The following is a 72,089-nucleotide window of genomic DNA, read 5'->3' as shown; positions in this document are numbered from 1 at the left end:
GAACCATCTCAATAGTAAAAGCTAGTCCCCAAAACTAGGAAAATATATACAGGACTGGTTATTATTACAAACATACCGTCTACAGCGTGTCCATTGAAGTACTGGTAGTCATCGTCATGGAGGGACATCACGAATTTCCGGGCTGAAGCGGTCACTCAATCTTTTGTGTTAAATTTGGCTTGAGGCCTGATGATGAGGTATGATTGAATTATTCGTTTTTCAAAACTTACTATAAAGTTTATACGTTTGTTAATAGGAGATGCTTTCATTACAAACTGAAAAATCTAAAAGTCGCTTATATAACCAATCAATACTGCCATAGAGCTACACGTACCTTTTAATTTTTATTTTATCCAAGTAAAACCTCCCGCTGAACCAACGACCTACACCAGTTTTTATACTAGCTCGATAAATAATTGTAACTATGCTATTAATACATTACGTTATTAATAATTTCAGTAAAAATACTTTAAAAATATTGCATAGAAAACATTAGAGGTTTTAACTTACTAGTCTTCGCTGTGTTCCCATTCCACTAAGTGCGACAACAAAGCTGTTTCTGTTGAAACTGGATATTCTATCTTAGGATATAAAATATCCACTTTTGGATTGAATCCTGCTTGGTACAGTCTGAAAGTAATTGTGTTTTAATTTAGAGACTCTTTTACACCAAATTTATAAAGAATTTACTTCTTGATTGTTATTATGTAACTGATTTTATGTTCTAGAAAACTTTGTTACTACTACACGCTAATTGTCAAGGCTCTGAGCTAATATTATTAAAATACTACGGTCGACTCTGATCGTCAAATTTTGTAGAAACAGATGTTTTAGCGGGATTGACTATAAATCCTTTCAAAATGTTCAAATTCCTACATACAAATATACTTACTTTTACACAGAAAGTTATGAATTTAGATTTTAATAATAATATGATTGTAAAATATTATGATATTATAATTTGAAAATGAATCCAATTTAGTTTCCAAAAGCTTCTAAAAGGTACTTCACTAGATCAGCGTGTCCTCATCTAGTCCATGGTACCTATATGAACGCATTCGCTCAAGGATCTCTTTAAGATAGCTTGCAGAAGACCGGGAGGTGCTGCCTCAGTAACCCACGCATTAGTATGTGTTTTGATGTTTCTTCAAATATAACGGAGTACTGCAAAGAATGTTATTCTAAGGTTTGTAGTCATATTTAGTTTTACAAATGGTTAATTTAGTTTTACAATGATTCAAAATATTAACCAAAACAAAGATAAATATCTATACATATTGTGAAAGATGCACGAAACCGTCAACTAATTTTCTACTTCAATATATTGATGTTATGTCATATTATTTTTATTTAATAGAATAATTACAAGTAAGTTGTTAATGTGGTATTCAGCAGATGTATATTAGCCACAGCTTCTTTTAACTTCACTGTATTAAGATGGTATTTATTTATGTAAATAAAACACTAGCTTTTGCTCACGGCTTCGCTCGCGATAATGAGTTTTCCGGAATAAAAATCTAGCTTTATATTTTCCCGAGATAGAAAGTAGGCTATAACCTTCCCAGGGCCTTTAACTATATCCATACCAAATTTCATAAAAATCCCTTCAGTAGATTAATTCCATTCAGAGAATCGATAACACACAGACAGACAGAAAAGGAAAGTTTGTTTTATAATATTATGTATAGATAGAAAAATGTTTAATAAAGTAATGAAGTAATTACCAACGTGATCGTTATATTTGGACTTATACGCAATGTTGGAACAAGGCATTTCCTTAGCGAAGATGCCGTGGCCGGTCAGTTCCGCCACAAACTGTTTCATAATATCAGCCGGCTCAGAGATGGTGGACGATTCAGAGCTGTTATGGCACGCCATTTCAATCTCCGGTGAACATAGAGTCTGTAGAACATATGAGTTAAATAAGTCTATTTTATGTTTTTCATTCAAATGTCAGCGAAATGGGAGGGTACACAATTTTGTAGCTTATTAAGTTTTTAAAGACGTTTTAATTCGCACAATAATATTATAGTTAGACTCCAGATAAACACTTATATTAAAGTTAACTATCATATTCATACATAAGTTGAACTCTGGAGCCTTTAAGAGTAGAGTGAACAGGTTTCTTTTGGATGGGCGTGTACCACCTTCGTCTTCATCTACAGTTTCCATCAGATGAGATGGAAGACAAACGCCTATTCCATTGCAACTATAAAAAAAAAAAAAAAAAAAAAAATTGTATCCAAGACCCTCAGCCGCCATGGAACCTTTGATGAAGGCAGTCTGCACGGAAACCAGACCCCGGTTTGCTGCTAATATCATCTCTTCAGCAGTAAAACATCCATCAGCGTAGGCACATCCAAGTTCTACACACTTTTTCTCACTAGGACACAGGTCCTAAAACGTTTTAACAGTTATAATCTATAATATCTAAATACTTATTATACGGACAAGCCACATTTAAGTAGGTCATTATGGCCACTGCGTGAGTTTCATCATGTTTTAGCTTCCCATATCTGTAACTACATAAAATCATGGCGAAAAAAATAACTGTGTTTTTAAGAATATTGTTCACATGATACTCAGTACTGATTTAAAACTAATTAATATTGAATTATTATGATATATAATAATACGCTATTTAAATTCAAAAGTACATAGGGTATCTAGATCTAGTTAAAGGAATAATATACGTTTCTGGTTCATGTTCAGCTTCTTATCAATACGGGTGACGTGATAAAAGTCTAAAACAGTTCTTATAATTCCAGATTTCAAAGTAAAGGATGGCAATTGATATCTATAGGAGAAATAGTTTTCATTTACATTTTAATTGAATTTATCGAAAATAATTGAAATGAAATATAGGTAGTATAAAATATAATTTTTCAACAATTTACTTTTCGATAGCTGCAGCGAAGATAAGTATACGCATCAGTTCAGCACCCATTTCAATCCCATACCACTGTAGATGAACGATATTGGACGAGCCAAGTCTGGGCAATACTCCACACTCTGAGAAAAGCACACTGGTTCTTCTCGTTCGATTCTGTAGAACACAAATTAATGAATATAATTACTGATTAGTTAACTACTGAGAGGCCGGAGATCAAGTTTTAACTTCTTTGTTGAAATATGAAATAACGATCATTTTAAATAACGATTATTGCCACTAGTGTAAATCTACAACTTTCTACACCGTAAATTTATTAGATGATGAGATAAGGGATTTAATATACTCTAAGGGATTAACATTTCAAAACCCTTTTTAGTGATCATCCATGTTATGTAAAAAAACTCAGAGCAAAATTCCTTATACCGTGTTGTCATGCCAACTAATATTATGAATGATATAACATAGTATATAGTAGTTCAAGGGCAAATCGAGTTAGCAGAAGTTTTAACGCTTACTAATGCCTAGTACTCATTTGTTTTGCCTAATTCAATTTATATTGAAACTAATCTATGCAAGATAAATTAATATGCCGCTCGCCATTCTCAAATTGAATTTGGTCGAAATATAATTAGATCCAAAAATGATTTAAATTTATTTAACTATGGTACATTTTAAACAGAATTATGATTGATGTTTGTGTCTAATGCGAAATAAATTTAGAATATGATCCAACTTTAAAACAATGTTTAACAATGTTAAGCAATTTTTAAATAAATTCATAACAGGGCTCTCGTAAATGTTATTTGAGGCTTTTGGGAATTTATGGCTTTATATTTATCGCTGGTACAGTAAATGAATAAATTAGGCTTTGTTTATTGTCTGAGATAGGGTAAAATATTTTTCGGGTATCGAGAGACGACATAGGATCATTATCCTATGATTTTCAAAGGTCATTTACCTTTGAGAAGGACAAACTATAGATTACTTACAAGTAGAGGTCGGTAGTGAATAATAGGTATAAAAATATTATCAATTAGTTATATTGGCAACGAACAATAAACAAATCTAATAAGTGATGGACCTATCAGTGTTTATTCAGTAAAATGTTATATTTTGTTCAACTTTTTTCAAATATTATCTTTATCAATGACGTGGTAAATTAAACAAAAATTCAGTGTTACATACCAAGGATAATGTAATCTCTACACTTGTGTCCAGGAATCTCATACTGATGAAGTAGCATTTGAAAACAAATAAAGTACAAACTCAGTCTATTAATCTTATGGGATATGTCATAGATATCAAACAAAACATAGAAATCTTTCCGATACTTCACAGTCTAAACATTTTTCGGATAATATAACAGTAAAGACTTTTATTTATTTTAGTGAAATAGATTTTAGGGCCCAGAATTTTTTAAATAGCCGAAGGTTAAACAAACGTTCATTAATTATAATAAATTATCTGATATAGCCATCTTACCTATTAGCATCCTTAGACTTCTGCAGACTGTAGCCGTCAGCGTTCATGTCAAAACATTTCGTTTTTCCATCCAAGCACAAGAATCCAGTACTGTTGATTTGCATGTCAATATTAATAATACATAATAGAATTCTATTCTTTACGAATTTAGTTAGACACTGGTTGTTTACTAGAAAATGAAGAAAGCCAAGTCAAGGGAAAAATCTACTGTTCATATAAATACTCGTTATAAAATGTTCCAATACTTTGAAGTTTGAACTGTTGCAGCACCGATTTGAAAATGCTTTTATTAGTTTTGGTTACAATAATATAACCAGTAAATTCAATACTCAACGGGCTTCTGATTTCCTAAAAATGGTTGACATAATATTGACGGTGTCCAAATTAATATTGTACTGAGAATATAAAACCAAGAGACTTAATATTAAACATTATTTGATTTCCAGCAAATTGGATTACTCCAAATAACTGGAAATCGAATTCGAATAATACTAACAGTGTCCAAAAGTAGTTCAAATCGAACATTCCGAAAATGTTGGTGGCGACCCGGAAATCCGCAATATCCCATAATTACTAAACTGATGAACAATTTGTGTATTTCTGACCTGATGCAGTTAAGCAGAATTTTAGGGTGATGCATAAGTTACAGCCTCCAACTATAGCAGCTTCACACTGGCCTGAAGATAGGTTTTGCACGCATGCTCAAGGCAGGCGGTGGAACTAGCGCAAGCCAAGTCCACGGTATAGGAAGGACCTTTCCCATCGATTCAGTAGGATATGCAACTGCATACAATGCAACTGCAATTGTTATAGGAATTTCGAATGTGTGTGCAGTCAACCAATCTGCACTAGGCCAGCGTGGTGGACTAAGGCCTAATCCCTCTCATTAGTAGAGGAGGCCCATGCTCAGCAGTGGGCAAGTATATAATACAGGGCTGATATTATTATTATTATTATGACAACTTGAGTCCAGAAATACAATACTGTCAAGCTATTACTTGATTAAACTCAAACGAAATTGGACACCGGACTAGTGATCGCCCGCGGGTTTATCTGGATATCGGATGCATCGCCACTACATCGCCCCAGGCTGAAAATTACTACGCCAATGAGATTGAACGCTGCGTTATTTGATATCGGATACACGAATTGGAAACAACTAGATTTGAATAAACGTTTATAGAAGCGGCTAGCCTAGTTGAGTGTGGAACGGACTGAGACGAATGTTAGCAAGTTCAAACCCCAAGAGCACCACCTCTGACTTTTCTATTAATTATGTGTATTCTTTATGAATTATTGATATTTTTTAACAGTAAATGAAAATATTGTGAGGAAACTGCATACCTGAGAGGTTTCTTATGGGAATTTTGAGAGTGGGTAAAATCTACCAATACGCCCAAGGCCAGTGTGATGGACTAAGGTCTAATCCCTCTTAGTAGTATAGAAAGCTCAAGGTCAGTAGCGGGACAGTTTATAATACAGGGCTGATATCATAATTATATTATTAAACGTTTATATAAATTTACATATCCTGTTCGTTTGCATAATGTGCAGGGTTGCTTAGATAACATAACGTAAGACGAACTAAAAGTAAATAAGAGTTATAATTGCTAGATAGCAACATAATATTATTAATGTTGGCTTAAATTAAGTTTTCTTTATAAATCTGAGTAATAGGACTCCTGTTTTGTTGTACAAAGATTGTTATTGCAAATAACTATATTTAATGGAAATTCGTCCTTATTAAACACAAGGTCCATAAATTTATAATGTTATTTGCGTAACAAAATAATGAAAATGCACCTTTGTTCGATTATTGACAGTAAATTACAAACAACTAACAGTTCCGCATATGTAAATATTAAACGTTTTATGTTCGTATTATTTCCAATACCTATTTCTGTCGCCAAACAGCTTACTGCGAGCATTGTTATGTTCTGTTCAGAGAATATTGCAGCTAGCGTAATTTAACTGAGCATTACGAGACTTATAATCCACACTGATGCCTTCACTATCCCTTCGGGAGGCACTACTGTTGCAAACAATTTGCGTCGTGCGTAGTCCGTCCCATGATGTGATAGGGAGCGAACTTATCGCCATATTGGGCACAAATTCCAATCTTCGGGATGATACTGAGTGACCAAAATCATTGCAAGATGCGGCGATCGAATCCGAGACCTCAGTACTGCAGTTATAAAGTAATACAACTACGCCATCAAGGCAGTAGTTTCATAACTAGTAAAATGCCATACAATGCTATTATTTTATTTATTCCTGTCCATGGATACCACTTCTTCAGACGCATACATAAATTCATAAATTACAATGCTAATTAGAAGGTGGTGTTTCTGTCATTTAATAACAAGCGAGACCCTTGTTCGTTTGAACATTTCAATTGTTTATAAAATTAGTCTACCCCGAGACCATGAAGGCTAAAAGTCTTTAAACTTTTAAAAGAAAAATTAATTATAAAAACTGGTAAACAATCTATTAAATAGTTATTTTAATGTATATGTATATAGTGTTAAGATCGAATATCCATAGTGACAAGTATGTAGCAATATAGTTTATAGTCGTAATTATTTTATTTTATTTATTTATTCATACATACAACAATTTAATTATTACATCTGTTTACGGCGTCCGAGACTCCAGGCCCGTATCGCAGTAGACCAAATAAGAATTGACATAACATACATTTTCATTAGGCGACCAAATCAATTCGAAGGAATAAGTACAGAACATATTAAATTTACTAAAACAATACTCCGTTTCCTTTACGTTTTCAAAATTAAAAAACCATAACCCAAACTAATTATCATATCCAACCTTTTTATTCCGCATTTGCATTATAAATATTCATCTGTAACATAATGAATATTGACGATGTTGTCAAGCACTGGTAATACATTTTGATATAAATATTTTAAACTCTCTCATTCAACCAGCACCATTGTGAATATACACGAGTAAAAGGAATTTTGGTCGAATGAAAGCTGATTGGATCGTATTACATTTTCGATGCAACAATGAAATATTAAACAGTGTGCCGGGTATTTATTGAGTCGATGGGAATGTCTGGTTTTAAAATATCACATTCAAAATCTGTTTACGTCGGAGTGGCTGTCTGTTAATGCTTTTGTTTATATCCGATTGCGTCTATCGAGAGTGCATGTAAAAGATTATTAAAAATAGCGAAATTAGTTCTGCATTATGATTTCAATGCTGGTTCCTTACATAAATCTTTAGCATAATGATTTCTTATGTTTACGCGAATGTTAGATATTGAAATCAAACTATATTACGGATTTTTTGTCCCGACGTTTCGAAGATTGCAGCCTTCGTGGTCACGGGGCGGACTGAGGTGTTGTTCATCCGCAAAGCCAAAGTTACAATATCTACCTACATTTTACAATTATATATATTTTATATTTTTAGCTAATAACGAAGGCCACGATTGCTGAAAATCTTGGAAATGTCGGGAGAAAATTATAATATAAAAACCGCAATAAAATCCGTACAATAGTTTATTTCAAGAAATCTTTAGGTTTCGCCCATTGTCCTTCCGTAAAGCCATTTAATCTCGACAAGTAAATACATGAGTTACTCAGAGAATTCTTCTTGATCCTGGCAAGCGATGATGAGGCATGAACAAACAATGTGTTCACAAATAGAGGTTATGCTAGGATGCCTTAATAATGAATGACCTATACTCGGTTTTACACGTCCATCATCATTATTGTTTACTAAGTTAGGTGACATAACTTCAGAAAAAGCCAGAGAAACTAAAACAAATATATAATGATCAATACCCTAGTATCACAATCTATAACTCTAAATTACGTATAGAAGGAACACAGATATTTTCCCAAGTTCATTACAGCAGACGTATAAATATATTCTTAACTTCTAAGGGGTCGTCGTTACATAATGTCATGCTATTTGTCCAAAGCCATCTTAAGACTTTGCGGAACTTTATATCTGATGTGAAATAATAAATCTTTGATATTAGAACTGATTGCGTCTATCAATTTGCGACCGTTTCGTTTTACGATACTGGTCCCTTTTTATTTATCGAGATACGTTTTGTTTGTATTGTTTTTCCTTTTTTCAGAATGGCCGATGTTGTACATGTTGTTATCCTTATAGTGTTTTGTAAGAAGTTTGTTGACTCAAATACATTTTATAGGGTCTAATAAATTATGATGTAAAACAAAAATAAGCCTCCATATACCAAACTAGTTTCAAACCTATATCTGAGCACACATGATTGAGAATACTCGTTATTACAGGCAAAGTCATAAAAGAAATTACGTAGTCAAAATCACTTTTAATTCCGTTGTCTCCTCCTACCCTATTGGGATAAAGATGTGAGATTAAATGTTTGAAAAATTCAGTCTAGATTGCTTAAGAATTTAGTTGATACGCAAATCATAAACGTTTGTTTACCGCCCACCTCCTTTTGATAAATGTTTCTTTAACTACAAATCTTTACAACAGCAGTAGAATAACGAGAAAATTACGAAAATTCATTTTGTAAAGGTTTTGATAAGCTTTTCTGAAAACTATTCAACTATTTGGAACATCTTTAACATGGGGATATAGCTCAGTGGCAGAGCAATCGACTGCAGATCGATAGGCCCCCGGTTCAAATCCGGGTGTCCCCTTCAAGTCTTTTTGTGGATGTACAAAAAAGGTATTTATCGAAATCACATTATGATATATTTTTCACCGTTTAGAACAAGACGTGGATTATTTTTTTTTTTTAATTTTGAATCATTTTATGTCGACCATAGATATTTGAAAATATAACTAATTTTAAATGATTTCAAATCCTCTAGTAATTGAAAGAAAGGAAAAATATTAATTTGAACACAGATTGTCCCAGGACCGGCAATCACGTCAATCGTCACGTCAATTTCTACGTCCAAACACAACTTTTAAAATTTCATCAAATTATTTCATACCTAAATTTCCTTTTCTTTTATATATTTTAATACCTAAATAAAATTTTGATTATTATATTATTTGGTTCAATGAGACATTTTCATAATATCAGATAAAGTCATTTTCCAAATAAAACAAGAAACGCCAATCAATATTTCGTTTTTCGAATAATTTAGAAAATTCCCGCTGTTTTCCTTTACAAAGCCAATACGTAATCTGGTAGGCGAATGAGCAATTCAACGAACTTTGTGTATTTCCGAGCGCGAAGCTTTTTCATAATTATTTTGTTATTAGCGGAAAATTATGCTAGCAACACATGGGCTTCACAATTTGCTGTTTTTTTACAAACCGACGAAATTGTATTACGCTGTGTGTATTCCTTGTTGGGTTCTGTGATTTGAACTAAACACACTATTCAAATAATTTAAATAAAATTAAATCTTTGAAGTTGTAGAATTGTATGAGCAGGCTCGACCTTGATGGTACCCCTATTACCCTAAAAGCCGACATATAAATGTAGGCTTCTTATTGCGTCTGGCAAGTCTGTGTATTCCTTGTTAGGTTTGTGATTTGAGCTAAACATACTACGCAAATAATTTAAATAAAATTAAATCTTTGAAGTTGTAGGATTGTATGAGTAGGCTTGGCCTTAATGGTACCTCTATCATACTAGAAGCCGACATTAGATGGCGGCTCCCTGTTGCTTCTGGCACTTGTCTATGTCACCTCTCTCACGTTCAGACCACTTACCATCAGGTGGTCAGTTAGTTCGTCTACCTTTGGAGGTAATACAAAAATAAATTACTCCCCATTATTCTCTAATCTGAATGTAAAGCGGCGATAGCCTAGTTGGTCGTGGAACGGACTGCCGAGACGAATGTCCGCAGGTTCAAATCCCAAGGGTACACAGGTGAAGGAAAACATCGTGATGAAACCTGCATGCCTGAGGACTTCTCTTTAGGAATTTCGAGGTTGTGTGAAGTCTACCAATCCGCACTAGGCCAGCGTGGTGGACTATAATGCCTAATCACTCTCAGTAGTAAAGGAAGCCCGTGCCCAATAGTGGGACAGTATATAATACAGGGCTGATATTATTTATTATATTCTCTAATCTTAATTTTTATTGTAAAGCCAGAAAACAAGTTTAATTATTATTTCGGGTTTGTAGATGTTTTTCACATTTAACACAGGGTGATCCAGTCGATCGATGCCGGCTTAAGTTAAAAAAAACTGGCCACTAACATAAAATATTTTTTTGTACACAAATGTAAAATATCCATACTACTAGTGTGAAACGTGTTCCATTGTAGTTTTTAACACCAGCATACATTTTCCGCCGGATGTCGTGTCTAGCAACTATTTTCACTAAGGAAATATATATCGCCAAGTAGGTCGTTCCAAAGATAAAGCCTTCAGGTACGTAAGCGAAATTAAAGATTTTCTTCTACGTTGGTATTAAAATAGTACTATCTTGGTTTAGTACGTGGTAGGTGTTGTATGCAAGAATTTGTCTATTATCATTTTGTCTGTTGCTGTCGCATTGCCGTGTTAGGCGTTATTACTCTGTTAACTTGTTATTTGTTAATCAAAGTTCTTTGATGTGTTTCTTAGTATCTGTAGCGCTTACAATCAAGCGAGCTACTTGCTCGTTTTATCATTCAATTAGATTGAAATGTAAGAAATCATTTAATTCACACATACACATAAACATGCGTGCGCATACGCACGTATTATATAATAAACTATTACATGTCAACAACCTAGAAAATATGTATAACGCTAAACTTATAAAAAATTTAAGTCTTGAGATGCAAACCAAGCTTAGGTCAAAACTCGCAGATTTCTAATGTCAATATATATATTTTTTTATTATAAACGTTTTGATTTTGACCTTTTGATAATAAACGTTTAGTATTATTATAACATTTTATAAAAATCGAGCTGGCAATTAAGCCGTTTATTAGTTCTCGAGTGTTGGTATTAATAGAAATCATTGTTAATTGACAAGCATATATTTAGAGGACGGTTAATTGTTTAATATTTGTTCACGCACATGCCACGAAACTACTAAACCAATTATGAAGGAATTTCCGTAATTTAAACCATAAATTAAATTAGATACTGCAATATGTCTGATTAAAATCAATTAATAGTGAAAACTTAACTTAAACTCTCTAGAACTTACATCGTCTTATAGCCGAGAGATCAAATTAAAACGGTCGAATTTTAGAAAACCACCCACACGGGTGGAGCCGCGAGCAAAACTTAGTAATAAATAATTACGGATCCCTTACCATAAGTGATATTACATGGCCGTAAACGAATTTAGTTAAAGCAAATATAATTTGAGTGCCATCATAACACGCTTGGGGCTAGGTGGACCCTCTTCCATGCGTTTCATGGTATATACTCTTGTTTATACGTGAAGCGAAGTCGGCATTAAAAGATTTGATGTGTAAAAGGATTTTTGAAACGGAATTTTGAATTTAATTTTTGTATGAAAGTTTACAAAAGTTAATTTTCATATCAGTTAACGAGGGCGAAATCAGGTAGGTATTAAATTTTTCAACAGACTTCAAAAAAAGGAGAAGGTTTTGTTCAAAACTATGACGCTTTAATTTTCACTTCATGCATCATAGGGAGTCTTTTAGAAAAGTTACTAAACCACAATAAAATAATATCCTTTGTTATCCAAAAACAGTGTGTTTAATAATTTTCAAAACCGAGTAATATATTCAATGTATGAATGTTTTATTTTTGATTGCTTTGAATGACGAGACGAGCTTGCCGTTCGCCTGATGATAAGAGACATCAGGTGTAAAGTATTATTATGTCCAGTAGTTACACTGGTTACAATGTCCTTCAAACCAGAACACAACAGTGACTACACAGTGCTACTTGACGGCAGAAATAGACATTGTTGTGGTGCCTCCCCAAGCGGACTCTCACACATGAGATACCACCAGTGCTAATGAATGTAAATTTACATTCAATTACTTTAACCAGTAACAAAAAAACACCCTAATTGAATACGTAATTAATCAGACACATTAAAAAAACAATATATTCTATGCAGCGCCGTAAATTCACCCACGTCAAGTATAAATTATAAGGGCCTAAGCAACCTTTGGCTTGTTTCTCTGTCGCCATTCCTTATCTAGCTGACAACTATCTTAATTATCTCCTCGACTCCATTAAGGGATATGCCTTTATCACTTGCGGCGCGAGGGTTTTGGATGTACAGTTTTATCTCCAGTCCATGGAATTAAGTTAACGATTCTTTGTATTAAACTTATGTAATCTTTAAACAATTGAATGAAGACTCCATGGAATCACCTTTTTTACGAGTACGACAAAGTGACCCCACTGCACCTGATGGTAAGTGGAGGGGGATGCAAAAGAATGTCGACTGACGAGAGATGATTACCCCTCGGCAGTCGACATAATTATGCCGGCCTGTTGGAACTGGATATATACAGGCTGATCGCGGAACGTGACACACTTACGTGGGCCACTATGGCGGGTTTTAACATCTTGTGTACGGTGGTCACTATCCAGGCGGATATAAAATATGTCCTACCACCAGCAAACCTACGTTAAGGATGCTTCCAGTATCAAAGATTTGGTAGCGTTTTTGGTTTTTAATTCTTTCTTATACAATTTAGTAACTGTATGTATCGACTACCTGAAGGTAACATAAAAATTGCCCATAGAAATTAGTCACTCCACAAATTAAATAATCACATCATTAGCATTAAATGTAACACTGCCTACCTCTTCGCTAATAGCGAATGTATTATAGTTTACATATTGTTGAAGTATGTGACTATCAGCAAATTGTATTCACGTAAGCGAATTAGAAGTCACTATTCTGACGATGCGATATCTACGCTACATTAATACGGTCTAATGGGGCATGAATCATAAAAGGCATTAAGAGTAATTGTGCCGAAAATTGATATCGCGTCACGAGACTCTCGATGGCTGTGTTTATTATTTTTATCGTGTAACTTTTCTGCATTATCGGCTTTGAAGTCCCGATTCTATTAGATAATGTGAAGCCACGCGTACAAGGATGACCTCATCCACATAATACTTTCAGAAAGTCCAGTTATTTCTATCAGAAAATGTTATAGCTGTAAAATGCGATGGCAATTCAGAAGAAATATAAAAAAGAAATAAATATATATTTGTAAAAAGGAATTATGATGGTATATTTGAACTTTTTATTATGTGAATCAGTTTTGTATAAAATTTCAAAATGGCTGCTAATGCTGTAATTAATTTTATTCCTTCCTGGTTCTTAATCATAGAAGTCAGCAATGGCATAACAATAATTTGTTTAACAAGAAAAAGTAACTGCTCTTTTTTTATTATAGAAATAGGCTGGTACTGAATTATAGCCTCATTAAAGCTCTCGTATTAAGAGATTTTTATATAATAGATAGTCCTTTGTTATTTCATCTGTAACATGCATAGTATCTTCATTACTCCCTGACACCCTTCTTTTCACAGGGAAATCTATTTAAAAATCTCTCCGAGCACTAATGACAGCTTGGCGTCCCTTACGCCAGAGGGCTTACGGGAGTGCAGCCGTAGTCCCCTCACGTGGTGACCTCTAAGCTGTCCCTCCGCGGTCCGACATTGGCTATCTCTCACGAACCGTAAACGAGGCGTGGAGTAATACCTCTAAATATATTATACTTTATACTCAAAATGCCTATTATTAATTTGTGGCAGAGACAATTTTTTTACGAAATCCGTAAGGCCGTGAAATGAGTTTGAACATTCCGGATGCGAAAGATATCTGGATTAATTAGACGATTATTTCCTTTAATGGGGAATTAGATATATGACAATAATCAGAGCGGTTAGGTTAATTCGACTCATCATCATCATCAGCCCGTTGCTGTCCACTGCTGGACTTAGGCTTCTCCCAAGGTGCGCCACAGAGACCGGTCTGCTGCTTTAATGCGACTAATCTAGGTAGATGTTTAAATTTCATTGCTTTCAATAGATCTCAAATTTAATCGTATACTATAACAATTATAAATTAATATACAAGCAAAAAGTTATTAAACGAACATACAAACGGATAAAGCCAAAATACAGATTTGTCCAAACTCGACGACAAAATACAAAATGACCGCAGTAATAATGGACATAAACTTTTCGAATGGTCCCCTGTTATGGAGTGTTAAATGCGTTTAAATTTAGTTTAGAAAATAATTTAGTTGAAATTCAATTACGGCGCGCAGCATCGAATTATGACCACAGCCGGCTTCCATTTCGGTAAGCGCTGATATTGTCATAGGAAACTTGTGTGCATCCAAATTAACATTTTTATTACGTAATCGTGTATACATAATTCAATTTACCGCTCATTGAATATTAGTTGAAGTAGAATTAAAATGATCATTATTTTGTTTTGATATTTGAAACAATGTTTTACTAAATATTTTGTAGTTGGTAAATTATTCGTGTGGGCATTGGGTATTACATCAGATTGTTTCCAATTGTTCAGTTATGAGATTTTATTTATTTTATATTATTTTATTTTATTAGGACATCCAGTGGTAATTACAATAAAACTTATAACTAAGTAAATCATTTAAGAAAAACACGTGTTAAAGGCATTACCTTCAGGCGTCACAGCATGCACCGAATGGAACTACTTATTAAGTTATTTAATAATAATATAGTTAACAAATCAGAAAAACATCAAAGTATGTAACAATAACAAATGTGAGAGGGATCAATGATTGTTATCATCATTTATAACTTTTAAAACCTGAGTTCAAAAAGCTGCCAATGAGTCGCTAAATACATCTATAGACTGGCCGAGAGAATTGTAAGTTCGAGACAATCTGGGTACTGCCGAATTATATTTGAGATTAGTTCTAGTTAGTGGTGGACACAAGAGACAAACAGGCTGCCTCGGCATGCGGCTGGGTGTACGCGTATTTTTATGGCTCCTAATAACGGTGGGCAATCAATATAATTCCGTAAAATTTTGTACAAAAATGACATATCTATAAGTTTCCTTCGATCATTCAAACTAATCATTTTGAAATATTTTAATCGGTCAGCATAGGAATTAAGTTCTGTGTGTGACTTATTAGGATAATATGCGAGATGTCTTGTAAACCTTTTTTGTATGCGTTCAATGCGAAGTTTGTGGACTGAGTAATACGGACTCCGGACGGTACTAATATAATATAGAGATTGATTAGGTAATCATGTTAAGTAAGATCAGAGGGCCTTATTCCGTCTACCGGGGCAAATCCGTCTTTTTGCAATTACGGGCGTTCTAATCGAAAAACAGCTTCGATAGGCATATAGATAAAAGCGCCGAAAAATCCCCTATTTACTATATGTCTATGAAAACTATCCTTCGTATAGAACGCTCGTGATTGCAAAAAGACGGATTTACCCTTTTAGACGGAATATGGCCTCCTGATCATAAGTAATTTTATACTATAGACATAAGAATAATAATTCTATATCATATGAGAAATCCTAGGTGCTTAAGATTTGATTTGTAGAAATTTCAATAATTTTGATAATGAACGCATACTAATTTCACACCCAATACACTAGAAAGAGTTAAAATACTGATATTTAAAATTAGAATTAGACCTAGATGCAAAACAACTCTTACACAGCAAAGAAAATACAAACATACGACCAGATTCAATAACGATTCTTAACGCCACACACGACGGAGCTCCCCAAAATTGGTATAGAAAAACAAGCGCCGGGAAAGCCTTGTCGCCAAATGGCGTCAATAAATTGAATTGTATCATCTCACCCGGTAATGCCGAAGCCGTTACGTTGGATGTTCTCGTAAATGACGATCTTCTCAGACTCGGAGAAGTTTGAGCCAACGAACACACCCACTTTTTTCTCTTTCAGCTGTATTGGGTTTATGCCTGTGGAGGTATGATATAGGCAACTAGTTTTAGCTCGCGGCTCCGCCCACGTAAAGTAGTTTTCCAGGATTTTTTTTCCGACTTACTTGACGAAATGACCAAATTACACAAAATCATTATAAATTGTACCCTATGTGTTATTCTGATGTATAACCATCAATATTACTGTAAAGTTTCATCCAAATCCGTTCAGTAGTTTTTTCGTGAAAGAGGAACAAACATACATCCATACATCCATCCTCACAAACTTTCGCATTTATAATGTTAGTAGTAGGCAATTATACAAAAAACTTATATTTTAGGATCAGTCATTTGCCAGTATACAAATTTAATCTGCACTGGGTTTATCATTAAACTTCACCTCGATATAGGTTTTTATTATTCATTATTCACTTTCTATACAGAGAAATATATATGTGGACTTAATGCCAGAAGAAATTTTTGCCAGTCGATTTTAGGATAAACAAGGTAGATGCATCTACCAATAGTGAGATAATTTTTTGTATCCATTTAATAACGCAATTTCAAAATTAACCTTTATATCTAAATTTTAGCACATCGCGATTAGTCATGACTTAATAACACAATTATATTACAACCTAACTCAGTACCTACTTAGTAGTTAGCATAAGGGCATATAGCATAAGTCACATTCATTTGTTCTTCTCATTGCTACTACCTTAGGACCGGAGTCCCATGGAATGGCATTTTATACAAGGCAATTTTACGGCAGTTGCTAAAGATGTTTTAAATTAAAATCCCTGGTGAATAGCTATTAATCTTTTCTTTTATTATTCAAGACGCCCATTAGAAAAAGGCGCATACATTATATAAAAACAGGGTACATTTCTAAAAATATTTATTTTATTCTTTCAGAATAAGAGCAATCACAAAGTGTATAAGAACAATTTAGTATGTTTGAAAAAATTAACGTAGCACTTAAGTAACTCCAATATGATTAGATTAAATTTGTTCCTGAAATTTGAATTGCATAATTAATATAAACAGCTATTTAAAATAATATACCACGATGACTATTTTGAATAACTTCTACAAGAATAACAATGGCGATAATATCAAAGTATAAGACAGCAACAAATGCATAAAAACCAAAATAGAGCTACTCCGCGTGTTTAATTAACATCTTAATCAGTTCACTTTCATAGTCGGCAACAATCTTGAACAATTTTTGGAGGCAAATGAACTTGGAGGATACTCTCTTTATTTGGATTTTAAATGAAAATCTATTGTATACGGTAGTGTTTACTTTTTTGTAGCCCCAGTGATTTTTTTTTTGGGGTATCTAACCCTGCATTCAACACCAGAGGTAACCTGCGAATGGGATTCTGGAATCCCTCGGCTTAGCGACTGCAGGGCCTTGGAGGAAAGTTGGAGGGGATAACTGGGAAGTAAGTGTCGGGAAATAAGAAGGAAATTTTTTAGGATGAGTGGAGGGGAGAAAACCAACAAAAGATCCCAAGCCCTTATAGGCCTCAATTCGAATTGAAAATCATAAGGTATACACACTTAACTGTGTACTTAGGGCCGCGAAAAATATCCCTCCGTGAATAGGTGGACATTCGGTGTGGAGACCAAGCGCACATGAATTACCTCGGGAGGGCACTCCAGTGATTGACTTGTTCATGAAATTGACGAAAGTGGATCTAATCTGTGATCCAACTTGCTGATGATGATTGGACACAGCTATCCAAGTCAAATATCCAATGAACTCAATATAGCGACAAATAGGTCCTATACTTAAATAGCTGTAAGCGCCTACTCAAGAGGCATTTATGGTAAAGTTCAGCATAAAAACCAAATAGGTGTATACCAAAATGAACCACTGTACCATTCGAATTCGAAGTATTGTAAGTATTGTATTCTGTGTGAAGTACACAGAATACAATACTTACAATACTTCGAATCATAAGACATTAGAAGACTAAGAGCCTATTACTCAAATTTCAAGTCAATTTTATTTGACAGTAATTATCGTCTAAAACAACTAACGTAGATAGTACTCACTTATTTAGTAGCATAGATTTGAGTCAGATTTTTGCATTTAGTCCCCGTATATATTTATGTGACATAAGCATATACTCCAAAGTTGTAAACACGCTCATAGAATAATTTCGAAAATAAGCAATTATGCAGTTCAATGTTTTGAAGTTCTTAGTAATCTTGATATCTTTTGATCAGGTCCATCGTTTCATTATTTAGTTCCAAAATACTTTCTGTTTCGATTACCATAAAATCCCAGCGTACATAAAAATCATATTTCAAATGATGTTTCTGTAAGATTTACTACATCAGTCATTTCATGTACCAATAAAATAAGGAAGTAATCAGAAAATATGGCTATAATAGGCAGGAGTTTGAAGAAATTGCTTTGAGTTTTGGAGTGGTCGTTACTGGTGCGGCGGCGGAGTGCCGTTTTACTGTAGTTTTATGGGAATGCGTACACGTGACTGGATGATGTGAATTTAATTCTAGCGATAAACAGATATTTTTGTCTTCGCATTTACCTTTCAGATCTTAATAAGTGAGGTTTTTAGATGATCGAAAAACATCGTCCTTTCTTTCATCATTTCTTTTAAAACTGGAAATATATTCATAATTAATTCTATATCGTGGGTACCTTTAAGTGTAATTCTGGGAAATATTACTTCACATTGAGTGATTTAATAGTTCCTTTGTTAGTTTATGCTAGAAACTGCATTTTTTTTTAGTTTTGCTCTATTTTTGGTCTTCTAATGGCAATGTCTAGTCCCAAAACATGCTATCCAGAACTCGATTCCGTAATCCAGAACTCGATTCCGTAATCCAGAACTCGATTCGTAACATCCAAGAATACTACTATAACAACCATCATTTAACTAAATACTGTATACTAACACGAGTTTAACTTTATACGAAGTCTCAACTAATCTGTAGTTCAAACTACTGTAGTTAAATAATTGCTACTGATCAGGAAACAATCGAGTCAGGTGAGATTAAACTATAATAGAGATTAAACTTTTATAGGTCAAGCGCCACAACTTGGGCTAACAAGTCTCGTATGCTAGAGCCCTAGATACCAACGGTTTTTTATATCTCGCGCCCACAATGTGTTGGAAGCCTTAAAGAAGACATAATTTTATAAAGGCGTGCATTTATACCAAATTGTGAGGAGTAATCATCTCTCGTCAGTCGACATTAGACTCTTAATTTAATGTCTTTGCTCGAAACTATTCCGTTCTCCAGCTCCCCACTACCACTCCTTTAAATCTGATATTGAGTATTTTTAGGAAATGAACTCGGGAGCTCTCTTTTCTTTCAGAATATTACGTCTTCTACGCCACGGAGTTGGCCAATATATCATGGAAGTATATATAAAACATACATATAGAAAACGACTTGGTTATTTCATAAAATCCATTTTTATATCAATCCGAAGTGTTAAATTTTATGACATTAAATCTTCAAATTTAAAACGACTTCATTTGTGCGCACTGATATTGAATTCTAATATCGTATGATAATCAATAAAACTTCTCAGCTTGACGTTTTTATAGGTGCATATAAAACGAAATGAATAATAATTTACGTGATTTTCTCCTTTCCTTTTATTATATAATTCCTGTGAATCTTACCATCAGAAACTATAACTGACTTTAGTAACGTATCGGGATTGACGAATCGCATTACTGCATTATTGGCTTCGTGACAGAAAATTTCTGCAGTTCTTACTTCAAAGCCATAGATCTGCAACTACCAATTGGACATTCCGATTTGAAAATTGTACATAAGGACAACCCTATGTATGGAATAACCCAGGATTAGAATCTTGACTTAAAAATGGCGATCTTCTCGCCTTCAAGCAGATCACTGGGTAACAGCCAAGTGTAGACGCGTCAATAATTCTCAATAAAATTTCATACGAGGAGGAAGACGCCTTAATATTTCTTCTATTAAGGCGATACCTCAAGGTCCATTTTCATACATTTTGTTTCACCTTTAATCTGGGTAACTAAACAAGTATTGGCAAGTAAAGAATTTAAATTCACGTCTAGTTAGTGATTAGTTCTCGCAGTTGAAAGAAAAACGTAAAAATAATTAATAATCATGGATATTTCGGCCTTTAAAATTTCGTCATATTAAATTTTAAAGGCCGAAATATCTATGATTATATTCGATTATATTCGACAATTAGCGTTTACTATTACGTCAAGACATAGGTCCTTACAGTGGTAGGTGTGATAACTCTAAATAAAAATAATATCTATTTAAGTAATTGTACCCATCTGATTGAAACTTCGATATTTTTTCTATACCTTCATATGTGCTCATAGAAAATGTTGGAGATTGTAACCTTCGTCGTGACTTATTATTTTTTATATGTTCTATTTTTAGAACTAATTGTATTTTGTTTGCCATAGTTACTTCCCTTTTAGTCCGAAATAAACACTCATGTCAATAACATCTTTTTACTAACTTTATTTAATTACTAAGAACATATACCATATTCACAACAGAAAAAATTAAATATTATATATAATTAATCCTATTGCACCAGCCATTTATATCATAGTGCTAAGTAATCATCGTCTAATCACACCCCACAAAGCTAGTAGACACAAACTGCAGGCAGTTAATTAGTTAGATCCGGACGCTGCAAGTGGGGACATAATATTTGTCATAGACTAAACAGTGTCACCGTGAGTAAGACATATGTATGCTCATAATATAAGCATTAATGATGGCTGCGGAAGTTATATACTATATTAAAAGTACTTATGGTAATACAAAGCTATCTATGTGGGGAAGGATATATAAGTCGATTCCTGCCGGTTTTCCTTTCGTAACGTCTGTAAAATTTAATTATTAAAACTATTTGCACACCGCATGTGTGCATATATATATTTTGGTTATCGGACTCCGAAATCAACACTAAGGGAAACCCGCGAATGGGATACTGGAATCCCCCGGCTTAGCAACTGCAGGGTCCTGAAGGAAAGTTGTAAGGGGACAGCTGGGAAGGAAATGTAGGGGAAGGACAAGGAAACCTCTCAGGATGGGAGGATGGGAGAAGGCTTGGAACTGTTCGCGTGCCCTTATAGGCGTGAATTAGCAAGCATGGACATACACAATTAACTGCATGCGCGTTACGACACCGCTCTGAGGTCGTGGGTTCGAATCCCGGGTCGAGCAAAGTGATATTTGGGTTTTTCTGCTCAGTATCAGCTCGGAGTCTGGAATTTGTGCCCGATGTGGCGATAGGCTCGCCCCCATCACATCAGTGGACGGAACACACTTGGCGAAAAGTGGGTGCCTTGGTTGCACGTCTGCAAACTCCTTCGGGGATAAATTCGGGATGTTGTGTGTGTGTGTGTGTGTGTAACCTAATAGGTAATACATAACCTTAGGAAATCATGAGTTCGTTTCTCAAGTTAAGCAATGCTTATTTAACACGCCTTAAACATAAAACCAAAATATTACTCTCTCAAAGAAGCTTAGTACGGTTAGGCACAAAATACATTTTATTCTACGAGGCACTCGCAAATCCCCGGAAACGGCTGCAGCAGTAATTTTGAGGTAAGTAGGTGTCTACAGTCTGAGATTAGGTACCGTTATTGTTATGCTAATTTGTTATTTATTGCCTTGGACAAAGGGTGCATTAGATTTATTTGAGTGCAATTAATTTGGGATATTGTTCTTTCAAGTATGGCGAAGTTTACCACTGATCATGAAAAATTCGAAACAAGGAGATTTTTTATCATTTTAAATCTGCGATATTAGAAATCATGTGTCAGTAAAAAAACTTTAGTTGCCAGTAATTTTGCTGGTGGTAGGATATATTTTTATACGTCCTGATAACGACCACTGTATAGAGGTGTTAAAAATCGCCATAGTAAGCCCACGCAAATGAGTCGCGTTCCGGGATCAGCCTGTATTTCGACCTTCGGAAAAAGCCCCGTGGACGGCCGAAGACTAAGAAGGATAATGAGGAATTAAAGTCTATTGAGGAATCGGATCCATTACAAACCACATCAGAGTTAACTGCAGGTTTCAGCGTGAGTAATGAAACTGTTTTCGTTCATTTGAAACAAATTGGAAAAGTATAAAAGCTTGACCGGTACCTTATGAATAGACTGAATGAAATATATGTAAATAAATAGTACTTATGAATCAAACCATCAAACACGCATCGAATGCTACGTTACATTGTTGTGCTTAAAGGACACAATAATGAAGGAATTTTAAATTGAATCATTATCTGTGATGAAAAGTGGATCCTGTACGATAATCGAAAGCGTCCGTCGCAATGGTTGAATTCTAGAGAACCAGCCAAATTCTGCCCAAGCGAAAATTAACTAAAAAAATCACTTGTAAGTGTTTCGTCAATACAACTTCCTAAATCCGGCCAAACGATTACGGCAAATATCTATTGTCAGCAACTGCAGACCATGATGGATGAACTAGCCGCTAAACAACTGAGGCTGGTCAATTGCTCTAGGTCACTGCTGTTTTAAAGCAACACTAGACTACATACTGCACAACAGATGGCTGCTAAACTAGAGGAGCTACTCTTGGAATGATTGCGAGATCCAAAACTCCTCGGACCTTGCTCCAACAGATGACCACTGTTTCCGTAATTTTGATAACTTTTCACAATGAAAAAATTTAACTCGGATGTGGCCGTCTAAACCGTCTTCAGACAGTTTATTGATTCTCACCCCCATGTTTTTTTTTTAGTAAATGGATTAATGAACTCCCTGTGAGGTGTCAAAAGTGCATAAATAATAATGGTGCATACTTTGATTAAATAATTATAAGTTTAATTAGCATAGGGGAGAGCGGGGCTGAAAGTGCCGATTTTGACAAATCCTTACACCAACCGGATAAAATAAGTACTATGTCTGGAAGTTGTGGTTCATTATAAGTAAAATTTTGTGTGCTATATGAATTTGCAAACGAATTTTGTATATCTTTAATAGTTTTTAAAAAGAAGCTTTTTTTTTAAACAGCGGCGGAAAGGCACTACCATCCCCACTCCGGGGCGAGTTGTGCCGCAGCTGAGGTCGGTTGTGCCGCTAGTAAATAAAGGGTTTAACATAAATTAAAATGAATTAATAATTTAAAAGAAAATAATTTTATGATATATTTCTTCGTTATACTTTTTTGTACAAATTATTCAGGACTAGTCTTAGTGTACTTTATAAAAAGATCTATAAACACTAATAATTCTGTGCTTGTCATCCATCCGGAGCGGTTACCAGCCGCAATACACTCAAGAGGACCGTCACTGATAAACAATTCTTTATATTTTGAACGTGAATATACAAACATTGAGGAAATTGTGTTTTCTAAGGCACTAACCGCGACCTCAACAGTGACTAAAGTTCCACGCTCTGCGCCTTTTTCAGCCAAAATTTCCTTCGGTTTCAGCACAATTTGGACACCAGTCTCATCCAAATTCCAGATGCGTGAAGGAGTATGATTATGTTTTGTAATCAAGTCGCCAAGTTTCTCGAAGAATTGATTTACGTTATTTCGGTTGAATGAAGACGCACGTCCTGCACTTGTAGCTTCAGGTGTTCTTATAGAAAGTGTAGTTTCTCTTCAAAAAGTTTGTCAACCAATCCTTGCCAGCCTCCCCATTTTTATGCCAAGATCGTGGGATGTTTTGGACATTAAATTTTACGGCACACCGGTTTGCAAGTTGTCATACTTCTTCCGGTAGAAAATCGAAGTAAATAGGAGCGCCTTTTAAAATATACGACGACAGCAGTCCTTCATGTTCTTCATTAAACACTAGTCTTGGTTTCTATCCAACCGCAGGAGTGAGTCCACTTTTTATTTTTTCACTTTTTAACATAGCGTAGTAGCGTTGTGTGGCAAATTTGTAATTCACGGGAAACAGTTTTTTGTTTACGTCCATCTTTGATAACCGCATCAGCAGCCCTTTGCAAAAGATCCCGAGATGTAGTTCCCCTTTAAGTTTTCCGCTTGTATTTGCTCATTCTGTCAATGATAATAAAAACATTGAAAATAGCAAGTCAAAAATTATTTTATTTCGTTTATAAGTGCTGATAAAGGTTGGTTGTGCCGCGGCACAAGCAGCCCCACATGAAAGGCACAATTTACCCCGTTTATAAGACTACGATATTTTGTCTTACATTTAAAAATCATTCGGCGCAAAGCATTAAAATTGCACTGCTTAACAAACTAAGATAAAGAACAAACATTTTGCAAGAACTCCCAAATTAATAGCACGAAACATGCTAGCGTGGGACCAAAAAGTATGAACATAAAAATATTTACTTCCGTGGCACTGGAGGACCCCTACGTAGGTACACTGCTACTCGGTCCGTGCTGCTGGCGCAATTAAGATGCCTGCCGCATGAGCTAAACTCTTAAAGAATACGCGACGCAATATGATCATATATCTATCTCTTTACGTTTTCTATATATTTGCGTCGGCACAACTTACCCGCGGCACTTTCAGCTCCGCTCTCCCCTATTATTTTAATCTTCGTCATTTCTTTGTTGATAAATTCTTAATTACCATATATTCAATAGAATAATAAACAGGATCTTGTATAAAACATAAGGCTTTGAATATTTTACTCATGATTCACAAGATATGACTACTAGCGCCATCTATGACGCGTCGGGAAAATTACAACAATATAGTACCTTTCGTAATACTCAGTTTTAAGTTCAGCAAACTACGTACTTCAACCATAAAATAATACTACTTTAGTTCATAATAATTAATCTTAAAATTAGTGCTGGTTGTGTGGAAGAGATCGCATTAATGATAGCCACACATTGTCACACATATTTTAAAACATAATTGTTTTATCGTATGTTGTGTACGTTGAAGTGTTAAGTATTTATGTGAGTTTCTAATGAATTATTAACTTGAACAATAGTTTTTTGTCGCCTTGGCTATTGAATTGCTAGGGGATTGCTTTAAAAGCAAGACTCATAATGTATATTTCATATCGGAATAATCTCTTTTCTTAATTTAAATCTAGAATACTCATTACGCATGCCAATAAAGATATTACTTTAAGCAATTTAATTTAATAACGCTGACGAACTGATGTCCAAATATCATTTAATTGATTCTAGTTAATTGGTATTGCGCCTTATAGCTTTATTAGTAAGACTAGAAATCGATTAAAAAAAGTAGAATAATGTAGCTCTTACTATATTGGGATGCTTACCACTTATCAAAGTTATAGTTATTCTGTGAGTATTTAAATTATAAACAATTATAATATAAGCACCTATAATCTCTAAACTTCGACATAAATGACCTCATCATCAAATATTTCGTATTGTTTTAAATATTTTATTTTATTTATTAAGGATTAGCAATGTTACATACAAATAACTAAAAAAAAAACATTTGGACTAATTGCAATTCTAATAACAGGCAACCATAACATGCTCTAGTAAGAAAAAAATAATTTAACATATAAAAATAAAAAAAATATATAATAATGATGAAATATAAAATAAATAAATAATATTTATAGAGCTAAGTCCGACTAGTAGTAGGATCTTTGCTTGTTCCAGGAGAGCGACCACCGTAGACAAAGTATACACACTATTGGGGCCCACGTAAGTGTGTCACGTTCCGGCCTCAGCCTATGTATATTGTATAATAGCCAGTTTTAAACAGGCCGGCATAATTGTGTCGACTGGTGAGGGTTAAATATCTCTCGTAAGTCGACATTCTATTTGAACCCCACTACTTTCCATTAGTGTAGTTGGATCATTTATTGTACCCGTATAAAAAAAGTCTAATACATAACAATATACTTATATATTGTGTTTCAACTCAACATTAGCGTTTAAAACAATAATATACAGTGAAAACCGGTTAAAGCGACATTGAACGAACCTCTGAATCTGGGCGCTATATCTAATAGTCATTATAAACGATACTCTTTATATATGCGTTTATTTAAAGGGACCTTACTATGTAGTCGTTATAAACAATACGTCGCCATAACCGTAGTCATTGTAACTGGTTTCTACTGTATACATCAAATTAATTTACAGCTATATTCATTAAACAACAATTGTACTTTAATCACATTGTCCAATAAGTACCAAAAAAATCAAGAGCTGTATAATAGGAATTTATAGTCTAACTTCTTTTATTGTCATTACGCCAACGTGCAAATTAAAAGTTCACTCACACGCGTTTCTATAGAGCGCGTTAAGGCTTGGTCAGACGGGACGTGGTTTAACGCGCGTATAGCGCTTTGATCTAACAGCACCCTATATGAGCTGTGGAACTGAGGTCCTGAATTCAATTCCTCAATCAGACAATAGTTTTTGAGATTTTCTTATGCGTTTTACCGCGGACTATATACTTAGAACTTGATGTTAAGTAGGCTAGTCGTAAAAGTATATCAAATTGTTACCGAAATGCTTGAAAAATGTGAATCCATGTTCCGTTGAAGTGGAATATATCACAAGTGATAGAAGAATAATGTATGCTCTCTATTTACTGTAATGTAATCTCTTGCAATTTGTAACTACCATTGACGTATATTCTATAGACACGAACGTCCATATAAACTACTTGTTCAACATATGAACTAATATGACAACCAAAACGTCATTGTTATAACTTATTTATTCACTTGAACAACAAAAATTTTACTTATTAGACTAACATTTTTTATTCACATCCAGGTTTGCACTTAGACTCGCGTTTTTATGTTATCAGCGCTACTCCGTACACGACCACAAGCATCGATACTGACATACTAAAATCAGTTTGAATGGATGACAGTTCAATTCAGTTGAACACAGTGTATGTTCGAAACGCTAAATCTAGTATGTAGTACATATATATCGATGATAACTACATAGAAATATTGTCACTTAACGCGCGATAACGCGCTTTGTTTAACCATGCCTTAACGATCCGACAGCAATAATTATTCACGTCATTATCTCGAAGGACTGTTTAATTTTAGCCGCAGAGAATGGTAGGACTTTTCCAAGTGTATTTTCAATTAATATTCAAGTATTGTTCACTGATACGCAATACAGTTTAACGATGGAATGGATGTTTTATGTAAAACAAGCATTGTTTGTGCAACTAATAAGATTTAATATCTATAATGATTTTTTATGTTTACGCAAATGTTAGACATTAATTTTAATCTATTTTTCGGATTTTATCGCGATTTTTAAATTTTAATTTTCTCCCGACGTTTCAAGACTTTGCAGCTTTCATGATTACGGGGGGAACTGAGGAACTGAACTGAGATATTTTCTCTAAACCTATTGGTTTGGAGAAAATTAGAATATAAAAACTCCGATAAAATCCGAGAAATAATTTAATTTGAATATTGAAGATGTAATAAACCTGCTAATATTATATGTGAATGATTGTGAAGATACAAGTTCGAATGATTTGTATCACATCACACACAGCTGAACGGATTTGGATAAAATTCTTCTTACAAATAGACCAAGATTTTTGTGCAAGGTGCTCGCGATTTCGTACTCAAAAACATAAATAGCTAAAAATAGTATTATAAAATAAGGCAATAGACTATATGACTACATCTCTGAGCCCTGGTAACAATAAGTAAATACTAAAATAAAAGTAAAGAAACTCTTTGGTTAAGGAGATATTTGCTAGCGGATATTTGAGTTTAATTCACGAGTTTCGGATACGAGGAACAAATAAAATATTTGTTTTAAAAATTGTCTTAATGTCTACAAATTAAGATTTTGAGTACTTACACACAAAGATTTTCATCAACCATCCGCACAATAGTTTTACTACTCCGAAACGGTCCGAAATATCCTCACTTACAACACACGCCATTAGCAAATGAAATCCTGTACTCGAAAACCATGCTTCTTCACTTCGAATGTCAGTCCGCTAAATCCTTGTTTGAACTAAGCTCCAGGTCGGGTCTAGTAAACTAATTAATTCCTTGGTAAGTGGTTCGTTTCGGCGTTTCCTATCTGGCGCTCTGTTTGCAGCACATCAGATACAACTAATTAATTCTATTGTTATACTTACATCGCCTTGCTGGTAGCGTAATTGAGCAGAATATTACGATAGCCTAGGTGTGGAACGGACTGCCGAGACGAATATCCACAGGTTTTAATACAGGTTTAAATCTGACTTTTCTAAAATTATGTGTGTATTCTTTGTGAATTATAGCTTGCTTTAACGGTGAAGAAAAACATCGTGAGGAAACCTGCATACCTGAGTAATTATCTATTAGAATTTTGAGGGTGTGTGAAGTCTACCAATTCGCAATAGGCCAGCGTGGTGGACTAAGGCCTAATCCCTCTCAGTAGTAGAGGAGGCCCGTGCCCAGCAGTGAGACAGTACAGGGCTGATAATATATATTGTGTTCCTGTGTTTTGATGTTTTTAGATTGTGGTGAGAGGCCTTTCCCCTAGCGCTTCACGGAACGGAAATAAACTTAACGAATAGCAGTGAAATAGTTGTATCTCTGCTTATCCCTTCAGAGATGCCTCCTTATAGTATTAATGAGTCTCTTTCCAACCCGTAACAAAAATCACAATGATTTTTTTATTGTCACTAATTTTCAAAAGTCGCCTACAAAGGATCTTTAAATACTTAACAACCACGAACGAATAGACAGTAATAAGACGGAAAAAAAGTTGAATTCCCATTTCAAAAGCCAAAATTTCATTGTCCAAACCGCAAAGTTATTACAAGACAGGGGCCATTTTTTTGATTGACGTTTATTAATTTTCATAATTTCCCCAGTTCACCTCGCTGTTAGGAATGTTTTAATTTCACCAGAACATTTCGGGACTGCCAAATTTTTTTCAAAGCAGACTACCGATTTTGATACGATAATAACCGACTTTATCGGTAACTTTTTTATTAAGATAGACAATTAGACAAATAGGTCACGAATGGTGGTAAGAGATTCAGTATTTAGTATTCAGAAACTAAGTAATTGTAAGAACTTTGCCGGCCCTTGACGAAGAAAAATACCCGTGACGAACATCTAGGTAATTTACTGGACTTTCTAGAATGATAATATCATTATGATTATTATAGATTTTGATTGCCTCTGTAAGTCTATCGGGCTGAGGTCCTGGGTTCGAATTTCGGGTCAGGCCAAATAATTGTAACTGGATTTTTCATCTAAATTTTTACCCAGTCGCTGCTCGGAGTCAGGAAGTTGGCGATGTAATACCTTCGTGCATCGGGAAACATGTGAATCCATTGGTCCTGCGCCTAATCTCTCTCCGGTCATATCGAATCGCCAGCTCACCGTACTATGTGAGTAAAAGAACAGACAGTGCACCTGTATATTGCGCACTTACTTAGGTACTATAATATCTACTGCGTACTTGGCTGATCTCCGTTGAGATTGGCCGCTGTGGTCGAAATTCGATTAGGAAGGAATCAATTAATCATGATTATTGAAGGTACAGCAGGATCAGTTCTGCAAAACACAACAGCAATAATGGCACTGCAAGCTGATGTTCTATGACTGATCCCGCCCTTTCTGATTCATTAAAATTGCAACGAAAATTGTCTACAGTTTAGCTTCATTCGTCTGCGTTCACCGTTAAAGGCAATTTGGTTTCGAGGTTTGCTTCCAGTAAAATTTTAATGGCTGTCGATATGTATATTCAACTGAAATAGATATGAATATTTTAATGCTAGGTGTATACTATATCTATCCTAATATATATTGTGATACTTTCTTTTTGCGGTATTAAACATTATATTTTTTGTAACCATAGAAAATAATAGGCTAGTCGCGGCGCGGCATAGCTTTTCTTCTGCTAGGCAGCCTGCGCAGCCGAATATTTCCGGAAACGCCCGATGTTATTGGGTAAGATTGCGGCGCGTAACAATATGTTACTATAAGAGTCCATGCCTCGGTAAATCTTAGATTTAACTAGCACAACTCAAAAATTAACAACCTGTATTGAAAAATCTAAGGATTTTGTAAAGAAAAGTTTGTACTTCTTTCTGACTTTTACCAATAGTTTTGTTTGCTAAAATATATCTATATTTAGGAAAAGAATAATTGATGACCTTTCCACAGTCTCAAACTATATTCATACCAAATTTCACCGAAATCAGTTAATAGTTTTTGAGTTTATTGCATTGAAACAGACTCGGCCATGGCCCTATTTTATACATTTTTATGATTTTTATTAATATTTACAATTAGCCTTGACTGCTTTGGTGGCGTAGTACTTTGGTACGCGGTCCGACTATTACTGAGATCTTGGGCTGATATCCGTATCGGGCACAGTGATATTGGGTTTTTCTGGTCAGTACTTATTAAGCCTATCCGACTGTCTACGTAGAATCTTGGATTACTTCGGTCACATTGAAAAAGACGGTGAAATCCTCGTGAATCTCATCATGACCGGCAAAGTAGATGGGAGAAGGCCTTATCGCCGCAGGTCAACGCATTGGTCTGACCAGATCCGCACCGCTCTTGACTGTACAGTTTACAGTGACCTCCACACGGCCGGACACAGATACAGATGGAGAAAGCTCGTTCATGAAAAAATGATACAGAAGGGAGGTCACCCTTGGCATTGAGAAACACGACGCAAAGGGACTTAAGCTCGGAGTCTAGAATTTGTACTCGATATAATGATCGAAATTTGTAATCTATATCGACTCCATACTAAAATGCCATTAGGGAAGGTAGAAGAAGGGAATTGGTAGATTTCTAATTAATTGTGTTGTGTGAATGTACAACGACTCGTCTGCACTCGGCTTTTAATATCGTCAGATAAATTAATATAAGTACTAAATACTCATAATATATTAATATTATTTTTTATTGCAAACTTCATAAAATATTTTATTGTCTCAGTTTCGAAATAGTAGACTTTAAATAGTGGCCTTAAATATAATTTAAATTATGATGTGTGACATTAACGGTCAAAAATTATAACTATTTCTCTGACTCTTCCAAGATATGTGATTCCAGCATTTTGTTGATGATGCTAGCTACCTTGTAGTCATGTGGAATGGACACGATATCTTTCTCTATGTTAAACACTCGCACCGGCTGCACGCTGTACTTGCTTAAGCCGTAGTCTTCTGCAAGCGCTGTTCTATTGATCAGCGACCCTTTCAGAAGCACTAACTGTGATTGTAGTTTGTAGTTAGGCTTGTATTCTCGGCCGGCTATTATTTTGTTGTAAAAGCATTGTATTATACATTTCATGTACTCATGTGAATGGTTGACAAAACATTTAAGTTTTTTAATACAAAATGCTATTTTTGCGGTCCAGTCGTCTATGTTCGATATTTCTGTGCTGATATCGTCTTTATTTCTCCCACTAAAGACACAATACATATGTTCTATGATTACATTTTGCAGATCTTCTTCGTTAATCTCGCCTATATATTCATCCATTTGTACCTTCAATGCATCTGGACTGCTGTCTAAACAGAAAACGACTCCCGTATGACCTGAAACAAAAAAAGGTAGATTTTATTTCTAATTCTTTTACTAATTATAAGTAGAATTTTTAATTCCTGTTACTCATTAAATATTTCCAGTATTAAAGCTATTTTACATGACCTTGAAATTATAATGCCATACCTTCTTTTTCTATTAATGATGCCAATTCTAAAGCTAAGTTGACACCAAAAGAGTAACCCAATAAATAGAACTTGGTTTTGAGATTGAACGTTTGCTTGAGATTCTGAAAAAAATATATACAATATATAAATAAACTTGCTGAGGTTAGAGGTTAAGGTCTAATAATATCTTTATTTCCTTGTTATAAACGGCTCCTTCTAATAATATTTAATTATAATAATAATAACAGCCCAGATGTACTAGTTGAAATACATCAGAAAATTCAAGAAAACGTAATAATTCACATAGTTTTTGTTAAATTTTCTTCCGATATTTTGTAAAGGTTTTGAAATCCCATTATGTCCGCTATTGATTTTAATACGTAGCAGCGTCGTCGCTTAATATTACTGATAATAATTATTATAAATTTAAGTATTATTCACAACGAAATTTTGTGAATTAGAATAACAAAATATAAACTGCCTTCAAAAACCGCTAAAAACCAAATAGTAATTTAATATTCTTATATTAAATTATTTGTACTGGTTACCAATTTTGGAGTCTGGTTAATAATATTCTATTATGTCCCATCTGTTTTTATACCTCCTGTTGCCTGATTTTTATTTAATATTAATTGTTAACTAATCACGCATGAACAGTAGGAGTTGATTGAAATTAAACAGAGAAAAATATGGACAATAATATAAAGCTGATACAATATGTACGTTATGTACTCTTGTTTTAAGTTCATTTTGAAAAGATTTTAATTGTTCGGACAAGAATTTAATAACCTGGAAGTTTTGGTTTCACAATATTGACTTATCTGTATAGAATCTTACTTTCATAATGCGAGCCGCCATTTGAGGTATACAGTCTTCCTGGATTTCTAATCCTATCTGCAACGTCACGGTCTGGATATTAACTGCACTGCACAACGATGTGAACACCTCATGGTGCCCTTCCAAACCTGGCACCATCCAAAGATAAGTGCGTGTAGAATCGATTTCTATTTTCTGTAATCACAATAAAACCTTTAAAACCTCATTCTACTGCAAAGCCAATTTTTAATTTAATATAATACATACATACATACATAACATCACGCATTTATCCCCGAAGGGGTATGCAGAGGCGCAACTAGGGCACCCACTTTTCGCCAAGTATGTTCCGTCCCATGATGTGATAGGGGGAGAGCCTATCGCCATATCGGGCACAAATTCCAGACTCCGGGCTGATACTGAGCAGAAAAACCCAAACATCACTTTGCCCGACCCGGGATTCGAACCCAGGACCTCAGAGCGCTATTGTACCGGACATGCAATACAACTACGCCACCGAGGCAGACGGTGATTTAATATAATATTTGTTTATATTAGAAATATAATAATAATATCAGCCCTGTATAATATATACTGTCCCATCGTTGGGCACGGGCCTCCTCTACTACTCAGAGGAATTAGGCCTTAGTCCACCACACTGGCCCAGTGCGGATTGGTTCATTGACTTCGCACATCCTCGAAAGTTCCTATAGAGAATTTCTCAGATATGCAGGTTTCATCACGCTGTTTCCCTTCACTGTTAAAGCAAGCGATAATTCATAAAGAATACACAAATATTTTTTTAGAAAAGTCAGAGGTGGGTGCCCTTCGGATTTAAACCTGCGGACATTCGTCCCGGTACTCCGTTTCATAACCAACTAGGCTATCGCCGCTATAAATTACAAATGGATTGTAATTCACCTCTTTGAATGTCATTTGATCTGTAGGCATGACCACAATAGCATCACTCGCTCTGTACTCATCATCGTCTATATACGAGAATAGTGCATTCAGACCAGTTTTCACTTCTGTCTCATATCCATCATCTATCTTTAATAAACTGAAACCAGGTATTTATTTGATTTAATAATGTATGATTTTGTTTATCACGTTAAATAATTTCTCGCCTTTTTGAGGTTTTTACTTCATAATACTTTTGTTATTTAGATAATTCAAACTTTATTGTTAACGTCGAGTCATTCAGTCCATATTAATTTTATTCTGACGTAGTAAAGATTTCTGTCTAATTCAGCAATAATAGTATAAATTACAAACAACGCTGAGTTTAAAGTGAAATAGAAATAGACAAATGTATCAACTAACTTGATGATTATTTAAATTTCGTACAATATCAATGATTTAATTTAAATGTGCTTTGACGTCTATTCAAAATTATCTTCTTCGTTAGGTAGGTAGGTGAGTCATTAGGTTCCTGGACATTCCCCTATTGGTAAATTCTATAAACAATTAGACATTGCATTGAAAACGTAACCCAAGGATTTGAATTCAAGTCCCATAGTACCCAGGATGTATTACTATGGAGATCATTCGAGACGTCTTAACGGCTACTTAATAATTAAGAATTAATTAATGGGTTATTTTTGACGGTATTTTTTATTTACCTCTGAACTGTTTTATTTTGTAATTGTTCGGGAGCGTAGTTAAATCCGTATACGGTGTTTATAAGAATGTTTATTTCTTTGAGTAGTAAGGTTGTTATACCCAAGTCTTTCAAAGTCTTGTTACTAACATATTCATCATCATTTTTTATTCCTGGAAAATAAGGTTATTTACACTTATTGTGGAGGTCATCTGATGTTATATGTTTCATACAGCCTGTTAACACAATAATTCTAGTGAGAATATGCATCTTCTGGCCATCTTCATGGAACAGACTATGTGCTAAGCCACGATGTCGCAGCCCGAACGGCACCGCCAGAGGTTTTGTGTCAGCAGCGACGTTGGAGCGAGACAAATAGGTAAGGGAATAGGTAGAATATCTGACACAGAGCAAAGCGGACAGCGCCAGCGTACCGTCATTCGCTTAACTCGTTTCAATGGCTTGGCCCAAAGGTTAGTAAAGTAAGGAAGGGAGTTATTTAGGTTTGTGCCAATCATTATCCATTCAAACTTAAAATCAGACATGTGCTAGGTACTATTCAATTACCCAATACATAAGCTAAAAAGACTAATGTAATTAACATTTTTATTTGTCGTCTGTTATTTTATTGTAGTGTGATCTTTCCTAAGCCTGGCAACAAATTAAAATAAATTATTTATCAATAATTTTATTAATCGCTAAAGAAACAGAAGGTGAAAAGAAACGGATCCCAAATGGTTGCAAATAGCAAGGGGCAGAAAGAGACCGAAATCGAAGGTTGTTGTTTATTGAAATACACTTATCTTCTATAATAAACGATAAAACTATTTAATTTTCATTTATTTTATAAGTATATTAATTATAATCAATCATTTTGCTCACCTAAAATTTTCGTTAATTTTTTCTTGAAATTTACGAATGGCTGCTCGTTATTAGTTTTAAATATATCATCTCTTCCGTATTCCATTGCCAATTCTAAAGACTTGACCATCGATGATAGTTGTTGAGCACTTGTATTTATTAACAATTTTTCAATATTGTCTGTTTGCTGAAATGAAATTGAAACCCGAATATGCAGTTGTGTATCAGTAACTGAATTAACTATGTTATTTAAAGCACAATTCCACTCACTAAGGCAGCCGGAAAGTGTGATAATACTGTGTGTTAGATTAGTTAGTAATCTTCAGCTGTAGTTACGTTCGAAATTATACTTTTGTTTAAAAAAAAATACCTGATTGGAAAGTTCAATTTGGAAGACGATTGATGGCAGGCCCCTTTGTCTTCGAAGTTGACAAGTTTTTTGACGTTCGAATAAAATACGATCATTCTTGTCAACTGGTGTTAGAGCAATGACCACAAACGACCTAAAAGTTCAACGCTACAATTTGCATGTGTCCCTTAAGATCATATTTAATAAAATAAACTAATCTTACGAAATAAACTAACCTTAGTCCAGGACATAATTCACTTGATACTTCATCGAGGTTATCAACAATAGATGCTTGTAATATGTCAGATTCCCTTAATATCTTTTTGTCTATTTTATAAAACTCTGTATAGTTTGGTTTCATAGTTTCTACTACAAATATACTGTGAACTGGCCCTTTGGTTTTTGATTTTTCAATAAACGTGATACAAGAATTCTTATCCAGAAGTTCGTCTGAACATAGTGTTACAAATACGCCAGAGTTTTCCCATGAACTAAAAATATTAAATAAAGTTTTTTACTCTTACTTTGTTTACCAATATTTTTACCTTCCCAATTTTTAAAAGTATCCACTAGAACAGAAATATTTATCAAAAAAATATTAACTTTATAAAAATATAATAAACGTTGATAACAGTATTTTGTGTAAATGATGTATTCACATCGAGCTACTTTGTGAAGAGCGACTTTTCCTAACGTATTATTTTTTCTTTGTTACAAAATTAAAATTTATATTTAGTGAATGATATTGGAGGAATGAAATTATAGTTACGTAAAGCAACTTTCAAGTGGCGACAAATTTCGAAAAAGTTTCTAAACAATTACTTTATAATATCGTGTTGGAAAAATATTGCCTCACAAAGATAGTAGCTGTGAATGATAAGATAAAAGAAATAATATCTTACTCCAATTTATACTGTAAATATCCAGACTGTGTCGTGCAATGCAGAACTAAATTTCTTGCTCCTCGATTAACAAGTTTGTCAACAATAAGTAATCCTAAATCACTTGCATCATTGATTATTATGTGTATCTCTTTTGGATGTGCAGTTATTCTGGAAGCCAAGAGTATTATAATAATATTTGTTATATTAATATCGTAAATATTATTTATTATGTTCAAAACAGCTATATTAAACTAGCGCCCTCTGGACTATACCGTAAATTTTTAGGCGCTATTTTATGTGATATGTTATGGCGTCCCTTTATATGCTATTAATATCACGCTGCAACGAATTGCCCATATGTTTGGGCTCGAAGCTTGCTAATATTATGTTATACATCCCGCACCAGGAAGCGGTGAATAACTATCGAGCTCACATATAGCCCTAGCCTACCGAGTATCAATTGCAGACAAAATTTTACTTCGTTATGGAATTTATATAATGATGATGATTATGATGATGATGATGATGAATCATAAGGACTAAGTGCTAGTCAGATAAAAATACTTATTAGGTTGGTAAAATTATTTAATAGAAGTTTATTGAAAAGCTAGACTGATTTTTTTCAATTGGGTGGGTTAAAGTATCTGTCGTCGGACAAACATGTTTCAACGCAAAAATATTAAAATCACAAGACGATGTAAAAAATATGAGGAACAGATAATAATAGATCAATAAACCTTTCGGTATCCTAATAACAATTTTCGTAGTTTTTTGGAAACTGGCTTCGAAATCTAATTATAATGATTGTTTTTCGGTGTATTCAAAAGTGTATTTCTTGTGATACTCATGAAAATGTGTTGTATATTAGCACATTGCAAACATTTAATTTTTTTTTTTATATAAATACCTTGGCAAAGCACAGAGATGGTGTTTTTGTATTGTTTTCATATCAACCAGTACTTGGCCGATAAACTTATCTGAGGAGAATAGCTGAAACGCTTTGCTGACATCTGGAGGGCGAAAGACCACATGTTGCAATGGTCTCACCACGCCTCTAGCAATGCCTTCGCCGATTACGCGCTGTAGAAGCTGAAAAAATGTACCCTTTAAGAAGGATGCTTCTATATTAAAATGTTGATTAATTTAGTAAAAACACTTACTTTCCTCTCGTGCAAATGATCAGGTTTAAATACATTAGGTAGATGGACTAAACACAGACTTCTGCTAAGATTTAAGACATCCATTCCAAATTCTATACTTTTCGGATCTTCAATGAAATGTAATAAAATACCGCATTCATCTATGCACCGAATCTCGGTCTGAAAAGTTTTGTTTATTTATATTTACGTTTAATATTCATGGTTTCAAATTTATTCAGATATATTTTTAATCAGTTATACCTCCAACGGCACACCATAACCACATTTAGCTAGAATATTACATGATGATTTCGTATTATTGGCTGATATTACTGGTTTGATCTCTGTTGTACTGTAGTCAATTGTATTGTTTTCTGAAAAAATCAAGTTAATGCTACTTAATATACTAATCATAACGTGCGCGATATATGTGTAATATTATAATTGTAATAATTTGAGTAAAGATAATGGTATTATGTATATATATGATTGCTCAAATTGGTAAATTCTGATGCCAACTATCACTTTACTCATTTACATGTAACCTAACTATATCCTTATATGAATTACTTTGATTCTGACGGTACCAAAGGCGATGATTTTTTTATGATTGTCGTCTTTTACAACTTTAAATTCTTCTTATTTATAACTTTTCCATAACAGGTATTGCAGTTATGTGTCCAACTATTCTTGAATAATGTCCTTCATATAAAACTAAACTGATTCAAAACTCAAATTAAAATATTTTAATAACATACCTTTCAAATTTGGAAAAATTTCTAGCAAGAGTTTTTTCTTTTCAAAATTGGAAACGGCTGTGAATACATTGCAACCTAAATCAAGACATATAGATATGAATGCTTGACCAATGGGCGTGGCACCATCCATTATCAAAATACTGTGGTGTTTCTGGATCTTGATTCTTATAGTCTGAAACACAATTCACACGTCAGATGTAGATAACAGTTCCATGCCCCATTAAGTTCTACTCACTCGCAATATAAACGTAACTGCAATAAAATTTATAATGATACTAGCTTTTATCATTATTATTTTCCCGAGATAGTAGCCTACAAACTTCGCAGGATCCTAAACTATATCCATACCAAATTTCCCTTTGTTATACCACATTTTATGTCACGTCCCCTTCCCATGGGAACTGGATAAAAAGTATCCTATGTCCGTCTCCTGGTTCTAAGCTACCTCTTCACCAATTTTCAGCAATATCAATTCAACCATTCTTGAATTATAAATAGTGTCACTACCACAACTTTCTTTTTTATATACTCGTATATAGATTTTCTGTACATCAATAATAATATAAGTCACAAACACACAAATATACCAAAACATAGTAGGCTAAAAGATACGGCATCGGAACTGTAGCGGCATCTTCCAAGCTCCAGTCTTCAGGCACCGGCCACAACAAGTCCGAGTCGGGTTCCACTGAAGTCGCCATGGCACCACTACTAACAACACCCATCACTCTTTCATTCCTGATGAACATTGTGAATGAGTTTTTAGCATTATTTACTTCAAATAAAAACGGAAATCCTGCGATTAATTTGCATGCGACGGAGTCTGTCGAAGCTTATTTTCTTCGAGTTTATAAAATGAACAATTTAAATGTGAATTTGATGACCCAAGCATAAAATACGGCGTATATAATCTAATTTCCATTGAAGGGCACAAGTTTGAGGCGGAAAATAGATGAACAACGTTTAAAAAAATACAAATATTAATACGGGCATTTAGATTAATAATGTAGTTGATTAGGTACGTGGTAAAAAAGAAAATTATAGTACTTATCCCAAAACGTGCCTTTTATTGATACCGCTGTAATACATTCCAAACGAGTCGCATTCAGGTTTACTTCCCATTATCTTGTACCAGTCTCTTATCGATATTCCAGCGTAGAAAACCTAAAAAAAGCACGGTAAATTTCGAAAACGTTGAATAATAGATATTAAATCTACCTATTTACCAAATTCCATCCAAATCCTATCAGTTGTTTACATCTAACAAACATACAAATATGTAAGCATTTTCACAAAAAAATCACATTTTTAATAATATTAAAAATGTGATTTTTTATTATTATTATTAGTATATAATAATAATTAATTATTAATATTATTATTATTAGTATATATAAGTAAATAAAAAATGTGATGAGTAATTTGTACAATAATTTAAAATCTGCACTTGCAATGGCACTCTCACTTATATGGCCGAAAACCAATGGAATGATCTTATGTATATTAATAATGTGTAATATAAATATCTTATGTATATTAGTAATTAATTTATCTAATATTACCTCCAATGATGTATCACTCTTCGTGTCTTTAAATGTCGTCCAATATAATTTATCAAAATCTCCATATCCCATACTTGTTAATTTCATTTCTTCAGCATAATCATTTTCTTGATTTGAGTATATGGGATCATTCGTTTTCTGTAGACAATTTACAAGCATGTATGGTACTCAAAACTTATCACTCTGGTCAAATGATTAGGACCTAAACGTCAAGTTCGATGAACTGGTACAAGGTATTACATGTGTTCTCTATCATATATTATAATATGATAATTTCGAGGACGAACCAAAAGTTCAAAACCTCATTTAGATCTAAATAATGGGAAATGATACTTACAATGACCTAATGATACAACTTACTTTTATTACCAAATTTTGTGGCACTATATCGTCGCCTTTCATCATAGGTTTTCGTTGAAATACGATATTATGTATTTCGATGTTGTCGCTTCTAAAAATGAAAGAAATGGCATATAAATTTATAATCCAAATACCTAAAAGCAACGAAGGTAATTGATTTTTATCATCGTTCATATTATTCTCTATATATATAGTTACGTACCGGATTATTTTTTCATCATTTCCCATAACTGCTACATTATATTTTCCATCATCAGATTCTTTATGTTTAGCTGTATCTATAAACAATTTGTTTATATATACAGGTATTGCAACATCGGTATAATCAGTCGATAATGCACCCAATTGCAAAAGCGCGTCAAGAAATACAATCCATTCACCATTCCATTTTACTTGGGCTTTATTACGCTTTAAATTACACCAATCTATAGTTTGCATTTTCAACCTGTAATCATATTAATTGAATTAAATTGGATACTTGAGACTTCGAACTAGAGTCTGACAAATTTAAGTACTGTAACAGGTTTGCAAAGGATACGATACAAGTTCTAAACTCAGTGCGCATCCTAACTCAGTTATAATAAGCCATATTATGTAGTGTTATGATTTGTAAATAAATAAAAAGAGGTAAAAAGAGTTAATACCAATAAATAGGTAAGTATTGTGTATCCTCGCGTTTTTTTTACTTCTTCCTTTAAAGCCGTTAGATGAAGTTATTAATAATAATTAACGTACCCGTAAGAATGTCCTCTTAAATTCATTATTGTATACACATCGTTAGAGTTTAGTTTCTTATCGCATTCTTCCGTTTCTAATATATTTACGTAATCATGCAACAACTCTACTTTAGAGGCATGTATGTAACCAGTAGAAATTATCACATCTTTCCATGTAACCTTGAATTGTAAACAAATATATTGATTTAAAAACCCATAATATAGTAATAAAATGCCTGTTCAAGATTTAGTAGTTTGTGATGATAGGACAGGCGCCGCAATAAAAATATTCTTCTATTCAAACATTACGTATTCCTTCGTACTTGTTGAGTATAATTGTAACCTCTTAACCAACATTACAAACTCAAGCAAGATGCATCAAGTATGCAAAAAAAACGAATGTTGCAGCTACTTATAAAATGCAGATGCAAAGTATGAAATCGACTAATTCACAATCTTCAAAGATAAGACATATTTAAGAGCGTTACTGTTTTCCAATGCTGGATAGTTTGTCAAATTCATGAATTCTTAATAAATAGTAGTTCGCTTTTTCGGGGATGAATTTAGAAATCATGTAAATAGAAAGTACGTTATCTAAGGAAATCGATCCCTATTAACACTCATAAGGTTAGTAGAACCGTGACTGAAACTCGAAGAAATGAATTATGATGGCGTCTTTAGGAATCTTCAAGATATCGAACTAGTGAATGTACCTTGTAACGACGAGTCCCTAATAGTTATTAGATGAATGATGACTTCATAGGTATCTATGAAGTCAGCGTTGATGCCATTTTACATCTATTCACTTTAGAATAAAAAAAAATTGCGTGCGATATAACGATTTTCATTCCAGCAGTACTTATGTGCAGTAATGTTACTTCTTATATTGTACTAATAATTTGCAGTAGTTTAAGTATAACTAAGGCCTCCTTGATACCAACTCTCCTTGGAAGAGATAATCAAGAACAAATGTTCTTGATAATCCTATACAAAATGTTGCGTGATTTGAAGAACTTTCCCAGGTCCTTCTACATATTCGCTGTCACTATAATAATAATAATAATATCAGCCCTGTATATACTGTCCCACTGCTGAGCACGGGCTTCCTCTACTACTCAAAGGGATTAGGCCTTAGTCGCCCACGCTGGCCTAGTGCGGATTGGTAGACTTTATACACCCTCAAATTTTCTATAGAAAATTTTTCAGGTATGCAGGTTTCCTCACAATGTTTTCCTTCACCGTTAAAGCAGGCGATAATTTACAAAGAATACACTCATAATTTTAGAAAAATCAGAGGTGTGTGCCCTTGGTATTTTAACCTGCGGACATTCGTCTCGGTAATCTATTCCATAGCCAACTAGACTACCGCCGCTTATATGTATAGTTTATGGTAATTATTCGTATCGTGGTTCATATTTTCACAGGCCACTAACCTCAAATTTGCCAGATCCTTTCAATATGTTGATGTTTATTCTTAAAGCATCTTCCATTACTGCGTTTATTGCACTTTTGAACTTAACGTTAGTGAAGCACACAGAAAGGTTTTTGTAATTGATGCCTTGGGATAATCCTAATGATTCCCATACCAGAAACAAGATCGCAGCTTCGGGCACCGCTGCGATACCTTTGGCAAATTAAGTGTTATATATATTATTTTCCAGTAAAAACTATTTTAACTGAAAAATAAAACAGGGAAACGTAATTTTGGCTGAAAAGATTGGTCAAAAGCAGTTTTTGAGACATTATCGGTTAATAGTGTTTTTGATGGTAAATTTGCATTTAATAGTTGTTTTAACTAAGTCAGAATTAGTTTAAACGTCTAGAGCATCAGCTAAAATAATTTTTAATTAGTTAGAATATAAATAAAAAATTAAGCTTTATTTATAATATAAATTTACCACTTTCATATTTTATCATAAAAATACTTTTTTTTATTTATTTGAATGACGAGACAAGCTTGCCGTTAGCCTGATGATAAGCAATATGACTGCCCATAAACAGTAAACGTCATAGACAAGTGAAGTCAAGTCATAAATAGTAGAAACACCATCCGACACCTTGAATTATAAAATATTGTGTGGTATCCCTCTGCGCTCGCTATCCTGAGGCATGAGATGTTAAGTCTCGTTATGTCCGGTGGTTAGTTATTTTTTGTAAAAATAAACCATAAAATCTTAAGCTCAAAATTTACGAAAATTAGCTTGAAGCTCTTCAAACATTTCTTCATGGCGCTCGCCGACCATTGCCGGAACACACTCGCTTCTTTTGCTCAGTTAGTGCATAGTAAACGCAGTTCCAACTTAACCTAACCGACTTAAGAATTTATATTTACAATATCGAACATTAGGTGATAGATGACATTAGATGATCCGGTAATTTTGCGTGACATTTGGTGACAGGGATTCAAACTAGCTCCATACCAAATTTTATCAAAATCCGTTGTGTAGTTTTTGAGTTTATCATTTTCAGACTGACTGTCAAACAGGAATTGGCTGCAAACGGTTCGTGCAAATATATACATGGCTACTGCTTCACCAGTTTCTTTTTCTCGATTTGACTTTCCATGCTGCAAGGTGTCTAGATTTTGTAGTAAAAAAAAATGATGTACCTATAACACCATCACCCATTCTTTTTATCTAATCAAAAATTATCGATTGGTTACCGTCTCTGACATGTTCCTTTATAAAACTCCATTTATCTTCATGGACGGACAAGAAGATCTCGCGTGATGACGTTGGTTTTAGATCTTCACTCATTCTCTCTCTTAGTAACCTAAAAAAAACGTCACTAAGCAAATATCAGTGCTCACAAAGTAAGGTAAAGTAGACCCATACATACCAGTTTTCCTGATGTTCCCATTCTACGAGATGAGACAGTATGGGCGTTTCAGTTGACACGGGGAACGTAACCTTGGGGTACAGTGCTTCTATTTTCGGATTTAAACCAGATTGATATAATCTAAAAAAAAGAGTAATAATCGCTTCATAATACTATTAATTTTGAGAGTAAGGAAATTATATGTATGTTCGAAGTGAGATGATACGAAGGATTCATTTACACTAATTATTTAACCATGTTTCAAATATTGCGGAATATTCAATAAGGCATAGGATCCAACGAGTCTTTAGGACTTCAGTTATCCAGACTTGCATGTCACACAAAGACATCCTGCTTGCTACAGCACACGAGGTTCCGGCGACACTTTGGTTTAGCGTAGCAGATCAACGGCCACTAATAATTTTGCTTTATGCCGTGGCTGGGCTATGGCGTATTAATAAACCATTGTATTTATGAAAGATGTCGAGACTTACTTACTTGCCAATAGCATTTAAAAGGAAATCAGGGATATCATCGTGGTTTCGTCTAGTTAATGGCACATGTATGCAATACTCGTGCGAACGTCTTAAAATAGCTTGCATTAAACCATGCGGAGCAATTTCAATAACTATTGCCTCAAGTGGTATCCTTGTGGCCACTTCTTCAAAGTAGACAAAACTCTAAAATATTAATAAGTTATTATATTAGTATATAAGGTATGATGAAACACTTTTTCTCGTTCTAGAACTATTTTTGCTTACCAATAAGTTATTTGTAAAATATTCTGCTGAACAATATTGTGTTTCGGGCTTGTGCCAATTTTCTGGTGGCACGGATGTGGCTAGCCACTTTTTGCTCCTTAATTTAGGAGTTGTAAGGATTTCCTTCATTTTTACAAGAAGCTTGTCACCTGTAAAAAAACACCGATGGCACCACATGATACTAATAAGTAATATGTAACTATACCCTAGTAACATTAATTCTATGATGTATCGCGTCTTTATCGTTTTTAGTAGGAAGAAGTATGCCATATCAGTAGAGCCTATTCTAGATACCAGGTTGATACTGAGATAAATCTCTTATCTCCTTACTCGACACGGGGATCGCACCCAACATCTCTGTGCTACAATCGTGCCACGCATGATGCTTTATATTATGAGGTTTAAATGGTTAACTGTGATTATAATTATTCTAAACAAACTTTTGATATATTACCTAATTGCGCAATGTATCTTGAGTGGTAGGCGATGTTCCAAGTGTACACTTCTTTAGCAAAAATACCGCGACTATTCAACTGAGCAATAAATTTTTTAACGTCTTCATAAGGGCCTGATATCGTGCATGATTCTGAACTGTTGTGACACGCAACGTCTATTTCTGGCGGACATATGTGGCAGACCTGTACAATGTTAAAATATATATTTTACTTTGCCGATTTATCCGCTGCAACACGGAGGCTTTTTAGCTCCCAAAGTCGACAGGTGGACAATCGTAGCGCGCCAATTCAAATCGCATTTATTTTGTGTAAGCGGTGATTTGGGTTTTTAATAGTCATATTCAAACATATGGAGAATTGTAAAATATTTCGGCGAAGTTTCAAAACAGCGTGCGTAAATGACTGTCCAGTGTTTGCTACATTGCTGCCACAATTGGTCAGAACAGTTTTTATAGGCAACTCAACGTGTTTTGTAATTTTGTAGATTTTAAATCTCACATTTTTATATCCAAGTCCAACAGCTGCCATGGCTCCTTTAGGTAATTCTGCTTCAATGCTGACTAACCCGCGGTAATAGCTAGCGAGAATCATTTCCTCAGCTGTAAGACAACCATCTGCATAAGCACATCCTAGCTCACCAAGACTGTGACCTAAAATAAAACCATATTCATAAAATCATTATTGTAATAATTCATAATTTTATATTATGAGTAAGACTAGTGCGTACCAATCAAATTGTCTGGAATAATCTCCAACGTTTTTAATACGTCAGTGAGGCCAATTTGCATAGCACTAATGCCAACAAATGAATTAAGAATATTATCAAAAATGGATTTGTCTCGTTTAGTCAAAATTCTGATGATGTCTACGCCTCTTGGTTCCAAAACTGCGCGGCACCTAGGATGTAAATATTTTGCATTGCCATAATAATTTGTACTTTTTTTATACTTATCAAACAATAGTAAAAAATATTTTTAATGGAATAGGATATTTTTAGATACTATACCAATATATAATAAAATATATAATTTCTTTGATGTTGAATTATAATAATTTCAAATAAATGATACTATTACAATATTTTTAATTTATACCAAAGGATACCCTAACATGATAAAAACAAAACACCAATAACTGATCCAAATAGAAGGTTAGGTATAAGTTACCTCTCAATGGCGGCCGCAAATACTGGTATTCTCATTAATGAAGCTCCCATAGTGAGCCACTGCGAGCCCATTCCGCTGTATATAAACCATACTGGTCTTTTCACGCCATTGTAAAGTTGAGTACTTATTGATGATGCTACAGTTTCGTTATTCTTGTTGGTATCTGTAAAGTTTTTTAACGATTTTTTCAGTTTATTTGCATATAATGAAAATTATAGTTCACACTAGCTTTTGCGCGTGTTTCCGCCCACGTGAAAATGTTTTTTTCCGAATTTTTCCGAAAAAGTGTCGCTTTTTTTTTAGGGTAAAATGTAACATATAGTTTAGGTTGGACTCTAGTGATATGTCACTGAACTCTGCATTTGATATACACACAGACGGTACATACAGACGAACAGACAAAAGTCTAAAATCTATTGTTTTGGCTTCTGTTGCTCTAATAAAGACCCCCATATTAATTTTCGACCCGTAACACTTACATTATTATTTATAGATTTTTTGCTTTGTATGATTTTCTAGAATTTCTACTTTTTAACATGGTTAACTTGATATAGCCCTTTATAAAGGAATCGATTTAGCATACGACTTAGCCCACGTGGAACTCCTTTTGTGGAATAAAAATTCCACTGTGATCATTTCGAGATAACAGCTAGTGGTCTCTGTTAATTATAAAAGGATAATAACTTGGTTTATGACAAATATAAAAGCAGCGGTTTGTGCATTATACTTCGTTTAAGTCTCAATAGACTTACCGGATGAGGCACACCTTAAAACATGGATCTCGGATAAAATGTGTAAGAAAAGACATGAACGAAAAAAGGAAAGAGATGCTACTTAATCAAGATGAATTAAAAAACATGTCTGTGACAAACCGAATAAGTGGATCGTTAGCAGTTTTTTCGCAAAACACTCCTGAGCCGCTCTGGTTTCACTGACAGAGTATGCTTCCGATATAATATCCGCCTATACTTACATTGTATATGAAATTAAAAAGAACAAAAGAGGAACCAGCAATTTAACTTACTGAGGACGACATAGCCTCTTGCTGTATGATTAGATACATCATAACTGTAGAAATTATGCAAGAGTGCAATCTCTTCTGGATCTATAGGTTTATTCTTTAAGTAATCCGTTATTTTATTTACGCCGCTTTCACTTCTTGCAGAAGCAAGTACAAGTCGAGGTATCGAGCTTCGATATTTTCCTGTGTCCTTTAATAATAATAATGGAACAAATACATTAAATACGAATTTTAGAAATAAATACTCCGAAACTGTTTACTGGTTTTTTACATACCTTTGCTTTGTAAAAGCTTTTTAAAAGAACATGCACATTAACACCTCCATAGCTAAAAGAATTAAGGGCGACGAATCCTCTTTTGAATGGAAGGTTGTCAACCACTACCTGGATGCGACCGTCTTTTATCGCGGGTATATTATCCTGAGGCTCATAGTAGTGGAGATTTGCTGGCAGCTTCCCAGTATGATAAGCTAAGCAAATCTGTAATTTAATTTTATTCACGATCATATAAGGAAGATATAAGGTAGATATTATGAGACTTTGTAGTTGACATTGGTTACATTATGCGAGCCTAATAAGGAATATAACACAGTAAGTAGCGACTCATAATTTACAGTTTACATGTTGCCATCATTAGATTAACAAATATAGGTATATATTAAAATATAGCTTTTTAGTTACATTATCCTTTCCTTTTTTTATTTTCCCTCTAGCACTATTATCTCTAGTTTCGCAAAAGTTAAACTATGTATAAATTAATAAGTAAAATAAGATAGGATAAGAAATAAGATGAGGACATGCGACTACGGTTGAGTAGTCGGACGTCATCGTACTTTTTGGGTTATTTGCTTTAACTTATGATAGCATATGAATACTTACTTTAATCAAAGAACATAGTCCCGAAGCTGCTTCTCCATGTCCCATGTTCGAATTTACAGATCCTACTTTTACGTTTTTATTTTTGGCAAAGAAATTAGAAATTGCTTGAAGTTCATTTCTGTCAGCTTCTGCAATACCTGTGAGTATTATAATTTAGGTTGAAAATTGGCTTTTACGGATGCTAATATTAGGTTACTGTTATATTAATCCAATCAATCAAATACATTAATTACTTAGCACATTGACGTGACGAACGCACCATAGAGATCATTATTTAGATGATGATAAAACTTCAGATAACATAATATATTAGTGTGAATTCCAATTAAATTTTATTCTTAGCATCCTATAATGTTTTAAAAATAATGCATTAAAAATAATTTGCTTAAGTCTTCACTTACTTAATTGATTTGATCTTTCAGGTCATTACTTTTTTTAAACCGAAATTGAAAGGAAATTGCTGTTGCTGCCTATATGGGAATAGCTTGAATAAGTTTTGCCTATACTTATAATGTTAGCCCGGTAATTACAATTTGACATCAATTAAAAACAAAGAAAACCGTGTAACTCTGTAATGAGTATAAAACACTATACAGAATAATTTTGACATTGCGTTAATACTCAAAGTCACTTATTTTTGTATTGAAAACCATACCGTACCACGATTTATTCTAATCATAGATGTAAAAAAAAATTACTTTTCGAACAAAACAAATATTAATAAAACTTGTAACGGGCTCAAGGACATTCGACACGAAGACGAGTCGAATTTACTTGGCGCGCGCCATCGTAAACGCACGAACGGTTCCGACACCTCACGGACCCTCGCTCGGAAGCCCCCGCAACCCGCGCCGCACGCGCCATGATCGCCCGAGCCGCGGCTCGCCAGTAGAGTTGGGTAGGACATGACATGAAAAAGAGTTTGTAAGAGTAGCCTCTTTTTAGCATTGAGCCAGTACAACGTCCTACTTCAAATGAGGCGAGGCGTAGTGAGGCTTGGCGTTTCAATGCGTATCTTACAGTATTTTGTAATGTTAACCCTCAAAATATTTCCCTCTCGCTCGCGACTTGAAACGCAGTAATGTAATGTCCATTGTAAAATAACGTCCTATTGTAATTTGTAGCATGCGGTTCTCTACCTCACTGTCCTCGTCCTACAGTTTATCAGAGACGGAGAATAAGTAACGCGACTGCCGCGACATAAAATTTTAAGTAGTACAACATATAATTTTGAGCCACTCTTACATTTTGACGTCATGTCCCGGACAAATGTACCGCCTCTTGTATGTCCTACTCAACATTACTCGCCAGTCGGCTTGCAGCTACGCAACGCGTGAGTCGATGTTCCGTCCGTTGTATTGATCGCATTATATATTACTCATGTTGTAAGTTTGCAGCATTAAAGTGTTTTGACTCCATCCTGTTTTATTTTAATATATGCCACCAGAGTATATTATAAACTTTAATTTTAAATGCCCTAAGGCGACTATTACCAGATGAAGAGAATTTGTCGGAGAGGCAGCATCCTACGTTTTCTTAAAAATATATTAACACACATAATATTCGCACTAAACTACAAAATTATCAAAAAATGTTTTATATAATTGTAATTTACGTATTTCTTGTACATGTACTATTTTTTGATTACTTTGAATGACGAGACGAGCTTGCCGTTCGCCCGATCGTAATCGATACGATATAAACAGTAAACATATACAGTAAAATAAACAGTAGAAACACCATACAGAACTTTGAATTACAAAATACTATGCTTATCACCCCGAGACATGACTGTATATGGATGTATCGCTTACCTTTAGGCGAGCGACATCCTCGTCTTGTTAATCAATTGCAATAAAAAGGTTTTAGATAGAGGTACAGATATTATATTATTTTCATATAATAAAAGACAATAAATACATTTACCTATTGCATTAGCTTCTATGTATTCCACCATATCAGGGGATACATCTATGTCATTGTAGAACTCGTGTAAGAATTTTTCCAAATCTTCTGACTTATATACGATTGAAAGATCTCCACTGGGGCTCGCAAAGAATTTCTCTTTCACGTAGTATACTTCACAGTATATCCTATAAAATAAATAAAAACACCTGAATTATAATAATGAATGCATTCTTGAACTAAATATCTTATGTGACAGTTCTATAAAGTTTTGTCGCTCTTTATAGTGTAATGTGTCGTGGTACCGTCACAATGAGGCGAGGTTGTGCCCGCCTCCTTAAGAAAAACATATTTACTAGTATCGCACATATGTTTCGCTGCGAGATATATGTACATAGATATCAACGAAGCCATTATTTTCACAGCTCACTTATTTGAGTCTGCACTGTTCTTTGTCTCTTTCTTATGCATGCATCATGGTTATCATGCATTGATGCATGGATAAGAAAGAGATAGATGACGTCACCGGTTGTGACTAGCCGTTACTAGTTACAACCGGTGACGTCACGCTTGCTTACGCGCGTTTAATTTTTTACTTGATATAATATAATAAGTAATCCTCATTCCCATAAACATTCACAATTTCTACATAAATTTATATAATATATTGTCTTAAATGTGTCAAGATGAGTTAGTACCTAAAGTATATTCACCTCTTAGCGTCCTTGGCTTTTTGTAGGAAGATCGTTCCACAAGCTTCAGACCTGACGTACCCATCTCCGTTCTTGTCAAAACATTTAGTTTTCCCATCCAATGTAAGGAGACCGGCTCTGTGACAGAAAAGTATATTAAATAAATACTATCTCGGGACGAAACTGATAACTACGATACTCAAACAAAAATTAACAAAATATTATACCGCTTTCAAAAACCATTAAAAAAATACCTATGTACTGGTTACCAATTTTGGAATTGGTGAGTATTTAAAATTGCTAGTTATCGTACATTTATTTATGTATTTGTCTAGCTTAACAAGCAATTTTTCATGAATAGGCATATAGGCACTTTTAAATATATTTTTTTTGGTTTTTAATGATTTTTGAAGGCGGCATAATTTTTTGTTAAATCGTTTTTTTTTTGCTTTTTCGTGTTAGTAAAAACCAGTATACGTTGGGGACATAATAGTTGACGACTTCATTTTAAGAGTTTTCTGATGTATCTCCGAAGTCAAGAGTCCAACAATAATTAAATTCATATCAGACCACACGGGAAACACCAGCTTTGAAATAAAAAAAAAAAGAATCATCGAAATCGGTTCACCCAGTCAAAAGTTCTAAGGTAACAAACATAAAAAAAATTAAAGAATTGAGAACCTTATCCTTTTTTGAAGTCGGTTCAAAATACATATCACACCTAAGATAACTGATTATAGTTATTTAATACTAATATGTGACATTCACTAGGTAACGATTATTGTATCTCATTGCATAAATTGGTGTGGAATATTTACTACTGATTACTTATGCATGTTAAGTAAACTAAAGTAAGTAGGTACAGTCAATTATTCGAAAAATATTCGATTCAAATTTCGTTTGTTGGGCTGGCCCCGCATAAGTAGCTGAATGACTTCAAAACATCAAATCCCCTGTTCAGTTGCATTTGTGGCTGATTATACATGAGTGACCATTTTTTTCATATCACATATTATATTGACTTAATTCATTTCATACCTCTTCAAGTTAACTGATAATATGGGCCTTAAGCACTGATTACAGCCTCCAACAATAGCAGCGTCGCATATTCCACTCTTGATGGCCCAGTAAGCATGCTTTAAACATACAGTGGAACTTGCGTTGTTTTGGTCTATGACATAAGATGCAGCTTTGCTATTGATCCAGTACGATATGCGATTTGCTAACATTGCCTTACTGCACCTGAACATGACGTTGCATATATATACATCACAGTTACCCTCCAAAAAGTATTTGTTCTAGCTTGTTTTAGACAGTCAAATATAATGTTGATATCCCATATAGCACGGATATCTAAAGCTGTAGATTGTAAGTTACAAGTCCATTACCCAAGTAACAATTTGTGCTAATTTAAAAAAATGATTCGCCGAGTTTCAAGTCCATTAATAATAATATAATAATATCAGCCCTGTATTATATACTTACTTGCCCACTGCTGAGCACGGGCCTCCTCTACTACTGAGAGGGATTAGGCCTTAGTCCACCACGCTGGCCTAGTGCGGATTGGTAGACTTCACACACCTTTGAAATTCCTATAGAGAACTTCTCGGATGTGCAGGTTTCCTCACGATGTTTTCCTTCACCGTTAAAGCGAACGATAAATTCACAAAGAATACACACATGATTTTTTAGAAAAGTCAGAGGTGTGTGCCCTTGGGATATGAATCTGCGGACATTCGTCTTGGCAGACCGTTCCACACCCAACTAGGCTATCGCCGCTTTCAAGTCCATTACAAGCGTAAAAAAATATTATTTAGTAATGTATGTAAAAATGGTGTGCAGATCCCTCATTAAATTGAGATTTTTTTAAAACGGACACGATAAAGTGACCCCACTGCAACTGATGGTAAGTGGAGTAGGGTCCAATAGAATGTCGACTGATGACAGATGATTTCCCTCGGCAGTTGACAGTATTATGCCGGCCTGTTGGAACCGGATGTAAACAGGCTAATCCCGAAACGTGACACACTTATGTGGGCCACTATGGCGAGTTTAAACACCTTTTGTACGGGGGTCGCTATTCGGGCGGATATAAAATATATCCTTCCACCAACAATTAGAGTAAGTGAAGGGTGCGTGAAATAGAAAAACTAAGGATGGCCAAGGTTTTATTCTAATAAGTAATGTTATGAACTTAATAATACCAAGTCTTACCCTGTTATCAAATACGGAGAATTTGGGGACGTAACAAATAAATTTACCATGCTCTGATCGGCAAACGAGGAACCAATAAACACGCCAATTCTTTCCCCAGACATAGATAGAGGGTTTACACCTAAAGAAATAACATGCAAATTTAATCTTATATACATAAATAGTAAAAGGAAATGATTATTGCGATATTTTTCACTGTTTCAGTATTTGGATGAAATTAAAATTTTCAAGCTTTGTTATATGTTGATACACAAACATTTTTAAACCAAAATAAATAAAATTGGTCTATATTTAAATTATTTTGCAATAAATATCTTCAAACCAACAAAAATCAACCACTCTCATAAAATTTTCATAAAATATTGGGACTTCAAAATGATCAATAGTGGCCTTAAATGTGTCTCAACTTTAATCTATTAAGAAAAACGATGAAATCGAAACTGCCAATATTATGGAAGTAATTTAAAGAAATAAAAAATTTACTTATTATTACTATTACTATGGTTTTCGACCAAATTTCTTTCTCTATATCTATAAAAGTTTTAGAAGTTTAGAAGAGAGAAGCATATCAGCATTTTTTATGTGAAAAGCTAGTGAGTTATATAAAACACATACAAACCGGCATCAAATATAGCACTATAAGCTTCTTCCAATAATTTTCGATTGTAAGGTTCCATGAATTTTGATTGGAGGTACGGCACTTTAAAAAATTGACTGTCAAACTTATCATATTCATCGATTTTGCCCATAAACATAGGCATGTCAGGATGTCCCAACGACATTTTGGGACTATTGGGCCCCACCATATCCACCTAAAATATATCTTAACTATTAATTACCATTCGCACAATTATTTAATTTTTAGAATATGCCGTAGATTCCATATACTGTAAAAGCGTCATGCATCTCTACCAAGCTTCTCTATGGTACTCGGATATCACCACTTAATAAGTGCGGTGTAGAAATTTTCCCGTATCAAGAAAATAACTATAGGTCGGTCACCTGATAATATCATAACCACCTGATTATTTCTCACAAATTACTGTAATTGTTACGGAAATCTTAGTTATTCTATCCTTATACAATATACATTTTATATCAGTATACCTACAAACACATAATATTTCATTATATTATGTGAATGAATCATACATTATTGCTTTAATAAATATTTTTGTTTCACTACATTAAAGAGGCCCTAATACATAATGTATTATTATAAAATACTAGTTGACCCGGCGAACTTCGTACCGATTAACAGCCGACATATTGGCATTAATATTTATACGATACTAACGTCACTCAATTGTTTTGCCTTCCCGGAACCCCTCCACTAACACTTGAAACTTTATGGTGTGTTGTTAAAGTTCAAATTGACTTTTAAGTATTGTTACAAATCTTTTGTATGGAAATATAGAAAACTTTTGTTTTTAGACATTTTCAGGATTTTTTTTAACTTTCTCTCCGTAAGAACCATCCTTGTACTTCAAAGAATATTATAAAAAAAGAATTAGCGAAATCGGTTCAATTGCTCTAGAAATTTGCACTTAGCAAGACATTCAGCGATTTATTTTATATTATAGATAAACAGTGGATGGTAAACATTGGTAATATATTTATTGATTAATTATTATTTTACTTATAATACATTTATTCTAAAAGCATAAAATAAACTAAATCGTACTTACATGGTTATATAGATTTTCCATGAACTGAACAACATTGTCGGATTTTGGAAATAACATGCAAATTTAATCTTATATACATAAATAGTAAAAGGAAATGATTATTGCGATATTTTTCACTGTTTCAGTATTTGGATGAAATTAAAATTTTCAAGCTTTGTTATATGTTGATACACAAACATTTTTAAACCAAAATAAATAAAATTGGTCTATATTTAAATTATTTTGCAATAAATATCTTCAAACCAACAAAAATCAACCACTCTCATAAAATTTTCATAAAATATTGGGACTTCAAAATGATCAATAGTGGCCTTAAATGTGTCTCAACTTTAATCTATTAAGAAAAACGATGAAATCGAAACTGCCAATATTATGGAAGTAATTTAAAGAAATAAAAAATTTACTTATTATTACTATTACTATGGTTTTCGACCAAATTTCTTTCTCTATATCTATAAAAGTTTTAGAAGTTTAGAAGAGAGAAGCATATCAGCATTTTTTATGTGAAAAGCTAGTGAGTTATATAAAACACATACAAACCGGCATCAAATATAGCACTATAAGCTTCTTCCAATAATTTTCGATTGTAAGGTGTGTTGTTAAAGTTCAAATTGACTTTTAAGTATTGTTACAAATCTTTTGTATGGAAATATAGAAAACTTTTGTTTTTAGACATTTTCAGGATTTTTTTTAACTTTCTCTCCGTAAGAACCATCCTTGTACTTCAAAGAATATTATAAAAAAAGAATTAGCGAAATCGGTTCAATTGCTCTAGAAATTTGCACTTAGCAAGACATTCAGCGATTTATTTTATATTATAGATAAACAGTGGATGGTAAACATTGGTAATATATTTATTGATTAATTATTATTTTACTTATAATACATTTATTCTAAAAGCATAAAATAAACTAAATCGTACTTACATGGTTATATAGATTTTCCATGAACTGAACAACATTGTCGGATTTTGGAAACAAGCCTGATATGCCGGTAATGACAATCTCATTACCGGTAAGGCTGTCTGAGTTCCAACTCGAGCTATCCATATGCGTAGAACGATTGAAGTAATTAGAATGTGCAAAGCATTTATACTAAATTTGAATGTAGGTATTTGCTTCATAATGACACCTGCTAGGAAAAATATTGTAACTTACTTGTTGGCCAAATTGAATTACAATCATATTCCGGTCCCCATATTTTTTTCCGTTTTATTTCCTAATCCTCGTTTGTTATGCTATCTTGTTTGGAAGTTAGAAAATGAAATTTCATCGTAAGTATTACTCCATTAAGATTGAAACAGGATATTTCTAGATACGTAATTCACTTTTCCTCAATTTTACAAAATATGTATATTTATGTCAAAAATATACTGTATGTTTCATTTGGAAATTGGATCTTTTGGGTAGGAACCATGGGAATTTTTTTGCTAAACAACTTTTAACAACACAGTAGTTATGCTTTTGTTCATTTTTTCAGTTTCTATCAGTTTTTGTGGAATAATATATTAGTTTTATAGTAGTCAGTGTAACTACTGGACATAATAAGACTTTACATCTTATGTCTCAGACTCTCAGGATGGCGAGCGCAGTGGAATACCAAAAAATATTTTGTAATTTATGGTGTTGGATGGTGTTTCGACTGTTTATGGTCGTTCGTATCGCTTACTATCAGGCGAACGGCAAGCACGTCCCGTCATTCAAAGCAATAAAAAAATAAATACAAAATAAAGTCTAAATACAAGGGAAGCTTATAGTAGTTGGCACTGCAGTTTTCGAAAGCTAGGATCACAGAAGGTGTACAGGCAAAAAAGCCCGAATAAAATCAAGAATTCATAAATAAGAATCGCCTTCTTACATTTTTCGTCGTCTAAAAGGTCGCAGTGGAAGATAATGTTTTTAATCAGATTTTAAAATTAATGGCGTTGTTCTTACGAATATTGATCGCGACTGTTATCTTAATACTAAGTTGGATACCAAGTTGGACTAGTTTTCTTTCTTTTTATCGTGACAAAATGTACAATGGGACTTCCATACTTTTCATTACAGCTTGGTCTAATTGACGTTCGTTTTATCATGCATTGTTTATTTTTAGTAACTAGAATTAACATACTGGTATTGTTTCCTATTAATTAGTATTTAATGCGGACGAACTTCTGTACCCTGAGGTTGAATAATAAATTATTGCGTCGTGTATACACATCGAGTAGATTGTCGTTCAAACAGAGAAAAATACATAAAGTGACCACGTAAGAAACAAAATGAAGTTTGAATATTTTCTCAAACATGCACTTTGTCCTAAATGTAGATAGGAAGGTTATTTATTATGTATCTTGGGATAACGATTCGCGGTATAGATTACAGACTACTGCAAGAGCAGGACAAATAGGTCGGTAAACAAAAAAAAGGTAGGTATGTTTATGATATTGTTCCGGCACCAGGTAAGAATTGAGTGAAGACAGCACAAGACAGAAATATATATAGATATATATATGGAATAATATGAATACTGAGCGGTTATGTTGGGGTCACCGTGCCTTACGGCCCGGCGTTGAGCCACCCGGATTTGATCTTGACCTTCGGGTGACCGCCGGGCCGAGTCCCTAACCTATATACAACGCACGGCATACCAACTAAAACTCCGCGGTGGCCCTCTTCGGCGCATTAGGGACGACTGTGGGCTTCCTCTGACTGAAATGTCTAAGTTTGCGTCCGCAGTCGTCTCTGCGCGGTTCGTGCGTGCCAACGGGTCCTTAAGAACTAGCTTTATTGCTGTTTTTTTTTTTTTGGGGCAACTGCCTTGGTTATCACCGCGGGTACCCCGCTAATGGTGTACAGGCGATCCCCCGGCTTAGCAACCACGGCAGCCCCTTGATGAGTTGGTGGGCCCTACCGCTATCACTGGAGGTTCGGTACCCTCCAGCTAGGCGGTCTTAGGGCCCGGGAGGAAGAAGGGAGGGGATAGAGGGAAGGAAGAGAAGGAAAGAAAGAAGAAAGAAAAGAAATTTAGAAGGGGAAGGAAGAGGAGTTTTTAGGATGGTTGGAAGTTAGGGAAGGGAAATGTTCATGAATCCTTAGACAAACCTCAATGTGAACTTAGCACGTGCTGTGCGCCTAGGGTCGCGGCAAATGTGCCCCCGTGCGTGGGCGTGCATTTGGTGTGGAGACCAAGCGCACAAGAATTGCCTCGGGGGGGGGCTTTATTGCTATTAGGGAACATATTTACGGTTTTCATTTTTTTCCCTTATATATGCTGTAAGGCATTGCTTCTTGCTAAATTCCAAGGTTAACCGGTAGTCCCATACAGGTTTTAATTCCCTGGTCGAATATGCGACATAGACAGTCATATCTTTTGATCGCGTTGATTTATAAGTTTGATTTTTTCAATACTGAAAGATAATGCAGATCCAAGTATTGATATAAATTTCAACTTGGTACCTCCTACCTATTTAAAATTATTTGAAATATGAAGTACTGTAATCAGTGAGAGCGTTTATTGTTAACTATTTACACAAATAAAGACAAATGAGGATCATTTAGTGGAAGACGCAAGGTCTAAACATAAACACTGGCGGGACTACATTGAACCTTTGGAACAATGCGTGGCATTGTTCTGAACTCATCGTTCTGACTCCTGAAATCTAAGCTGTTAGTTGATATTACGCCTCTCAATAAGTACCCTCCTTAAAACTCCTTATAAATTATACATGAGCAGCCAACTACCTCGTCGTAGAACGAAGGGACTCTTGTTGGAATCTAGCATCTTCTTGATAGTGATGTACATATATGTATAAGATTAATTTTTGTATACCATAAAGCCGAAACACCCAAATTAGATTTTAGTGTGAAAGATCACATAATATAATAACAATGAAAACTCACGCGGAATTGATAGATCAAGCACACCGCCTCCGCCACCGCGAGGACCGAGCGGGACGTGTGCGGGGTCACGGGGTGGGGAAGAGTGTGCTTGTAATGGTGGACTGCAGTAATGAGTATTAGGGAGTAACAGGACATGCGCTGAAATTTTTTTATACAAGCTTAACGTATGTTTTATATGTTTTTGGGGTAATATATAACATGATGTTAAAAAATTATGCAATGGATTGTGCTACTGATTCTCGATAAACTAATGTCGTGTTTATAATATACTACAAATAATAACTTTGCGTCAGATAAGTGTAGTTAGTAGGTACGCAATTTCCGATGCTGCAAACAATTAATATTTTTTTATTTATAAAAATATTTTTCAGTGTATGAAAATGAGTTTCCAATTTTTTAACAAAGTTTACAATAAGCAAACTGCCGGCGGGTCACTTGACCTATCAATTTAATTTTTGATTGAGCATGGCCGTTTCATGGTTGAGAGCGGTTTTAAAAATTCATTCCTGTATCAGCCCTGAGGTGGTGTTGTTTTATTAATAGCACAGCCCTGATTATTACTGTTTGAGGGTAGCATGCACCATGATTTATATGAGTTGGTTTACTTTTTTTAAATACAAATCTCTATAAGACCTTCCATAGATTTTGGAGATATTTTGAGTATATTCAGATTTAAAGTATACAGTCAAAAATGGCAAATTATTAATTTTTTTTGCGTGGCAGTTTACACTACAACAGTGGCAATTTACACTATTTTTGGGGTGCTGTGAAATCAGTTGGTACACACAAGCTCGGGCACCGGTACCCAGCCCGATGTTCCTTCACACGTTGTGGAACGCCGTGAAGTCGTGTAGCCGAATGTGGGATGCGTACGACGTATCTGAACATCGAAAGATATGAGATGAGTAAGTACTTGATAGTGTAAGGGATGGCAAAATAATAAATAGATAATATACTTTTGACCAGACGTGCCAAATGCCAAAGTCCTCCTCGCCCTATGTCGGATTGAGGCCACCGTTCGTTGTAACTGAAAAGACTTAAGTATTTTTATAGTTCTCTTAAGGCTTTCTAGGTTTTCTTGTATAAACCTTTCCATCAATATTATAATTCATAGATACGTTGTCTTTGTATTGTGTTGCATTCGCAACCACTCGGCTCCACTCGAGCCTTTAGAATTTATACACAATCTGTCTCAAATTCTGTAAGATACTGCGGAAATGAATTAAAAACGGTCGTTTTCCCTTACTTTATAAAAAGAGTAAAAAATTTAATTCCAAAGCGACAGGTCTTGTGGAATTAAGAAAAAAACTTGTAATGTACAGTCAGCGAGATAAATCCGTAGCCGGTAGATAAGTGACCGAACTCAGTTGCTCAGTTCCAAACGGTATCATTGAAACGATCTCGTAAATTTTTCCCAATCTCTGAAACGGTACCGCCACGCTTTTGCCAAGGTGGAGTGCTAACAAAATGCCAAATTGAAAATGCTCGGCGTTTGTGGCTATTTATGTTTAGATATATATTATTGGTATTGGTGGGAGAAGATTTAGAGTTTTCTTTGTATAGGTTTTTATTGGTTGGTATAGCTTCAAATATTGTGCTTTTTAATTCCTTATAGTATGTAGTGAGAAGCAAGCTAAAATATCCTTAGCAGTCAATTTAATTTGTCCATCATATCATTTGAAGAGTTATCTCTCGGCAATTGACACAATTATGTCGATATAAAAGTGGAAGATAAATTATGATATCTGACACTGGAAGAATTCAGCTTTTAAATTTTCTCATTGTTATGCCGCAGTATTCAAACTTTACTAACTAGATTATAAAATCGAAAATTAAGTTCCTGTTACAGCTTTTTTTCCAATTATGTCTAGCACATTTGCATTCAGATAAACGCTAGGTCACCTAGCCAGTTACACTTGAAAACCCACTTCGAAGCAACAATTTAAATAAAAATTAACAAACTTTAAAGCACCGCAAGAGAAAATGGAAAAAAAAATCTCGCAAAATTTTGTCATTTTTTATTTTTATCACAAAAAATGTGAAGTAAGAAACTTTGACTGCAGAATTTATTTCGTTTGCTTTAACTGCGAAATGCGATGTCAAGTTGTGGAGTTTGATTATGAAAAATCTGGTGATTTAGTTTCATGTTTTTGCATAATTATGAGATGTAAAGCGAAGTCAAAACTTTATTTCAAAATGTCCTACATTAAATGCAGTAAATACATGAATACTACTTGTGTCATCGCTGATTTAAGAAATATTACCCTATAAGGTTAGTCACTCCTGAAAAATCTATTTCTGGTGCCCGCATCATGGACAAGGCTCTTTAATTCCGTCTTAAAAGTTTGTAGCTTGTAGCTAGTGTATTAATAGAGAAAGAGAAGTAATCAATTAGAGGAAGAGACTAGTAAAGTAATCATATGACGTATCATCATCATCATCCACAACCTGTAGAGTCCCACTGCTGGGTATAGGCCTGACAAAGAATTTTTACATCTACAAATCTTTCTAGCTTCGAACCGTGCAGTCATCATATCATCATAATTCCTTTAATGGCTGGTCAGTTGTTTGAAAGTATTACTCAAACCATTTTCTAAATTATCAATGGTTGTAATATAATAATTGATATTATTATAAAAAAACGTTCGTATAAATTCAAATATGCACTTATTGCAACCTTACCGAATACAGAGAAAATTCTATTATTTATTTCAATTATAAAAGTATTCTCGTTACGACAACTTTCGTCAGAAATTTAGTTTCCTAAGAAAATCTCAGTTAGCTGAACATGTGTACGAATTAAAAACATCAGTATCTAATTACACGCCGTCACCTCAGCGTCCGGCACAAACAATATACACGTGTTGTACAAACAGAAGTAAAACCATTATTACATATGACGCGACTTGCAACTAAGAAGCAATTTAGGATTAGTTGTTCGAGCTGTGTGCCTTTCCAGATGAATATTTTGTCATGCATAAGCTGCCCTTGTTCCTGGAATATTTCCGGATTGACTTCTTGATCTAGTTCTGGGCGTGATAAGTACATGAACTGTCACTGAATTGTAAGATCACAGTTTTGTGTTCGATTTCTCAGTTTTTGAGTCCCTTGGGAAAAGATTTCGATTTAACGCCCCGAAAATTTAAATGTGTCTGTTGACGATAGACTATATTCTTGGTCTTCTTAAAATGTAGATATGTCTCTTCAAAATCATTAATCTTACTTCCTATTAATATTATTCTGTGAAATATTTTGTCAAAACCTTTGAATGATTGTATGTTCAGATGTTCGTTAGAAATAAACTCAGAAACAGCTTAACGAATTTGGATGAATTTTGGCACACATAATATAATACATGCATTGGATAAAGATATAACTACTTTTTACACCAGTAATTCACTGCGGTGTATTTTTTTAATTAATTCTTTTACATAGATGGCGCGTGCGTCGCACAGATGTCGCTATGGATTGCTACAGAGCTTTAGTGACTTTTGAAGAGGGAAAGGCTTTTAACGTAGGCCGCGAGTGACATCTAGTTCAGAATGTCCGAAGAAAGGAAAACAAAGTGTTGGCGATCGACGTTTCATAAATAGTTATTACAAATTATAACAAGAACTATTCTTTTATGTGGCATGCTTTTAAAAATTAACATCATATTCCGATTTCTGCATTGTATCAGGATAATATACTGAAAAATTTTGATTTCTTTATAGAATATTTGCACTTCAAGTGCTTCTCGACCTGACCCAAACCCAAAAACTTAACATACCATCATCCTCTTCCTCAATCAATTCTTTATTTATAATTTATACTAAAAATCAATATTTTTTATCTAGTACATAAATGCTAGTCACCGTAACGTAATACACGTGGCAGAATAAAAAATCCGCGCAAGTCCAAAGTCGCACCGTTCCGTGCAAGTTCGTAGCTGATTCAATTTTCATGTTAATACCGGCAGAAAGTCAGTTCCTTTGTAACACGAGTTTCGTCGCGTTAGAGATTTTTTTTTGGTTCCCTGTACATGCTCTGGGTGTTAGGGTATGTTACCTACCCTTTATATACTCCCTCGGGAATTTTTAAGGGGTTTAAGTGTTTTCAGTTTTGTTCATTAAAATGTTCGTTCGTGTTCATGTGTCCATAGGTCCTGCTTCGCCTTTTTTGTTATAGAGCACTTTTTTGTTCTTATCTGCAGGACATTGTAAATAATGTAGCTAAATCAGTCGTGTTGATTTTTTATGTTTACGTGAATGTTGAACATGGAATTTAAAGTATTTATCGGATTTTATAGTGCTTTTTTAAAATATCGGCTGCCAGACTTCAAGACACTGTGGGCTTATTCTGCGAAGACCAGAACGTCAGTAAATAATAATAATAATAATATCAGCCCTGTATTATATACTTGCCCACTGCTGAGCACGGGCCTCCTCTACTACTGAGAGGGATTAGGCCTTAGTCCACCACGCTGGCCTACTGCGGATTGGTAGACTTCACACACCTTCGAAATTCCTATAGAGAACTTCTCAGATGTGCAGGTTTCCTCAAGATGTTTTCCTTCACCGTTAAAGCGAACGATAATTTCACAAAGAATACACACATGATTTTTTTAGAAAAGTCAGAGGTGTGTGCCCTTGGGATTTGAACCTGCGGAATGTCAGTAAATAAAAATATAAAATTATTGTATAATTTTAAAATTTAATGTAGGTAGATCTGGTAACCTTGGAATTTTTCAGACGACAAACATCTCAGTTCCCATCCCACCCCCCGAGACTATGAAGGCTGCAAGGACTTCGATAAGTCGGCAGAAATTATAATAAAAAAAAAACCGCGACGAAATCCGGAAAAGTTTTATTTTAATTAACTATCATGTTGTGTGATGTGATGAACTTGCCTTTACGTTTTTTTATTTTATACTTACAAGCACAGAAAATGACCCCACTATACCTGATGGTAAGTGGAGCAAAGTCCAGATAGAGTGTCGACTAACGAGACCTTCTTATCCCTTACTAGCCGACACAATTATACGGCATCTAATGGTATCATCTAATTTAATCTGCCTTTGTTGGATCGATGCACATTTTAACCGAATTAAAAAATGAAGAGGTTCTCAATTCGACATATTTTATTTATGTTTGTTACTTCAGAACTCGCTCAGCGATTTGTAAAATTCTTTCCCATAGATTATTTTTCCAATTTTTAAACTAAAATAACTGGAACAAGTATGTCGTATTGCGTATCCTGCTTTCGTGTGACTTTAGTTGCATTTTTGCGTTGATTTTGGTTAAACGTATAGGTACTTGTTAATATATTTATATAGCTTAGCTAGCATAAGTCATCCACTCCAAAATTGGTAAACAGTATAGGTAATATTAAATTATATTTTGTTTTTGAAGTTTTAATTTCTCCAACTTTACGTGTTGCACAGTGGCTTAATTTTTACCAACCGCCAGCTTGCCATCCAACATCTGAAGATCCATTCGTGAGCAAAGGAAATACCTAACCAGTCATCGTATTCTGTCCCAAGAGATTTAAACTCAAGATCTGATTCACAGACGATTTACGCCGCCACGGGACTATGCGGACACTAAGCCGGTGCTATTTACTGTGCGACAGTTAAAACATTTGCCAAAGTTTAATTACGGTAAACTGTGGTTACAGCTAACGAACCTACTGCGAGGGAACGAAGCCTAATGGATAGTAGGTATTATGAAAACAATTAATACTGATAATATATTAAAATCTTTTTGGAATAAAAGTTATCAGTTATTTATTGGTGATAAGTTTCACATATGTGAGAGTCCGCCTGGGTAGGTACCACTGAAATGTCTATTTCTGCCGCCAAACAACAATTCGATGTCATTGTTGTGGTCCGGTTTGAAGGACGTTGTAGCCAGTATGACTACTGGACATAATAAGACTTAACATCTCATGTCTCAGGATGTCAAGCACAGTGGAATACCAAACAATACAAAAAAAATGCTTTATTCATCACGTAGGCGAACATAGTTGCACTTATGACAAGTCAAGGTATGAGAATATTTAATTATCACTTAATTAAATTAGCTTATATAAACAAAGACAATTTATATTGAAAATAAAATAAATGAAAAATATACTTAGTAAACAAAGAAGCCAGCTCGGGCTGGCAGGGAAGAAGAAATAAAATGATGTATATATGTATTTTTAAATAAGCAATAAGGGAGAAACGCGTCGCGATCCTCACCGGTGAGGACAATAAAAGCCCTAACCTAGCTAACCTACCAGCCTTTCACTAACTACCTAAGCGATGACTAGGTACCCGAAGACTTTATAATTCAAAGTGTTGGATGGTGTTTCTACTGTTTATGGGCGGTCGCGTCGCTTACCATCAGGCGAACGGAATGCTTGTCTCGTCATTCAAAGCAATAAAAAAATTAAAACAAACTTGTTTTTTACCATACATTCAAAGAACATAAATTTTTAAGTGTCATCGAAGTATACTCCACTGTGTACACATACAATTTATAGTTTAAAATATACATTTAATATATATTTATTTATTTATGTTGAGTTTTCCTAACTTGGGCTTACATTACAGCTGTAAGTTATAATATTTAAATTATTGTAATCGTAGTGCTGTCTGTTGGAAAACTTAATAAATAAAAAAATATACTTATTTTATTCATTAAATGCGCCATTATTCAAATTGGGTTTCTATTAAAATCATGTAACCGCATTATTACTCGACCATCATGAGGATGGTGGTATTGGCGTGTCATTATCGAAACAATTATAATATTGTCGCGTTATTCTAAAATTTCCGAGCGGAACACCAATTCGCGAAGCGTAATAAATCACTAAATTGTTGACCTGCCTGATTGATGGCCGTTGTTACTAGCAAACGTTATTTTACAACGCGGTAGAATATCGAAAGCATCAATGAGGTGGCGAGATTATTATTTATTTATTTTATCTTAAGAGAACCAATAATTACTAGTTTTAATAACAATAATAGAAGATTTAATACTATTAGACTTTCTCACGACTAAAAAAATCTCATTAACACACACACACACATATACACAACATCACGTATTTATCCCCGAAGGAGTATGCAGAGGCGCAACCACGGCACCCACTTTTCGCCAAGTGTGTTCCGTCCCATGATGTGATAGGGGGCGAGCCTATCACCATATCGGGCACAAATTCCAGACTCCGGGCTGACACTGAGCAGAAAAACCCAAATATCACTTTGCCCGACCCGGGATTCGAATCCAGGACCTCGGAGCGCTGTCGTACCGCGCATGCAGTACAACTACGCCACCAAAGTAGTCTCATTAACAACTATCGTGTATTTACGTTTCTTCTGACATGAACATCTATGGGTGTAAATTAATAAGTAATAATTGAAGATTTTGTACAACAAAATTTTCTCATAATTAAAAATATCTCACAGACAATTGTGGTGTATTTACGTTTGTTCGGACATAACGTAAGAAATCACTCAATATTCGTTGTTATAAACACATACAGTATTGATGGATGCAACGATGCTCCAATTTGCTTATAAATACTTTGGCATTTGGAAACCGTCTATATTATTCGTTGTTATTAAAACATACAGTGTTGATGATACAACAATGCTCCAGTTTGCTTAGAAATGCCTTAGTATGCGGTTACCGCAAATATAATTATAATTACTCAATACTCATATAATTATAATTACTCAGTGTGCATTTGATTGTAGTGATACCAAAGAATCCCTTGACGTATCGCTAGTCAACTAGGACAGCGTTCTTTGCAAAGCTATTAGAGGTATAGCCAAGGCCGCTTTAGGACACAAAATAAATTTCCCTAGACTCCAGACTAGATCGAGATGTCCGGATTCAGATGTTACTTTGAAACAGTCACGTTTGAACATGGTAATTTGAATATTCCTTATATTTACATAAATATAAGCTCGCGCTATTATCTTCGAACGGTTAGGCAGAGATGCAACTTTGTACTCATAGTTTGCGCATCTATATGCCACTTATAAATAAGGTAAGCAAATCACGTAATGGCTACTAACTCAAAAATATTTTTGGAAGTGTAGAAGCTTATTTAAAGTCCATGCGAGGCTTAGCTAGGCCATTGGGGTTGGAATGCGTCGCGATACCGCTGTGGTTCGGCAGTTATTCTTCGGTCGCGGAGTATAAATAAGGTTTTCTGTTTATTAGTAACAAATATAGAAGAATTAATTTTAGAGCATGAACTCTTTTCAAAAATAGACCTTGTATCCAATATAGAACAAATATAGAAATCAAATATAGACCTTGTATACCTTTATTAAAAATCCTCTACCTGCCAATGAAAATCCGTAAAAATCGTTCAACTAACAGCCGTTTTCAATAAATAATCCCAATCTCAATCTTTAACCCGATTCCGAGAATAAACCAATCAAATATCAAAAATACTCTATCCTGATTGGTCCTTGTTTGAGATCGATGGAAAAAAGCGATTGAGATCATTTATTGAAAATGGCCGTGTTGGCGAAGCAAATACTTTTTTGTGAAATATAGTTTTGGTTTCAATTATTTGAATGCTGAACACTCGATGAAATGTTTCTATGTATTTACTTGTCAGTAGATTTTTTGTTAATATCGTATGTGAATAAATATTTTTGTTATAACGCCTTTTTAATCTTTACTGGTCGAGTACTTACTTATCGTCAACAGGCGATAAGTGAAATATATATTTTTATTGTAGTATCATGCAAGTATCGACTTTATTTTTATTAGCAAAAGACCCATCACATGCATCTAACTAACTCACCCAATAAAATCTATCAGATACTAAAACAGTAATCTACATTAGCCAGTTAACAATCCATTAAGGTAATCCACAAAGCGAATAATTAATTGGGATAGTGATGCACATCGGCTGCTTGGTGATCTAAATGATCAGTCACACTGACGGCATCACCCCATCTAATGGGATTGAATAGCTACTAATCTCGATAGGTTTAGATTATACTGCCTACACTCGTATGCTAGGAATGCGACTACCGTATGTGATAGGCCGGCTGGGTAGTTACAACCACAAGGTTTTTTTACCATGACCCGCCAGGGGCCTTATTCTCTATCCCGCACGTTATTTTAACAGTGCGTAACAAGCACGTAACACAACGCATCATGTTTAGGACTATAGAAATTTAACTTACAGAATACCATTCCACGCACATTTCTCGGAGATAACATGACACGGCCGCGTTACGCGTTTACACTATCATACAGAATAAGGGCCCTGGACAGGTACCACCGCAATGTCTATTTCTGCCGTCAAGCAGCAGTGTGTAGTCACTGCTGTGTTCTGGTTTGAAGGACATTGTAGCCAGTGTAACTTCTGGACATAATAAGACTTACATATGTCGCAGGATGGCGATCGCAGTGGAAAACCAAGCAACACTTCGTAATTCAAGGTGTTAGATGGTGTTTCTACTAGGTATGGGCGGTCGTATCGCTTACCATCAGGCGTCAGGCTAGTCTCTAGTGGCTTCGCTGATGTTAAATAAAGCCTTAATAGTGGTAGGATATATTTTACATCCGCCCGGATAGCGATCATCGTACACAAGGTGTTAAAACCTATGATAGTCCATGTCAGTGCGTTCCGGGATCAGTCTGTATATATCTGGTACCAACAGGCCGGTATTGTTGTGTCGACTGCCAATAGGTAATCTCTCGTCAGTTCCTATTCTACTGGACCACACTACACTTACCATCAGGTGCAGTTCACTTGGCTGTGTCCGTATAAAAAAGGTCATTATAATACTGGTATCATAGATTAGTCAAAAATAAAAACAACTTATATAGCCAATGACACGGCACATCGGTCATTTAGAACGTACCTATGTGTTCATACGAAAAGATTTGTTAAGCTTTAGCACTAAGTAGCATTATCCAAACACTCTTGTGTTTTAGTTTGAACAATGAATCCAGAGGAGTAACCAGGCATTATGACATCTAATATCTTTGAGTGACGATGTAGTGCAGTCTTGTGTAACACATAATTCAAATTTGAAATGGAGTATTCGGCCTCGGTGGCGTGGTTTTATTGCGTGTGCGTTACGGCACTGTTCTGAGGACCTGGGTTCGAATGCCCAGTTGGGCAAAGTGACATTTGGTGTTTCTGATTATATCAGCTCGAAGTCTGGAATTTTTGCACGATATGACTAGTCTCGCCTCTTATATCATAGGACGGAACACACATGGCGGTAAGTCAGTGCCCTAGTTGGAGAACTGCCTACCCTTACGAGGATAAACCACCTACCAAAAAAAGTGAAGTGGTAGAACCACATTGTAGCTACCGTGAGGGGGTTAGTATTAGTACAAAATAGGATAACAAAATTTGCTAAGAATGCTTATTAGGTTGTTTGAAACGGAATAATTAAAAAATATATATTGAATATAAAAGTGTTGGTTCCTTCTATGAAATTTCTGCTCCAACTCTGAATATAATTTACAAAAGGAAACAACATTAAACATCACACAAATAACAAAAAGACAACGAATTATTTCTTGTTAATAAAACTTCATAAATGAACAGACGTGTAAGACAGATTGTAAAAATAAAGAAACTAAATGAAACTAATACGATATATCCACTTAAAACTAGTAAAATCCCTGATATAAGACACAACAAAGTCGCTTTTAAAACTGCAACACTTAAGGCCTAAGCCGCTCGTGACCCACCAAGTCACCAAACTGGCCAAGTACGAATTGTATTTACTCAATAAGTTCGGAAGAAATCTTTGAAGTACAGAGAACGTGAACAAATTGATCCATAAAGATAAAAATAAAATTCACGTGAGTTCTTTGCTATAATACAGCTTCGGATCGCGGATCTGCCTTCCAGTTCATTTCCTTGAAAAAGTAACCTATAGCACTCAGAGATAATGCAACTGCCTATTAATGGGATAATTTTAGGATCAGATCAGAAGTTAAAGTGATTGACTCCTATATATAAATGATAAACTACAGATGGTAAACAACCACCATCACTAACTTGTAATAATAATAATAATAATAATAATATCAGCCCTGTATTATATACTTGCCCACTGCTGAGCATGGGCCTCCTCTACTACTGAGAGGGGTTAGGCCTTAGTCCACCACGCTGGCCTAGTGCAGATTGGTAGACTTCACACACCTTCGAAATTCCTATAGAGAACTTTTCAGATGTGCAGGTTTCCTCACGATGTTTTCCTTCACCGTTAAAGCGAACGATAAATTCACAAAGAATACACATATGATTTTAGAAAAGTCAGAGGTGTGTGCCCTTGGGATTTGAACCTGCGGACATTCTAATGACTAACTTGTAATGACAATAATTTTACATTCAATTGCAAAATAACTTACGGAAAACCTTTTTTACTTCTCAAGTATCCAATTCATTATTTTAGAGACTGTTGTATTGACGTTACATTAAACATTATTCTATGACATAACATAATACTTAATAAATTTTTGAGGGTAAAATTGGAAGCAGAACCGAAAGTTCAAAAAACAGGAAAGTAAACCTACTTCACGATCCAAATCCATTTAATTAGTAATCGAAAAACCAATAAAATTCGGTACTCAAACACAGCCAGAAAGGCTTAATTTTTCTAATTCCATTCCCGGATAGATGGCAAATACTTCATACTAAAATATTTAATATTACTTATAATTTTTATTTGTTCCTCTAAATTTTACTAACTGTATGTAGGATGTTTAACATAAAAGTTAAGTAATAGATGAAATTGTGAATGGAAGGTCGTTGTTAGCTGAAAGCATAGTCTATTGAACATACAGCTATATTACATAAAGCCGTTAATGGGGCCAAACTATGACAATTTAACGATCTATGTCTTTTACGATATTGGTTTAAAATACAAAATTCAGTAGTAAAAATAAAAATAAAAATGCAAATTTTTGTTTTTATTTTTGTTGTACCTTCCACGAGCACGAGCTTAGTATGATTTTAAAAAAAACACAACACGCCTTTATCTCCGAAAGAGAATCTCTGGTGCAAACAGAGCAACAATTTTTTACCAAGTGTACTACGTCACACGGTGTAAGGTACAAAATTACATTAAGCAACTGATAATATGGTTGATTTTACCATCGTCAAGGAACTATAAAACCTTTCGAGCGTGGGATAAGTGACAATTCCACACAATCGTACATCGCAATATGAACGCCGCCTCGCCTGGATTGTCGCCGATCCACCAAGCTTATCCTGGCCAGTTATGAGTTATTGCTCCTTTGAGGTTAAAGTTGTCTAAAGTGGGAAATACGAAGAGTTAAACATCCCTTAAAGTTCATTACCACAATTTAAAATGCGCCTTTTTACCTAGGCATTAAGAGACTCAAGGTCTGTTTCACAAAGTTAATTTTGTTTCTGCAGGCATACGACCGTTCATGCTTATAATAACTCTTTGATTTTCCATTTATTTGGGAATATTTGACTTTTGTTTTTGTTCGCAAATGAAGAGTTCCTCATATAAATTACCCATACAGTGATAAAAACGTCTACCAATTTAACATATCACCTGCAAGTGTCACAGATATAATAGAATGTAGCGTGCGACTTCCAAAGGTTATAAATCTCCAACCCTTTTCATTGGAGATGGAACCTTTTCGTAGTACGTGCCCCGCATTCCAATGCAAGTGAAGATACGAGAACGAATTTGGAAAGAGCCTTATTCGACGTATGTGATTGACGTTACCGGATTTTTTGTAACGTTATGCTAAAAAGTTTATGTAACTGATTTAACAACTAGTATTGTTGTTGTTGCGCCTCTGCATACCCCTTCGGGGATAAAATGCGTGATGTTATGTATGTATGTATGTAAAATTAAACTGGCTAGAAAAGGACATTCAATTATACGGTAGTTGTATCAAAATGTTGTGAAAGGGAATCGAAATGATTTTTTTATCATATTTGTTTTTGTTTTTACAAGCTCCCTCTGTTACATCATGATATAGAGATACTAGAAGCGCAGAGATGTAAAGTAAACTAACGCTTTGGAGGCACACAAATAAGATTAATATGCTATGTTCAACAGTATATTAGATTTTGGAGGATATTCCAAGCTTCGCTCATAAAATTTTAAATCTTATGCAGTGAAGAATATGGCTTCAATTACCCTACAATCATGAACATTACTAGACAGCTCCATAAATTCCATTTGCTGAAACAATAACGTAGGACGAAATGAGCAAAACACCAACTAATTCTCGCATTGGACTAATTTGCTAGTTGCAAAGCAATATTTCGTCGGTCAGTCCAAATTGCAGGAAAAAGTAAAGTTTAGTTTCGAAATGGAAACAATTAACTACGTCTAGTGTCGAGATAATTTGTAGTTGTGGTTTATGGTTTTGTATGGAGATTGAAAAGCGCATTTCCCGTATTATCTGCCTTTGTTTACAAGAAACAAATCATTTTCATAGTGGAAAGTGAAGAACTCAATTGATTTCTCACGTGCTTATAACTAACTAGTTAAACTAACTACATGGAATTATAAGCACGTGACTTTAATAATTTATATTTAAATTCTTACAAAATTCCACATTAAAAAGTTAAATTTACCAGTCTGATAATAAAGTTAATATCATCATCATCATCATCATCACCATCAGCCGCAGGAAATCCACTGTTGAACATAGGCCTCCATCAGAATATTCGAGATCGACCTATTGTAAGCGGCCTGGATCCAGCGAACTCCTGC

The 72,089-nt window shown here is 34.5% G+C and overlaps 1 protein-coding gene and 1 non-coding gene across 3 annotated transcripts; one reads left to right on the top strand and one right to left on the bottom strand.

Annotated features, from left to right (window-relative positions):
- Window positions 1–8,970: 8,970 nt before the first annotated feature.
- On the top strand, window positions 8,971–9,042 carry Trnac-gca. Its single transcript has one exon. It is a non-coding gene; the product is annotated as a tRNA-Cys (tRNA).
- A 22,048-nt stretch (window positions 9,043–31,090) lies between these two features.
- On the bottom strand, window positions 31,091–55,150 carry LOC115444304 (fatty acid synthase). 2 transcript variants are annotated; one of them, XM_030170032.2, is made up of 37 exons: window positions 54,483–55,150; window positions 53,414–53,606; window positions 52,795–52,915; window positions 51,619–51,822; window positions 50,602–50,718; window positions 49,910–50,076; window positions 47,984–48,120; window positions 47,381–47,584; window positions 47,109–47,295; window positions 46,085–46,247; window positions 45,646–45,815; window positions 45,417–45,568; window positions 44,918–45,101; window positions 44,464–44,612; window positions 44,201–44,382; window positions 43,724–43,843; window positions 43,548–43,657; window positions 42,319–42,509; window positions 40,905–41,065; window positions 40,372–40,614; window positions 40,170–40,260; window positions 39,810–39,947; window positions 39,311–39,411; window positions 38,835–38,985; window positions 38,248–38,419; window positions 37,751–37,863; window positions 37,511–37,669; window positions 37,258–37,439; window positions 36,369–36,518; window positions 35,703–35,957; window positions 35,488–35,620; window positions 35,139–35,304; window positions 34,279–34,429; window positions 33,578–33,716; window positions 32,678–32,851; window positions 31,860–31,962; window positions 31,091–31,726 (listed from the first exon to the last, which is right to left on the bottom strand). In XM_030170032.2, the coding sequence occupies exons 1-37, from the start codon at window positions 54,537–54,539 to the stop codon at window positions 31,203–31,205; spliced, it is 6,114 nt and encodes a 2,037-aa protein (XP_030025892.2). In that variant the 5' UTR covers window positions 54,540–55,150; the 3' UTR covers window positions 31,091–31,202. The 2 variants fall into 2 exon arrangements, with proteins under 2 accessions (XP_030025892.2, XP_030025893.2); XM_030170033.2 differs by lacking the exons at window positions 31,091–31,726; window positions 31,860–31,962; window positions 33,578–33,716 and having other exon boundaries at window positions 32,759–32,851.
- Between the last annotated feature and the right edge of the window lie 16,939 nt (window positions 55,151–72,089).

Source organism: Manduca sexta, chromosome 11 (assembly GCF_014839805.1).
Source record: "Manduca sexta isolate Smith_Timp_Sample1 chromosome 11, JHU_Msex_v1.0, whole genome shotgun sequence".
NCBI classification, from domain to species: domain Eukaryota; kingdom Metazoa; phylum Arthropoda; class Insecta; order Lepidoptera; family Sphingidae; genus Manduca; species Manduca sexta.
The sequence above is the reverse complement of the archived record's forward strand: the minus strand, read 5'-3'. Positions and strand labels throughout refer to the sequence as shown.

Coding starts and splice junctions, on each gene's coding strand:
- LOC115444304 (XM_030170032.2), bottom strand. CDS start 54,539: ATGTTATTTCCAAAATCCGACAATGTTGTTCAGTTCATGGAAAATCTA. Junction 32,852..33,577: donor ATCAAATGACATTCAAAGAG/GTGAATTACAAT, acceptor TTGTGATTACAG/AAAATAGAAATCGATTCTAC. Junction 31,727..31,859: donor ATCATTAATAGAAAAAGAAG/GTATGGCATTAT, acceptor TTTTTGTTTCAG/GTCATACGGGAGTCGTTTTC.